This window comes from Balaenoptera borealis (genome assembly GCF_965194805.1).
Source record: "Balaenoptera borealis genome assembly, chromosome: 1".
Taxonomy (NCBI): domain Eukaryota; kingdom Metazoa; phylum Chordata; class Mammalia; order Artiodactyla; family Balaenopteridae; genus Balaenoptera; species Balaenoptera borealis.
The window spans coordinates 144505873-144577961 of record NC_138860.1 but is presented as its reverse complement, the minus strand read 5'-3'; the positions used below and the strand labels follow the sequence as shown (position 1 = coordinate 144577961).

General features: G+C 37.3%; 1 protein-coding gene across 5 annotated transcripts; it reads right to left on the bottom strand.

Annotated features, from left to right (window-relative positions):
* Positions 1-15207: 15207 nt before the first annotated feature.
* Positions 15208-71254, bottom strand: MYSM1 (Myb like, SWIRM and MPN domains 1). 5 transcript variants are annotated; one of them, XM_082357001.1, is made up of 21 exons: positions 60595-71253; positions 56236-56311; positions 54341-54411; positions 52311-52388; positions 52194-52217; positions 50996-51074; positions 48123-48221; positions 44849-45621; positions 40931-41061; positions 39710-39813; positions 38396-38473; positions 36837-36925; positions 33904-33958; positions 33506-33556; positions 32712-32786; positions 31900-32088; positions 31072-31204; positions 21503-21608; positions 21267-21324; positions 19157-19334; positions 15208-19034 (listed from the first exon to the last, which is right to left on the bottom strand). In XM_082357001.1, exons 1-20 carry the CDS (start codon positions 60657-60659, stop codon positions 19167-19169), a joined length of 2502 nt encoding a protein of 833 aa, XP_082213127.1. In that variant the 5' UTR covers positions 60660-71253; the 3' UTR covers positions 15208-19034; positions 19157-19166. The 5 variants fall into 5 exon arrangements, 4 of the variants coding, with proteins under 4 accessions (XP_082213127.1, XP_082213126.1, XP_082213128.1 ...); XM_082357000.1 differs by having other exon boundaries at positions 15208-19334; XM_082357002.1 differs by having other exon boundaries at positions 15208-19334; positions 31072-31120.
* Positions 71255-72089: the final 835 nt, after the last annotated feature.

The following is a 72089-nucleotide window of genomic DNA, read 5'->3' as shown; positions in this document are numbered from 1 at the left end:
GCCTTCCTGCTCCCTTGGCAGGTAACTGACCCTCCCTAACACCACTAGGTCACTGCCTGTTTGGCATCTGGAGAGGGGGAAGCAGAACTTTTCTGGATTGGGGGGGAAACAGGAGAATTAAGTGAAAGTTTACTTTCTCAATTTTAGGACCCTCACTTTTTCTCCTACTTGGCTCCCCAAGGCTCTGGAAGCCAGGCTTGAAAGCTCTGGATGGGTGATTGTAAAGGACACGAAATGATCAGGGCAGCTGGGAGGGCTACGGTGTCTCCTCCCTTCCCCACATCAGTTCTGCTTTATCTGGTTTTTGTTTTGGTTTTGTTTTGAGACAAAAATCCACATACCATAAAATTCACCATTTTAAAGTATGGTTTTCAGTATGTTCAGTGGTTCTTAGTAAATTCACAAGGTTGTTCAATCATCATCACCACCATCTAATTCCTGAAAGTTTTCATCACTCCAGATAGAAACCCTATGTCCATTACAGTCACTCCCCATTCCTTCCTCCCCCAGGACCCTAGCAACCATTAGTCTACTTTCTGTTTCTATCATTGGCCTATTCTGGACATCTCATATGCTTGGATTGTGATTGGCTTCTTTCACTGAGCACTGTTTTCAAGGCTCATCTCTGTTGTGTAGCATCTATTGGTACCTCATTCCTTTTAACGGCTGAATATCATTCCACTGTATGGATAGACCACATTTCGTTTATCCATTTTCCAGTTGATGGCCAATTGGTTGTTTCTACTTTGGGGCTATTATCTGTTTTACAGATAATACTTGGTTTATCATCTGTCATAATAGCTTGGTTTTTATGTAAGCTTTTCTTTAAACAGAGATCTCTAGCTAAATAAAAGCCTGAACGTTACTGACTTAGTGGAACCCCTTCATTTTAGGATTTGAAGATGCTGGCTGTTGATTGCCTGAACCTTTTCATGAGGATTATGAATACTCCTCTCTCTAGGATGGCTCCTGACACCCTCAAGGTCTGACCCGATTTCCACATCTATGTGGCACCACATGCAGTGTGTACCAGCCGCATGGAATCTTCATGTCACCCCATGTGGCACTGTCTTCTCTTGTCACTGTGCCCCTGCTGCCCCAGTACCTTCTGCCCAGAATGCCTTTCTCTGACTGTCCAAATTCTGCTCTCCATTTTACAGAGCTATCTTTTGTCTAGAAATTTAGGGCTCCCGCCAAGTGGCCCTCTCTGCAAAATCAAAAAAATGCCTGCTACGCAGAACCTTGCAAAATGCACAACTGGGTCCTGTGTCTGAGGGCCAGGAGGAAGGACTGTTGCACATCTAAATCTTGGGAGGGAGTTGGGCTTGACAGGATCCTTTTCTTTTCCTTCTGCAGCCGTTAGAAAGCCCTCCATTCCCACAAAGTCCTGTTTTTACTTTTGTTTTTCTGTTTTTACTGTAGATGTTCTCTCTCCTACAGAGGAGAGTTCAGTCAGTTCTGGGTCCAGAGAGCCCAGTCGGCCCGGAGCACACTCTGCCCTCCCTTTTTTTTTTTGAATCATAATTGCTTTTATTTTTTTATTTTTATTTTATTTTTTAAATTATTTTTTAACATCTCTATTGGAGTATAATTGCTCCACAATGGTGTGTTAGTTTCTGCTCCACAAGAAAGTGTATCAGCTATACATATACATATATCCCCATATCCCCTCCCTCTTGTGTCTCTCTCCCTCCCACCCTCCCCATCCCACCCCTCCAGGTGGTCACAAAGCACCGAGCTGATCTCCCCACACCACGCAGCTGCTTCCCACCAGCCATCGGCTTCACACCCGGTAGTGTACACACGTCTATGCCAACCTCCCACTCCGTCCCAGCCTACCCTTCCCCCTCCCCGTGTCCTCAAGTCCATTCTCTAGTAGGTCTGCGTCTTTAATCCCATCCTGCCCCTAGGTTCTTCATGACCTTTTTTTTTTTTTTAGATTCCATATATATGTGTTAGCATACGGTATTTGTTTTTCTTTTTTCTGACTTACTTCACTCTGTATGACAGTCTCTAGGTCCATCCACCTCACTACAAATAACTCAATTTCGTTTCTTTTTATGGCTGAGTAATATTCCATTGTATATATGTGCCACATCTTTATGCATTCATCTGTCGATGGACACTTAGGTTGCCCTCCCTTTCGCTTGGGGCTATGCTGACTCCCTGGATGAAAAGATAGTGCTGTTCAAGGGCATCCTTCAAAGTGGAGAAAGGGCTTGGATGTGAGCTGGCGCTGCCTCACCTGCACTGCTCAGCCAGGTCTAAAGATGATGCCCTGTGGTCCCCATTTGCCTGACACAGAAATACCACTTGCCCACAGAATAGGGAGCCCACTTCGCTGCCTGACCTCAAATTACGGAGGCATCTTTGTCGTCTTGAAATGGAGGCTACCTCATTGCCTGCTCCACCACTCCGAGTTGTTTTCTCCATGTGTAGGTGCCATGGAAAAGAACACAATGTGACGGATCAGAGTGCTTGAGCACCACCCCTCCGCCCCCGCCAGCTTTCAGTGATGAAAATACACAGGATGTAAAATGATGAAGTTACTGAAGCCTCATAATTATCCAAGTTCTGTTGCACTTTTGATTAGAAAATGCAGTTACTTTTTTTTTTTCACACACACGCACTGTATTTTATTTTTACAAGAGATAAATAGACTGACACCAAGCATTGTACATGGATGACCACAACAAAAGCAACAATGATTGCAATTACCAAATACGAAACACACTCATACTATGTCATAATATTGACATTCAGTCCAGTAATCCTCCACTGTAACAGCTCCTTTACCTTGCAGTGAAAATTGATTTGTATATTCTTTGCCTCTGAGTCCTTGTGGGATTTTTTTTTTTTAATTCAAACAGAAAGTCACAAAAATTATAATCATCCTCATCAGTTCACTCAGTCCCATGTAATTAATTTTTTTTTTATCTTGATCTTTTGTTAGCACTTTTATAAGTGCTATAAGTGCTAATAAGTGCATATATGTTCCTATAAAAGGGTTTCCTCTACAAGAAATTCATGGAAAAGACTGACAAGTACAGGTTTCTGGTAACTGTACTGCTGAACTGAAGGAATAAGCATTTTCAGAACTCTAATGAAAAACTGATGAACTTATAACAGTTACGTTTATAGTGTTATAATCTCACCTGTCTTTGTGTTTCTGAGGAAACTGCAGGAGGATGCGTCTTCTGGAGCAAGCGGCCCTTGCTAATCAGTTGATTCATGTCTCCGGAAGATCTCAACACACTTATGCTAATGTAGAGAGACTGCTTCTCCCAGGCCCTCGGCTCCGCCCGCCCTCCGCCCTATTCTGGGGCTCGTTTTTCAGAACAAACATTCCTGCCTCAATTCTTTTTTCCTCCTTATAGTAGGAGACAAAAACACCTGGCAACTGAGTGTGAAAAAACTGATTCCCCCCTGCCCCCCCCAAAAGATCTGCCTTCCGTTTTTTCTTATTGTTTTCTTTCATTCATTCAATCCTTTATTCATTCATCAAACTGCCATTCGGTGCCTTATTAATTCATGCTAGGTATCATAGTAGGCACTGCGGATACAAAGTTTAAAAAGTTAGGGTCCATGCTATTCAGAAGCTCACAGGACCGTGAACGTGGCAGAAAAGCAGAGACAAGTGAAAGCCAGCGTGCCTGGGGCCGTGATTGAGGTAAGAAGAGGGTGTCAGAGGGGCTCAGCTGAAAGGATCAAGCCAGTCTAGAGGGAAGAGTGGAAGAGTAGAAGAATGAAGAGCAGGCTTCTAGGGCAGAGGTGGTGTTTGAGTTTGAAGTTCACATAGAAGTAAGACAATGGTGGGACAAGGGGAGGTGTCCCATGTAGGGGAAAGGCATGGATAGGCTGCAGGTTGGAGCTGCACGTGTTTGGATTCACCCAGTCGTTCAGTATGACTAAAGCAAAGAGTGTGAGTGTGTGTGTGTGTGTGTGTGTGTGTGTGTGTGTTGGATTGGAAGGGCAGGAGGGCTGGTAAGAGGTGAGGTGGAGCATGGATAAGGGCACATCATAACGGTCTTCTCAGCTTCCATGTTGGACTTGGTGCAGAAAGCTTGGTGAGCCATTGGAGAATTTTAAGCCAAGAAATGACATGCTCAGATTTGTGCTTCATAAAAAAAATCCTTCTGGCTGCAGTATGGAGGAGGCAGGGGGACCTATTGGAGGCAGAGAGATTAATTACTTTTAAAAATGCAAGGTGTTTTTATGAATTCTTTTCTCCCAGGCTTGGCTGTAATGGAAAAGACAGGGAACCATATTGGAGCAAATTTCTATCCATGAGGCCCATTTCTTCTGTTCTTAGGTAACAGACTAATAATCCCACGGCTTCATCGGCTGTGTTAGGGTACAATGTGGTGCAGAGTCTATGAGCACAGGATTTCTTTGGTTATGCAGAGAAGTCAGGGATTCCCATGAGGTGTGATCCAGGAGCCCTGGCAATGGGAAGACCTTGACTTCCCAATCTGGCCTTGACTGGGTTTGTGACTTGGACAAGTCACTTCTCATCTTTGGGTATTAGTTCTCCCATCCAAAAATGAAGAGATTGAATTAAATTGTTCCTTAGGTTTCTTGCAGCTCTGAAATCAATAACATGATAGTTTGGAGAGCTGATTGTAGAATCATATGGATCTCAGTTTGAATTCTGTTTTGGCTACTTCTCACTGCAAGACCTTGGGTAAGTTACCTAAACATTCTAAAGCTAAGTTTATTATCTATCTATCTATCTATCTATTTATCTATCTATCTATCTTTGGCTGTGCCATGCAGCTTGTGGGATCTTAGTTCCCCAACCAGCGATTGAACCCAAGCCCTTGGCAGTGAAAGCGCCAAGTCCTAACCACTGGACCTCCAGGGAATTCCCTAAAGCTAAGTTTATTTTATATAGTTTTAAAATTTAATTTAATTTATTTATTTTTTATAGCAGCAGGTTCTTATTAGTTATCAATTTTATACATATTAGTGTACATACGTCAATCCCAATCTCCCAGTTCATCCCAGCACCACCACCACACGCCCCCACTTTCCCCCCTTGGTGTCCATACGTTCATTCTCTACATCTGTGTCTCCATTTCTGCCTTGCAAACCGGTTCATCTGCACCATTTTTCTAGGTTCCACATATATGCGTTAATATACGATATTTGTTTTTCTTTTTCTGACTTACTTCACTCTGTATGACAGTCTCTAGATCCATCCACATCTCTACAAATGACACAATTTCGTTCTTTTTTATGGATGAGTAATATTCCATTGTATATATGTACCACATCTTCTTTATCCATTCATCTGTCGATGGGCATTTAGGTTGCTTCCATGACCTGGCTATTGTAAATAGTGCTGCAATGAACATTGGGGTGCATGCGTCTTTTTGAATTATGGTTTTCTCTGGGTATATGCCCAGTAGTGGGATTGCTGGATCATGTGGTAATTCTATTTTTAGTTTTTTAAGGAACCTCCATACTGTTCACCATAGTGGCTGTATTAATTTATATTCCTACCAACACTGCAAGAGGGTTCCCTTTTCTCCACACCCTCTCCAGCATTTGTTGTTTGTAGATTTTTTGATGATGCCCATTCTAACTGGTGTGAGGTGATACCTCATTGTACTTTTGATTTGCATTCCTCTAATAATTAGTGATGTTGAGCAGCTTTTCATGTGCCATCTGTATGTCCTCTTTGGAGAAATGTCTATTTAGGTTTTCTGCCCATTTTTTGATTGGGTTGTTTGTTTTTTTAATATTGAGCTGCATGAGCTGTTTATATATTTTGGGGGTTAATCCTTTGTCTGTTGCTTCATTTGCAAATATTTTCTACCATTCTGAGGGTTGTCTTTTTGTCTTATTTATAGTTTCCTTTGCTGTGCAAAAGCTTTTAAGATTCATTAGGTCCCACTTGTTTATTTTTGTTTTTATTTCCATTACTCCAGGAGGTGGGTCAAGAAAGATCTTGCTGTGACTTATGTCAAAGAGTATTCTTCCTATGTTTTCCTCTAATAGTTTTATAATGTCCTGTCTTACATTTAGGTCTCTAATCCATTATGAGTTTATTTTTGTGTATGGTGTTAGGGAGTGTTCTAATTTAATTCTTTTACACATAGCTGTCCAGTTTTCCCAGCACCAATTATTGAAGAGACTGTCTTTTCTCCATTGTATATCCTTGCCTCCTTTATCATAGATTAGTTGACCATAGGTGTGTGGGTTTATCTCTGGGGTTTCTATCCTGTTCCATTGATCTATATTTCTGTTTTTGTGCCAGAACCATATTGTCTTGATTACTGTAGCTTTGTAGTATAGTCTGAAGTCAGAGAGACTGATTCCTCCAGCTCTGTTTTTTCCCTCAAGATTACTTTGGCTATTTGGGGTCTTTTGTGTCTCCATACAAATTTTAAGATTGTTTTGTTCTAGTTCTGTAAAAAATGCCATTGGTAATTTGATAGGGATTGCATTGAATCTGTAGGTTGCTTTGGGTAGTATAGTCATTTTCACAATATTGATCCTTCCAATCCAAGAACATGTTATATCTCTCCATCTGTTTCTGTCATCTTTGATTTCTTTCATCAGTGTCTTATCGTTTTCTGAGTACAGGTCTTTTACCTCCTTAGATAGGTTTATTCCTTGGTATTTTATTCTTTTTGTTGTAATGGTGAATGGGATTGTATCCTTAATTTCTCTTTCTGATCTTTTGTTATTAGTGTATAGGAATGCAAGAGATTTCTGTGCATTAATTTTGTATCCTGCAACTTTACCAAATTCATTGATTAGCTCTAGTAGTTTTCTGGTGGCATCTTTAGGATTCTCTATGTATAGTATCATGTCATCTGCAAACAATGACAGATTGACTTCTTCTTTTCCAATTTGTATTACTTTTATTTTTTTTCTTCTCTGACTGCTGTGGTTAGGACTTCCAAAACTATGTTGAATAAGAGTGGTGAGAGTGAACATCCTTGTCTTGTTCCTGATCTTAGAGGAAATGCTTTCAGTTTTTCACCATTGAGAATGATGTTTGCTGTGGGTTTGTTGTATATGGCCTTTATGATGTTGAGGTAGGTTCCCTCTATGCCCACTTTCTGGAGAGCTTTTATCATAAATGGGTGTTGAATTTTGTCAAAAGCTTTTTCTGCATCTATTGATATGATCATATGGTTTTTATTCTTCAATTGGTTAATATGATGTATCACATTGATTAGTTTGCATATAGTGAAGAATTGTTGCATCCCTGGGATAAATCCCACTTGATCATGGTGTATGATCCTTTTAATGTGTTGTTGGATTCTGTTTGCTAGTATTTTGTTGAGAATTTTTGCATCTATATTCATCAGTGATATTGGTCTGTAATTTTCTTTTTTTGTAGTATCTTTGTCTGGTTTTGGTATCAGGGTGATGGTGGTCTCATAGAATGAGCTTGGGAGTGTTCCGTCCTCTGCAATTTTTTGGAAGAGTTTGAGAAGGATAGGTGTTAGCTCTTCTCTAAATGTTTGATAGAATTCACCTGTGAAGCCATCTGGTCCTGGACTTTTGTTTGTTGGAAGATTTTTAATCACAGTTTCAATTCCATTACTTGTGATTGGTCTGTTCATATTTTCTATTTCTTCCTGGTTCAGTCTTGGAAGGTTATACCTTTCTAAGAATTTGTCCATTTCTTCCAGGTTGTGCATTTTATTGGCATAGAGTTGCTTGTAGTAGTCTCTTAGGATGCTTTGTATTTCTGTGGTGTCTGTTGTAACGTCTCCTTTTTCATTTCTAATTTTATTGATTTGAGTCCTCTCCCTCTTTTTCTTGATGAGTCTGGCTAATGGTTTGTCAATTTTGTTTATCTCCTCAAAGAACCAGCTTTTAGTTTTATTGATCTTTGCTATTGTTTTCTTTGTTTCTTTTTCATTTATTTCTACTCTGATCTTTATGAATTCTTTCCTTCTGCTAACTTTGGGTTTTGTTTGTTCTTCTTTCTCTAGTTCCTTTAGGTGTAAGGTTAGATTGTTTATTTGAGATGTTTGTTGTTTCCTGAGGTAGGATTGTGTTGGTATAAACTTCCCTCTTAGAACTGCTTTTGCTGTATCCCATAGATTTTGGATCGTCATGTTTTCATTGTCATTTGTCTCTAGGTATTTTTTGATTTTCTCTTCAGTGATCTCTTGGTTATTTAGTAACGTATTGTTTAGCCTCCATGTGTTTGTGTTTTTTACGTTTTTTTCCCTGTAATTGATTTCTAATCTCATAGCGTTGTGGTTAGAAAAGATGCTTGATATGATTTCAATTTTCTTAAACTTACTGAGACTTGTTTTGTGACCCAAGATGTGATCTATCCTGGAGAACATTCTGTGCACACTTGAGAAGAAACTGTGATATCTGCTTTTTTTTTAATGGAATGTGCTATAAGTATCAATTAAATCTATCTGGTCTATTGTGTCATTTAAAGCTTGTGTTTCCTTTTTAATTTTCTGTCTGGATGATCTGTCCATTGGTGTCAGTGAGGTGTTAAAGTCCCCCACTATTATTGTGTTACTGTCGATTTCCTTTTTTATAGTTGTTAGCATTTGCCTTATGTATTGAGGTGCTCCTATGTTGGGTGTATATATATTTATAATTGTTATATCTTCTTCTTGGATTGATCCCTTGATATTATGTAGTGTCCTTCCTTGTCTCTTGTAACATTCTTTATTTTAAAGTCTATTTTATTGATATGAGTATTGCTACTCCAGCTTTCCTTTGATTTCCATTTACATGGAATATCTTTTCCCTCCCCTCACTTTCAGTCTGTATGTGTCCCTAGGTCTGAAGTGGGTCTCTTGTAGACAGCATATATAGGGGTCTTGTTTTTGTATCCATTCAGCGAATCTGTGTCTTTTGGCTGGAGCATTTGATCCATTCACATTTAAGGTAATTATCGATATATATGTTCGTATGACCATTTTCTTAATTGTTTTGGGTTTGTTTTTGTAGGTCCTTTTCTTCTCTTGTGTTTCCCACTTAGAGAAGTTCCTTTAGCATTTGTTGTAGAGCTGGTTTGGTGGTGCTGAATTCTCTTAGCTTTTGCTTTTCTGTAAAGTTTTCAATCTCCATCGAATCTGAATGAGACCTTGCCGGGTGGAGTAATCTTGGTTGTAGGTTCTTCCTTTTCATCACTTTAAGTATATCATGCCACTCCCTTCTGACTTGTAGAATTTCTGCTGAGAAAGCAGCTGTTAACCTTATGGGAGTTCCCTTGTATGTTATTTGTCATTTTTCCCTGTTGCTTTTAATAATTTTTCTTTGTCTTTAATTTTTGTCAGTTTGATTACTATGTGTCTTGGCATGTTTAACCTTGGGTTTATTCTGCCTGGGACTCTCTGTGCTTCCTGGACTTGGGTAGCTATTTTCTTTCCCATGTTAGGGAAGTTTTCGACTATAATCTTTTAAAATATTTTCTCAGGTCTTTTCTCTCTCTCTTCTCCTTCTGGGACCCCTATAATGTCGATGTTGGTGCATTTGATGTTGTCTCAGAGGTCTCTTAGGCTGTCTTCATTTCTTTTCATTCTTTTTTCTTAATTCTGTTCCACGGCAGTGATTTCCACCATTCTGTCTTCCAGGTCATTTATCTGTTCTTCTGCCTCAGTTATTCTGCTATTGATTCCTTCTAGTGTATTTTTCATTTCAGTTATTGTATTGTTCATCTCTGTTTGTTTGTTCTTTTATTCTTCTAGGTGTTTGTTCTTTAATTCTTCTAGGTCTTTGTTAAACATTCCTTGCATCTTCTCAATCTTTGCCTACATTCATTTTCGAGGTCCTGGATCATCTTCACCATCATTATTCTGAATGTTTTTTCTGGAACATTGCCTAGTTCCACTTCATTTAGTTGATTTTCCTGGGTTTTATCTTGTTCCTTCATCTGGTACATATTCCTCTGCCTTTTCATTTTGTCTATCTTTCTGTGAATATGTTTTTTTTCCACAGGATGCAGGATTGTAGTTCTTCTTGCTTCTGCTGTTTGCCCTCTGGTGGATGAGGCTATCTAAGAGTCTTGTGCAAGCTTCCTGATGGGAGGGACTTGTAGTGTGTAGAGCTGGGTGTTGCTCTGGTGGGCAGAGCTCAGTAAAACTTTAATCCGCTTGTCTGCTGATGGGTGGGGCTGAGTTCCCTCCCTGTTGGTTGTTTGGCCTGAGGTGACCCAACACTGGAGCCTGCAGGCTCTTTGGAGGGGCCAATGGCAGACTCTGGGAGGGCTCCTGCCAAGGAGTACTTTCCAGAACTTCTGCTGCCAGTGTCCTTGTCCCCATGGTGAGGCACAGCCTTCCCCTGCCTCTGCAGGAGACCCTCCAACACTAGCAGGTAGGTCTGGTTCATTCTCCTATGGGGTCACTGCTCCTTCCCCCTGGGTCCTGATGCACACACTACTTTGTGTGTGCCCTCCAAGAGTGGAGTCTCTGTTTCCCTCAGTCCAGTCAAAGTCCTGCAATCAGATCCCGCTAGCCTTCAAAGTCTGATTCTCTAGGAATTCCTCCTCCCGTTGCCGGACCCCCAGGTTGGGAAGCCTAACGTGGTGCTCAGAACCTTCAATCCAGTGAGTGGACTTCTGTGGTATAAGTGTTCTCCAGTCTGTGAGTCACCCACCCAGCAATTATGGGATTTGATTTTATTGTGATTGTGCCCCTCCTACTGTCTGAGGATTCTCCTTTGTCTTTGGATTTGGGGTGTCTTTTTTGGTGAGTTCCAGTGTCTTCCTGTCGATGATTGTTCAGCAGTTGTTAGTTGTGATTCTGGTGCTCTCGCAAGAGGGAGTGAGTGCACGTCCTTCTACTCTGACATCTTGAACCAGTCTCCTAAAGCTGAGTTTAAAATGGGGATAATAAAACTTGTTTCAGGGTTGTTGTGGGGATTAAATGTTATACCGTTATGTATAGCATTTAGACCTGTAACTATAAATGGATGATGCTATTATTATAATACCTTCAAAATGAAACCTTGAGAAATGAAAATGGCTACCCTGTAGATACCATGAAACAAGGATGCTCACCCCAAGATCACACAATGTCAAGGCACTAGGCAACCAAATGATTTACAGTGTTTACACATTCAGCCAGATGTGCAATCTTCTCTTTGTAAAGCCAAGCAACACTACAGGGCTGAGATCATCATGCTCATAGACTGTGACGGAGGGACCTCTGGTGGTTTTAGATATTAACATTTTCATTAAAAAGATTGAAGAACAAATGTAGTTTTGTGGATTTATAAGCAAACAGCAAGGATTTGGGGTTCGTTAATCTTAGATAAAGCTAATAAAGCTAATCTTAGATTAAAGCTAATAAAGGGCCATTAATTATATCACTTCTAATAGTAATTCTTTAGTCAACTTTTTCCATAAAAGTCATGTTCTGGGCATTTATTAGACCTTGCAGTTCTGAAAGACAAAATTACATTTTAAATTAAAACATAAATTATATTGAAGATTTGAATTGCACATAAAATCTTCAGAGTAGTTCTTTATGCCATGAAATTAAAAATAATTTGGAATCACTCAAAAGGATGGTGCAATAGCAAAACTGTGGTTTTTCTAGACGTAACCTTGCTACAAACTTGACTGTATGACTGGGCAATGCCTTGCTTCATTTCTATGGACCTCGGTTTCTTCATATTAGAAGATAGGACTCTAAGCCTAAACGTTTCCAAGGTCCTTTCCAACTTTTAAGATTCTTTGATTTTAGGCGGATACGTTATCCATTTTCTTTTAATACTCGGGCTCTGGCACAGTAATTTAAAGTCCATTTGAAGATGAATTCATAACATTCTATAAAACCAACCCTAGCCATCTGTAACAGAGATGGCTAGTCACTAACAAAGATTCGTGTTCTCCTTCCACAGTGTAGAATCTTGTGAAGCAGTTGTGCAATCAGGACTCCATTGAGCGGCCCATCTTGGCATCAAGGTAGGACCATATGACTAGTTCTTAAAGAAATGTGAGCAAAACCGTTGTGTGTGCTCCAAGCCAAGGTCAATTATCATGTGTGATTCTGTTCTTTCTCAACCACCTGTCCTCAAATGGATGACACCTGCGCTACTTAGAGTCACAAGATGCCAGAGCCACATGTGAAAGGAATCTGGGTACCCAAACTACCTGTGGGAGATGAGCTGCTCGGGGAGCCACCCAATCAGAACAGCTGCAGTGCACTTTGTGTGAGAAATAAACCAGTGTTAAGACACTGAAAATTAGGGGTGGTTTGTTCTAGCAGCTAGCTTTAATTATCCTAACATACTCTCCAAATCTGTGATGTTGCAATCTAATTAGAGGTTTTGCCTAAAAGCAATCTCTCTGTCTCTCTCTCTCTGGCAGTGCAGGGTGGGGGTGGGGGGTATGTGACAGGGAGGATTAGTCTACTCATTGTTTTGTGATTAGGAAGATGGTTCTGAAAAAGGTCTTATCAAGATTTCCTTTATTTTGTTACACAAAGGGAGTCTGATGTGGACAATCTTCTGGTTATCGATGGTTCAAGATGCCACAATTACCGCTGTCCTAATTATGAGGTGTTTTGGAACAAAAGAAAGTTCAATGATCACTAATCTAGGTAAAATGAACTAAGCAGTGAACTCGCTTTCAGAAACTGTCCAATTCTTCCGCATTTTGAGGTGAACTTGTTAATGGGGGAAGGTGGGAGAGGAATCATGGATTATACCCAGTAACAGGTATCAGAGTTATTAACTGATAAGTTTTGTTTTTGATAGCAGGAAAAATATGGAAGACAAAAGCAAGTTTTTTATTTAGCTATATCTCTCTGCATATACTGACAATATTGCATATACTGACAATATTGTATTTAAGCTAGCATTCTATGGGAAGATAATTGAGAATCAGTGATGTAGAAACACATCAGCAACAGTAAGAAAAACCATCATTACAGTACAAATTAGATTGTGGGACAATGCTGGTCTGGAGCTACAGGCTATGACGCTGGCCAATCAGAAAATTATAGCAAATGCTTAATTAGCAGGAATCCATAACAGCTGTACAGCCTTGTGGAATTAGCACTCTTAGGATTTTATTATACTTTGCCACCTAAATTACTTTCATTTAGGAGCCTGAATTCAAATTGGTTCTGTAAACAAGATGATGAACGTGGCTGAACTACTATGAGAAAAATTAGCTTGTGGAAATTGAAATTTTTTTCTGCAGATACTAACAAAATGTAAGGGGTACATAGATCTTCATTTAGCAATTAAACACCTAGGAATCTATTCAGAGAAATTTTAGAAGTGTGCAAAAATTATTTTTCATAGAAAAATGGGAACATCTAAAGTTCATCAGTTGAAAACTGATCAAATTAATTATGGCAAATCTATACTACAGAATGCTATGCACCTCTTGCAAAGAATGAATAGATGTTTATGTGCTGAGATGGAAAGAAGTCCTCAATAAAAGGACAGACATTGAAGATACGTATGTACTGAATATACACAAGTCTGATCCTGTTTTTCTGTTTTTGAAATTGATAGGTTTTGCAGAAAATAAGGACTGGGAAGTTAAGGACCAGTTAATGAGTTAATTCTAAGGTGAGAATTTTCTGTCAATTTATACCTTTTGTATCCTTAGTTGGTTGACTGAATGTGAATTACCTTCATAATTAACATCTTCACATACCCTACCCTCTGGCCAAAGACTCACCACTCTAAATCTTTTTTCATTCCTTACCTCCATGCCTATGCTCTAAGATCACTTCTCTCTGGAACATCTTCCCCAAATGTCATTTTGGTTTAAAAGTGATCTCTTCCAAGCAATCTCACTGCTTACATTCTAGAGAATTCTCATTTATCTATAACACCTCTTACCCTTGAAGTCTTACAGGCATTTGTAATCAGTTCCAGTTTGTATCCTAGTGTCTTAGCTACCTATGTCAGGTTTTATGTTTCCCACTTATTAAGTAGTAGGTAGTAGGATTCTTGTGGAAAGAAACCAAGACATTCATCTTTGTGCCCCTACAACGCCCAACAAATGTTTGCTGAATTAATGGGGCACTGTTTGTAATTCAGTGTGCATGCTGCTAATGATTTAGAAAGCAACCAAATGATTCACCACTTTACTTTCAAAATTTTATTTATATAGAATCTTCAGAATGTTTCCCTTTAAATTTTACAAGCTAAAACCCCAAAGCTTAAAATCAGATATTTTATGTCACAGTACATAAAATAAAGTACAAGGAGGAGAGTTCAATCATTTTGAGGAAAAGCTTTCATAATTGTACAAACATTAATATTTACAATATTCTTTATTACAGATATAGACAACATGGCATATTTAAAAGCACAGAATAGTTGAAATCATTATATTTTATTACAGAACATTCCAAAATTCAAACTAATAAAGAAATCCATAAACACTGATAACATTTGGGGAAAACAACAGCAACAGGTTTACCAATAATCATAGTAAACTTATACATAATATACAATTTACACATCAAATCGACAAATTTAAAGATATATATGACCTATCTATTTAAATCATGCTACAATCTAAATACTATTTTATAATCCATAGGTTGAAACAAATGTTCTGTGGTAACCTATGAAACAGGAATACAAACTATAAAATCATAATTAACATACTTCTTAATTCCTAAGAGAGTACTCCAGGAAACCTCAAAGACAGCAGATCAGGCATTTTTTGCTGACATTAAAGTTCTTATGAATATATTCATAAATATAGTCAAAGGTATAAAATAAAACAACCCAGATACCACAAGTTAAGTTTACCTTCTCAAACTTAGTTTGGTATAGAGCCCCTGGCATAACCACAGCTTCTCTGGGATATTCTGACTTTCTCCTGACTTAGGGGGGATGACATATTTATTCTTTGCCTTGTTCCAGAAAGGATTTAAGGTAGCTTAAAAGATAAGATTTAGAAAATACCAGAAAGCACAATTATAGGTTAAATGAAAAAACAGAATTTGGGGGAACAGCACACATAAAACCATTTAAGAAAAGGTCAGGAATTAAGCTAAAGTATATTACATTATTCTCCACAGTGATTTTCTGGAAATATTGCAAAATATGGCATTAATTTGTAAGAAAACTATTAAACCACTGGTAAATTGGAGATGCAGATCAAATTTCTTTGTTAAATTTTGTATTAACCCTGATGAAACAGATGATGTTACAAATGTATGTGCTTTTTTCTTCGTGCTTGTGAGAAAAAAGTTTTCCTAAATGTCATAATATGTGACTCTAGATTTAGTGTCTAGTTCTGGGTAGAGAAGAGCATAGGTTAAAAAAAAAACAAAAAACAAAAACCCACAACATTTGTGTACCCTGACTTAATTTCTACTGAGAAACCCACCAACTGGATGCTTGCTGATGACCTGAGGATGGTAGCTACCTTCCAGGTGGCCAGGTGTCCTATGGCTCTTTTGTAGGGACAGGACAAAGCATCAGTTCTAGGGCCTCCTGACTGCATCAGTTCCTCCAGGTCCTACAGCTCACTTCGTTAGGACCCAGCAAGACAAAGAAGAAGAAGGTAAACTGAAGAGCAGGAAGCCCACTCAGGTTGGCATGCTGAGACCACAGTCTCCTCTGCTGCCCAGATGGTCTGCATGCCACAGCCCTTGCCCCAGTCCTTTGGGGGAGGAAAGTTATGGAGAGAGGGCTGGGGCAGCATTAGTCAGCTTCTGGGAAATATGAATGGGTTTGTTCAACTCTATTCTTCAGGCCCTGCTTTCAACACATGACAATGAAGGATCTTGTACCTATGCACTGTCAGGTAAGAAGTGAGGGAGTGAGGATGAAAAAAAAGGGCTTGAGGGAAACACAGGAAGAAAAGGCGGCAGGACATGTGGCATGAGTTTCAAAACTATCGATTAAGAATAGAATAAAATATCAACCTGAAAACTGAAGTTAGCCACAGCGGCCTATCGTTCTTTGGGGGATGAATGGTCCCAAGTAACAGTCCTGAATTTTGGTCACGTCAGTAAAGAACAAAGTTCAAGTCTATGGATCTAAAGCTGCAGGTACTGCAATGTTCTTGGCTGTGTGGCAAAGTTCCTCTAGGGTTTGTGAGGTGGGTTTATAGGGGAGCAGGTAGTGACTGCCATTTTCCCAATAGTACCCTTCATAGTATAGGCAGGGCCAACTTATCTATTAGGCACCAGGTCTCAGGCCCATAATACATTCAGAGGCCCCCCAAAATGTTTTAATTTCTTTTAAATTCGTAAGAAAAAAACCAAACTTTTAGATTTAAGGATGTGTTTATATATAATATAAAATTCATTTTATACAAATGCAATTGTAACATTAATTTTTGATTTTTTATGGAAGAAGAGGCCTAAGAAGGCAAAAGTGTCTAAGGCCTATGAAAGTCATAAAGCTGCTTTGAGGGCCAGTGGTTCAAGGCTAAAATTACAGAGGGGTAAGGAGAGTCTGATCTTGTGGGTCTCATTCTACTGATTTTTCTTTTTTTGAATGTTACTTTGGGATTAGATTTTTAAGAGTGCTAGGTCAAATACTAGTGAAGTAGTTGTGTCAATTTCCACCAGGCAAGCTGGAAAAGGAAAATAAATTAAGCTCATTATTTTATTGTCATTGTGCAAAATAAAGAACCAAATCAGGATGAAGAGACTTGGATGTTTTCAAGTCCCATCTTCACTCTGTAAAAATTACTAGAGGTAGGTTTCCCTCTGAGACCCTCCCTGCCTCCTAAACTTCCTGCATTACACCGCCACTCTCAGCCCTAGACATCCTCTGTGCTTCTCAAGGCCTAGCTCCGACTGCCCTCAGCAGGCCAAGGTTGGCAGTGACAGGAATGTGGGCACCTGTAGTTACAAAAATGTTTTAAGAATATGATGAGAGAAAAAAAAAAAAAACAATGAATGAGGGAGGAGGGGAGGAAGATATCAGATTTTAATCTAAAATTACATGATGCAAAAAAAAAAAAATGGGGAAAGATTTATACCAAAATGTTAACTATGCTTTCTGCTTTTTAAAAAATATTTTCTCATAAGTGTACTCTATCATCAGAAAAAAACAGTATTATTTTAAAAATTGTTCTCTCAAAGCTGTAAACTCTGAATATCACCACCTTTGAGAGTTCCTTATAGTATGGCTCAGGTTACTAAATGTGGTGAGCCACCAGCATGCAGAGGACCCAGACTGAGAACAGGACTTTTAACAATGTCCACTATTTTCCAACCCCAATTCATCAATATTACTGGGAAATGTCAATCAAGAAAGCTAACTAATACCACTTTCTAGGATCTGTTCCTGATACAATGAAGAAAGTATGTCAAAAGGAAGGGTAGAAAGGAACGAATCACTACCCTTTTACAGAATCACAGACTTTCTGCCCTTGAATTACAGGTGAAGATTCTGAGGTCCAGAAGGTTATGTGATCTTACCACTGCGACACAACAAAGCTGGTAAGAGAATTAGGGTAAAAACTCAGGTTTCCTGATTCTTGGTCTATAGCTCTAATAAGCCCAGTCCCAAAAGTAACTGCTTTGTAAGTTATGTTTCACTGTTTATCCTAAATACATATAGAAAAATGGAAAATACTACCACTTTTCTTTAAAAACATTCATTAATTTGGGAACTGTAACATCTCAAAATACAAGCTCCAGGTGGGTAAGTCCAACAATCAGAGTGAATCATAAGATTTTAGACCTGAAAGGATGCAGGGCAGATAATTTAGACCTCGGTTACACATGAATTTAGGCCCAGAGAGGGTAAACTATGTCCCCCAAATCACAAGGCTGAGTCAAGACCCAGGTCATCTAAAACTGGCTCACTGCTCCTTCCAATACTGACTTATTTTCCTTGGATATTCATTAAACCAAAAAAGGCAAAAGTACAGAATCATATGCAGATTAGAAGTAATAAGACTGATATTAATAAGAATGCTTGGAGAAAGGACATTAGTCAATTCTTTAGTTAACAGAAGTAAACTAAAATCTATCAGAATAAATCACGCAGCATGACTACCAACTTTCATTTGAAAACAAACTTAAATGTAAATCACAATTTTTAGTTTTATTGTTGTTTGAAGATGATACAAGACCTTTCAATGTCTCAGGCTCATGCATTTGAAAATAAATTCTAAATGTTTGCAATTCTCTGGAGCAGGGTTTGGAAGATAATGGCCAGCAACCTGTTTTCTGTGAGCCTCATGAGCTAAGAATGGTTTTATGTTTTTAAAGCGTTGTTAAAAAACATAAAGAAGAATGTCTGATAGAGATGGTGTGTAGCCTGCAAAGCCTAAGTTACTAACTGCCCCTTTACATAAACAGTTCACTGACCCCTGTTCTGGATTCAGCAAGTACATGAAACGGGGCTGAATACATAATATGTCCTGGAAGGATTTTTTGTTTTTAAAATTAAATCTGATTTATTCAAGCTTTATTGTAATCTGCCTCTTTCTCCTCATAGCAGGTAGTAGGAAAAAATAAAAGTCTAGTTTAAGGGTTATGATTACCTGTGTTCTAGTTAACCGAGGCTTTATCACACAAATGAACATAAGTGGACCTATAGTTGAAGCTTATTATGTTACGTATCTGAAATCCATACAAAATGTTTCAGCTGAGAAAACGGCATATCCTATAGTAGTGTTGTTATACAATAAAATGGAAGCAAATATCTGTAATTAAAAAACTGGTAATTTGATTCTCTCCTTTAGGTCTCTAGTCTGTTTTGAAGATTTTCTCCTGATGCCTCCCCTGGCCTCCCACAGCATGTCCTTAGATTCATTAAACCAGCAGTTCTCAACCATGTTAATTACCGCTGTGACCACCCACCCGTATCTCATTTGCAACCATAAACAAGCCTCACCAAAACACATGAAAAGAATAGAAGTGCTCCTCATGAGACAGGAGACAGCAAAACTGGAATGACTAGTTCAGGGGGAAATAACAATCTGAGACACACCGCACTTATCAACCTGAAGAGAGCAGGGGGGCCGCCCTTCAGTCCACACCCTGCTGACCGGCCGAGGAGGACTGAGCGCCACATATGAAAACAAGTCCAAGCCCGTGTCTCTTTCTTGTCACATGGTTTATGTGGCAAAATTTGGATTTCATGAACTAGCAAAAAAATAAAAATAAAAAAAAAAATCACAGCTGTACCACTGTTAACTAAATTACAATAATTTCAAGGCTATAACTCTGAAAGTACGGTCTACTGTGTCGCGGTTAAGACGTCTTACTTTAAAATAGTCACGTTAACAGCGCCTTTGGCTCCACGGCGCACTTCTCTTCGGCCGCTCCGTTCTCTGGCTGGCTTTTGTAATTGGAAAGGAATAAATTTTCTATTTGGGTCAAGAATTCTTCAGCAATGAAGCAATTGGCCACTTTGCTCAGAGTTTTCCTCAGACACTCCAAAAGCTAGTTGAAAAGGAAAGTTTTATATTTAAAACAAAAAGTGGTAAGAAGAGGGTTTGCATCACTATCACTATTTTATCCCTTTCCAAATCTCCCCTTTTCTAATGCTTATATGAGAAACATTCTCCTTAAAGGTGACTGAGGATAAACTTGTGTTTAATAACTGTACAGCTGAAGTGCAGGAAGCCATTGCTGAGGAATTCTTAGCAAAGCTTGTCCTGAGCCCAGCTCAACAGAAGAAGCACAATTCTTCAGTCTGCTACAAATTATTTGTGGAACTTCTAGGGGTTCCCAGGACCCCGGTCGCCTCCCAACTGCTGTCCATGTCCTCACCCCACCCCCCATCCTGGGGCAGTGCCTCTCCCCACAGCGGCCTTAAATCTAGGTGTGTTAGTCCAGCACCTCCTTGGTGAGTAATCCTTTGAGACTGGGGGGTGGTGTGGGCGTCAGGCCTGCCTCTTGCAGGGCCTGAAGCTGGGCCTCTGACTGGCGTTTGTCCAGGCCCAGGTGCCAAGAGAGTCGCACTTGGGCTTCCAGAAAGGGTACCAGAAAAGGGTGAGGGCTCTTGTCCCCCAGCAGCTGTAGGGCCTTCTCACAGCGTGCCCGGGACTCCCCAGGGTCCTCCAGCTCCTGGTGGCACACAGCCAGCCCCACCAGGGTCAGCAGAGGGCGGTCTGGGCCCGAGGGGACACCCAGCTGGGCCTGCAGCTGCCAGGCGTTGGCCCACAGTGCCAGGGCCTCACGGTAGAGGCCAGTGGAGGTGAGGTGCAGTTCCTTTCTGATTTTATATAAGGAGATAAAACTGAGATTGCATGTGTGATGCTTTCTACTTTGGACAAACTTGTGACTTTGCTTCTTTTTTTAGTAGTTTTATTTACAAAGCCAAGAATCCTATGGGATAAAAATCTATGTACATAAAAATACAGGATTCTACCATTTCAAAAATAGGATGATAGAGTCTATTTCCTGGGAAATGTGCATATTAATCTTCCAACAGAGCAAAGAAAAAGTGGCTATAATAGGAGGGGGTAAAAAATATTAAAAAGAGGGACTTCCCTGGTGGCACAGTGGTTAAGAGTCCGCCTGCCAATGCAGGGGACATGGGTTCGATCCCTGGTCCCAGGAGATCCCACGAGCAACTAAGCCTGAGAGCCACAACTACTGAGCCCGCGCGCCACACTACTGAAGGAAGGCTACATGCTCTAGGGCCCGCATGCTGCAACCACTGAAGCCCGCCCACCTAGAGCCTGTGCTCTGTGACAAGAGAAGCCACTGCAATAAGAAGGCCGCACACTGCAGTAAGAGTAGCCCCGGCTCGCTGCAACCAGAGAAAGCCCACGTGCAGCAATGAAGACCCAATGCAGCCAAAAAAAAAAAAAAATTTAAAAAGAAATTTAATGTTAAAATTTTCTATTCCCAAACTGTTACCAAAGGAGAAAAAGAAAGACCAACGTTGCCAATCTTATTGAAATTCATTATACTCATAGAAACAAAACTAGAAGTGAAATAAAATAATTCAAGACTCTTTTTTCCTACCAGAAAGTCAAGTAAAATGACCATTTAAATTTAATTGTTAGATTTATACTACCGTTTTTAAAAATGATCAATTGTTAAAGCTAAATGGAAACATGGCACTTTTGAATTTAATAAAATAAGAAAAATGTTCTCCATTGTGTACAATAATAATCTGCTAAGAAATTTATCAGCCAACATGGACAAATTTTTTCTAAAACAGCATTATTTCTATATGCAAGCATGGGCACCAAAACACATTACTAATTATCTCCTAGAAATTAATTTTAGAAAGAAAAAAGCAATAAAGGAAATACACAGAAGGTGTATCCACAAAGCATTAGGCATCATGGGAAAACACATCAAGATGAATAGCTTTGGAATCTGTGAGCAATGAAACCAATTAAAGTGAAGGCAGCTTACTTTCTGCAAACAAGTCAGGTCAGAATCCCGGCGAAAGATTTTATCCATGGGGACACTGCTGTTGGAAGAAATATGAAAACAAACCAATGAAACAAATACTATAAACGAATCAGTTTTGTAATAAACTATCACTGATGCCATACATCACAATTTTATATTTAACTTGGGTTTTCCCTAAAACGTAATTTAATGAGAAACACTGCAGATGTGCAACCATCTCAAACCACAGTACATACCTCCGGGATAGCCCGTATTTTTCTATTATCCATTTTGTCTTTTCAAACACTAATCCCCACCGAGGTTCTTCTAACATCTGTTGTACTTCAAATTTATAAGGTAAACCTAGAAAAGCATAAAGCAGCACATTTTTACCAACTATTTCTTAAATCTCCAATCTCCTTTTAATTACTTAAAATTCCCTTTCGTGTTTTCACAACCGCAGTTTGGCAGACCAGCTAAACAGCACGTTAAACATAGTGGGCATTCATTAAATATGCACTGTCTGGCTGAACTTGGTTCATCAAGCATATTAATGCCAAGCAATTAATAAAGAGAAGTAAAAGTGCCATTTTCATGACAATTCTATGCAAGGAACTGTGACAGGTAAGATGATCACATAATTTATCATCCAAACCAAGACACTTTTGGAGTGAAAGCTGGCACTATTAATAATTGTGCCAGAACCACAGGCTTAAATTGGGAATGACCTAGGCAAACCAAGATATATTCCATCCCAGTGATATTTTTTTTTTTTAACACATGTTATCAAGCTTACAGCACTGCTATAAGGTAGGTAGCATTATTCCTATTTAACAGATAAAACTGAGGCTGAGACAGGTTGAACAAGCTCCTTCCACTAGTAAAAGCAAAGAGCTTGGATTTCAAACCCCACCAGGCTTGCCCGACTTCTGAGCCCACATTCATTCCACCTCCCTCTCCGTGCTGATCTAAGACTAGACAGGGGCTAGGTTTAATTCTGGAGAGCCAGTAACTGCACTTGAGTCACGCTAAACTCTGGAGGAAACAAGTCCAAGGGGTAGATATCACGTACATAAGTTAGAAAGGAAAAAATACCAAAAGATGAGCCTACTTAGACATTTCTCACATATCTTTCAAAATCTCCATGTAATTGTATTTGCAGTATATTAAAGGCTCAGCTGATTCATTACCAAAGGCCAATACCATAATAACACTTATATAATGCTTACTCTGTGCCAGGCTTTATATATAAAGGTGCTTTTTATATAGATGTAAGGCCAGTTACATGAACTAGCTACCAGTGTTGTCCCCAGCGTTTTTTTTGAGGAGGACACTGAGCCACAGAAAGGTTACTAAATAACCTGTTCTTGGACATATCTAATTAGTAAGAGGTAGAGCCAGGATTTGAACCCAGGCAGTCTGGCTCGAGTTTATGTCCTTAATCTTTACATTATACTGCCTCTCAACTTGCATTTTTGCCATCGTAGGCTTTTCGAGTAAACAAAATGTCAGCAAATCAGAAGGTATTAAGAAAAAAATCATAATTCTACTTCCACACAATACAAGCATAATTTGTCAATGTGCCCTAAAAAGGCTTTTTCCTCCCCATTTTTTTTTTCAGGTGTATGGAAGGAGAGAAAGGAACAGCAAGCCTGATGATAACTGATCTTTTTTCATTTCTCAATTCTCTTCTATTTCATTTTGCCCCTCCAGGAACTTAAGAAGAGTGACACATTATAGTACACAAGCTATTACACAAACTCCTTTTGTGATAACAATCATTTACTTGATATGTTTTGATTACCTACTATGCACAGACAATAGCTATGATCATAACTACCTATTTTAGACCTATTATTTACTAAGCACTTTACATACATTACTGACAGTCTCTACAACCTCCCGTAAGCAAGTTAATAATTTTTTCTCATTTTACAGATGTGGCAAATGAGAATGAGAGGGATTAAGTAACCTGCCCAAGGTAAAATAACTAATAAATATCAGAGCTGGGATCTGAATCCAGGTAAGCAACTCCTACTCTTAATGAAAGTAAAAAATGAGACTAAAAGAGAGGTAAATAAATAAATACATTTTCAGTCTGTGCTCATAAAAAAACCATGAAAATACACACACACACACACAACACGTTATACACCTCTATTTGGTATTAAGAATATTTTCTAAGTTAAAAAAACGGCACTAAAACCAGTAAAAATTTCTTTTTGTACTGATTATTTTTTGATATGCTTATTATTTTTTTAAATTGAGGTATAGTTAATTTACAATGTTGTGTTATTTTCAAGTGTATAGCAAAGTGATTCAATTACACATATATGTACTGATTATTTTTATCCACTAAAGTGTCAGAATAAAACGAATCACTAAGTATATTTCTGGCCTATTACAAATAGAGAAAATGATTAACCATTAGACATACTGTAAAGATAGGATTTGGGTACACACCTAATAGAGGGGGAAAAAAAAGAATGATTCAATGAATGAACAAATAAATAAGTAAAGGACCCAGTTCAAAGTACTGTAACACAAGGTATCCCAGGGCTTCTAGGAAATTTTAATTCTTGAACCAGAAGGTTTCCAAGAGGAGCAAAGAGAAGAACCGAGGATTAAGACCTAACAAACAGGGTTAACAACGGTCAAGTCATTAAGAGGCAGCTCTGCCCAAGAGAACTTTCTGCAATGATGGTAACGTGGAATACTTGTGTGCTGTGACGGTAGCTTATGCAAGAATCCAGCACTGTGCCCGCTAATCTTTCGGGTGATTCTTTCCCGTCTGGGTTAGTCTGTTCACACACATGCATTGGTCTTTATCTTGCTAAACAATAAATTTGAACCTTCTACAAATCTTTGGAGTCTGCTCTCTAGGCAGCTTTCTGCTCTCTGGTACAATGTCTTGCAAATTTAGTTGCCCTGGTCTCCTTGCTCTTACCTCCATCACCTCAACTCAGAGTCTGCTAGGCTCTGGGTGGGTTTCTCCACCTTGTGCCACACCTGGAAGTTCTTTTAAGTCAATAAGCTAGGTTAACTTGGGCTCACTTTGTTTCCCATCTCTCAGGAATCATATTCCTTCACTGTTTGATGTTATATCCTAAATACCACTGTTCTCTATATTTTGTCCAGTTTTTTGGTTGTTTCAGACAGGTCCTTGTTACTTCATTTTGGTCAGCAGTAGGATTCTAGGAACTGAATTTTAAATTTCATTTAATTCTAATTAATTTAAACAGTCACACGTAGCCACATGTGACTGTATTAGACAGCATCAGAGTAGAGGCTCACTCCCCAAATCTAGCAGAATGTGACAGTAACACATGGTTTAAATGGAGGACAAGTTCACTGTGATTCTTCCTTTTGTTAACTTTTTGTAAAATTATACTGGTGTAAAGAATGATGTATATATGTGCTATGTTCAAAATGGGCATTTTGGACTAAAGTTAATGTCAATACTATTCATTCAACAAAAACCTATAGAGCACTGACCACTCCTTAGGTATAAGGCAATTGATTAGGTACTACAGGAGATACAAAGAAGGCATAGTTCCTGCTCTTTGGGGCTCACAATTTAGTGAGACAGGCTAAATAAATAAATTATATTAGACAGCAACAGTCAGCTCTACCCACCACCAGAGCCTCCCATCAAGCCTCTTAGATAGCCTCAACCACCAGAGGGAAGACAGCAGAAGCAAGAAAAACTACAATCCTGCAGCCTGTGGACCAAAAACCACAGTTACAGAAAGATAGACAAGATGAAAAGGCAGAGGGCTATGTATCAGATGAAGGAACAAGAAAAAACCCCAGAAAAACAACTAAATGAAGTGGAGATAGGAAACCTTCCAGAAAAAGAATTCAGAATAATGATAGTGAAGATGATCCAGGACCTCGGAATAAGAATGGAGGCAAAGATTGAGAAGAGGCAAGAAATGATTAACAAAGACCTAGAAGAATTAAAGAACAAACAAACAGAGATGACCAATACAATAACTGAAATGAAAACTACACTAGAAGGAATCAATAGCAGAATAACTGAGGCAGAAGAACGGATAAGTGACCTGGAAGACAGAATGGTGGAATTCACTGCTGCGGAACAGACTAAAGAAAAAAGAATGAAAAGAAATGAAGACAGCCTAAGAGACCTCTGGGACAACATTAAACGCAACAACATTCGCATTATAGGGGTCCCAGAAGGAGAAGAGAGAGAGAAAAGACAAGAGAAAATATTTGAAGAGATTATAGTCGAAAACTTCCCTAACATGGGAAAGGAAATAGCCACCCAAGTCCAGGAAGCGCAGAGAGTCCCATACAGGATAAACCCAAGGAGAAACACGCCGAGACACATAGTAATCAAAGTGGCAAAAATTAAAGACAAAGAAAAATTATTGAAAGCAGCAAGGGAAAAACGACAAATAACATACAAGGGAACTCTCATAAGGTTAACAGCTGATTTCTCAGCAGAAACTCTACAAGCCAGAAGGGAGTGGCATGATATACTTAAAGTGATGAAAGGGAAGAACCTACAATCAAGACTACTCTACTCGGCAAGGATCTCATTCAGATTCGATGGAGAAATCAAAAGCTTTACAGACAAGCAAAAGCTAGGAGAATTCAGCACCACCAAACCAGCTCTACAACAAATGCTAAAGGAACTTCTCTAAGTGGGAAACACAAGAGAAGAAAAGGACCTACAAAAACAAACCCAAAACAATTAAGAAAATGGTCACAGGAACATACATATCGATAATGACCTTAAACGTGAATGGATTAAATGCTCCAACCAAAAGACACAGGCTTGCTGAATGGATAAAAAAACAACACCCATATATATGCTGTCTACAAGAGACCCACTTCAGACCTAGGGACACATACAGACTGAAAGTGAGGGGATGGAAAAAGATATTCCATGCAAATGGAAATCAAAAGAAAGCTGGAGTAGCTATACTCATATCAGATAAAATAGACTTTAAAATAAAGAATGTTGCAAGAAACAAGGAAGGACACTACATAATGATCAAGGGATCAATCCAAGAAGAAGATATAACAATTATAAATATATATGCACCCAACATAGGAGCACCTCAATACATAAGGCAACTGCTAACAGCTATAAAAGAGGAAATTGACAGTAACACAGTCATAGTGGGGGACTTTAACACCTCACTTACACCAATGGACAGATCATCCAAAATGAAAATAAATAAGGAAACAGAAGCTTTAAATGACAAAATAGACCAGATAGATTTAATTGATATATATAGGACATTCCATCCAAAAAAAGCAGATTACACGTTCTTCTCAAGTGCGCACAGAACATTCTCCAGGACAGATCACATCTTGGGTCACAAATCAAGCCTCAGTAAATTTAAGAAAATTGAAATCATATCAAGCATCTTTTCTGACCACAACGCTATGAGATTAGAAATCAATTACAGGGAAAAAAACGTAAAAAAGACAAACACATGGAGGCTAAACAATACGTTATTAAATAACCAAGAGATCACTGAAGAAATCAAAGAGGAAATCAAAAAATACCTAGAGACAAATGACAATGAAAACACGACGACCCAAAACCTATGGATGCAGCAAAAGCAGTTCTAAGAGGGAAGTTTATAGCTATACAAGCCTACCTAAAGAAACAAGAAAAATCTCAAGTAAACAATCTAACCTTACACCTAAAGAAACTAGAGAAAGAAGAACAAACAAAACCCAAAGTTAGCAGAAGGAAAGAAATCATAAAGGTCAGAGCAGAAAGAAATCATAAAGGTCAGAGCAGAAATAAATGAAATAGAAACAAAGAAAACAATAGCAAAGATCAATAAAACTAAAAGTTGGTTCTTTGAGAAGATAAACAAAATTGATAAGCCATTAGCCAGACTCATCAAGAAAAATAGGGAGAGGACTCAAATCAATAAAATCAGAAATGAAAAAGGAGAAGTTACAACAGACAGCGCAGAAATACAAAGCATCCTAAGAGACTACTACAAGCAACTTTATGCCAATAAAATGGACAACCTGGAAGAAATGGACAAATTTTTAGAAAGGTATAACCTTCCAAGACTGAACCAGGAAGAAACAGAAAATATGAACAGACCAATCACAAGTAATGAAATTGAAACTGGGATTAAAACTCTTCCAACAAACAAAAGTCCAGGACCAGATGGCTTCACAGGTGAATTCTATCAAACATTTAGAGAAGAGCTAACACCTATCCTTCTCAAACTCTTCCAAAAAATTGCAGAGGAAGGAACACTCCCAAACTCGTTCTATGAGGCCACCATCACCCTGATACCAAAACCAGACAAAGACACTACAAAAAAAGAAAATTACAGACCAATATCACTGATGAATATAGATGCAAAACTCCTCAACAAAATACTAGCAAACAGAATCCAACAACACATTAAAAGGATCATACACCACGATCAAGTGGGATTTATCCCAGGGATGCAAGGATTCTTCAATATACGCAAATCAATCAATGTGATACACCATATTAACAAATTGAAGAATAAAAACCATATGATCATCTCAATAGATGCAGAAAAAGCTTTTGACAAAATTCAACACCCATTTATGATAAAAACTCTCCAGAAAGTGGGCATAGAGGGAAACTACCTCAACATAATAAAGGCCATATATGACAAACCCACAGCAAACATCATTCTCAATGGTGAAAAGCTGAAAGCATTTCCTCTAAGATCAGGAACGAGACAAGGATGTCCACTCTCACCACTATTATTCAACATAGTTCTGGAAGTCCTAGCCACAGCAATCAGAGAAGAAAAAGAAATAAAAGGAATACAAATTGGAAAAGAAGAAGTAAAACTGTCACTGTTTGCGGATGACATGATACTATACATAGAGAATCCTAAAACTGCCACCAGAAAACTGCTAGAGCTAATTAATGAATATGGTAAAGTTGCAGGATACAAAATTAATGCACAGAAATCTCTTGCATTCGTATACACTAATGATGAAAAATCTGAAAGAGAAATTAAGGAAACACTCCCATTTACCATTGCAACAAAAAGAATAAAATACCTAAGAATAAACCTACCTTGGGAAACAAAAGACCTGTATGCAGAAAACTATAAGACACTGATGAAAGAAATTAAAGATGATACCAACAGATGGAGAGATATACCATGTTCTTGGATTGGAAGAATCAACATTGTGAAAATGAGTATACTACCCAAAGCAATCTACAGATTCAATGCAATCCCTATCAAATTACCAATGGCATTTTTTACGGAGCTAGAACAAAGCATCTTAAAATTTGTATGGAGACACAAAAGACCCCGAATAGCCAAAGCAGTCTTGAGGGAAAAAAATGGAGCTGGAGGAATCAGACTCCCTGACTTCAGACTATACTACAAAGCTACAGTCATCAAGACAATATGGTACTGGCACAAAAACAGAAACATAGATCAATGGAACAAGATAGAAAGCCCAGAGATTAACCCACGCACCTATGGTCAACTAATCTATGACAAAGGAGGCAAGGATATACAATGGAGAAAAGACAGTCTCTTCAATAAGTTGTGCTGGGAAAACTGGACAGCTACATGTAAAAGAATGAAATTAGAATACTCCCTAACACCATACACAAAAATAAACTCAAAATGGATTAGAGACCTAAATATAAGACTGGACACTATAAAACTCTTAGAGGAAAACATAGGAAGAACACTCTTTGACATAAACAACAGCAATATCTTTTTTGATCCACCTCCTACAGTAATGGAAATAAAAACAAAAATAAACAAGTGGGACCTAATGAAACTTCAAAGCTCTTGCACAGCAAAGGAAACCATAAACAAGATGAAAAGACAACCCTCAGAATGGGAGAAAATATTTGCAAATGAATCAACGGACAAAGGATTAATCTCCGAAATATATAAACAGCTCATTCAGCTCAATATTAAAGAAACAAACACCCCAATCCAAAAATGGGCAGAAGACCTAAATAGACATTTCTCCAAAGAAGACATACAGATGGCCACGAAGCACATGAAAAGATGCTCAACATCACTAATTATTAGAGAAATGCAAATCAAAACTACAATGAGGTATCACCTCACTCCTGTTAGAATGGGCATCATCAGAAAATCTACCAACAAGAAATGCTGGAGAGGGTGTGGAGAAAAGGGAACCCTCTTGCACTGTGGGTGGGAATGTAAATTGATACAGCCACTATGGAGAACAATATGGAGGTTCCTTAAAAAACTAAAAATAGAATTACCATATGACCCAGCAATCCCACTACTGGGCATATACCCAGAGAAAACCGTAATTCAAAAAGACACATGCACCCCAATGTTCATTGCAGCACTATTTACAATAGCCAGGTCATGGAAGCAACCTAAATGCCCATCAACAGACGAATAGATAAAGAAGTTGTGGTACATATATACAATGGAATATTACTCAGCCTTAAAAAGGAACGAAATTGAGTCATTTGTTGAGAAGTGGATGGATCTAGAGACTGTCATACAGAGTGAAGTAAGTCAGAAAGAGAAAAACAAATATCGTATATTAATGCATGTATGTGGAACCTAGAAAAATGGTACAGATGAGCCGGTTTGCAGGGCAGAAGTCGAGACACAGATGTAGAGAATGGACATATGGACACCAAGGGGGGAAAACTGCGGTGGGCTGGGGATGGTGGTGTGCTGAATTGGGGGATTGGGATTGACATGTATACACTGATGTGTATAAAAGTGATGCCTAATAAGAACCTGCAGTATAAAAACACAAACAAAACAAAACAAAAAATAAATAAGTTATATTAAAACATGCAAGCAACCATGAAGGCAGGAAACAAATGTTGCAGGTGCACAAAGAATAGAGCAACTAATAGTAAATGACAAGACGGGTGGTAGTGCTGGGGTCTTTGCCAAAGAGGGTATTTTTGTGACATTATTAAGAAAGGGTATCTGAGTGACATTATTAAGAATGAAGAAATTAATTTGTTAAACATTCATTTAGTACCTACTTTATGCCAGGCCCTGTGCTAGAAACTGAGAATAGAAAAATGAGTACAATATCATATCTACCTTCAAGGGGCTCATGAGCTAATGGGGAAGAGTATAATGTAGAGTGACAGTATCCAGAGAGGACAGTCAACGAGAGCAGTGGTATTAAGGATGAAAAGAGAGTATCCTAGAGATGTAATTGTTTCCTCTCATCTTTTCCTTCCATCCACACTCGCTTCTTACACTCCCCTACTTTTCCTAGTCTGCTACACTAATTCTCTATCCAGCCAGAGTTGATTGGAACAGCAGTGGACATAAATTCCAAAGGAACCAAGTCATATGATGGGCTAAACCAACCAAATTCTTTCTTGAGAGAGACAGATATAAAAATAGTTAGGCACTGTTGAGCCTAAACTGGGAGATCATGGATAGCTAGTGGTAGGGTGGTCATTATTCTTTATTAATATTATTTTTTCATTTGAATGTCATTGCAGAGAAAGCCAATCTGCATTTATCTAGAATTTTCAAGAGAACAGAAGGGACTTTGTTTTGCTTACTGCAATGTCTCCAGGACCTAATACACACACACTGCTTGGCCATAAGTTTTCTCTACATGGTAATGTTTTTGCCCAGTGGCCATGGTAACACAGTGGGAACTTTAATGCAGAAGGAAATCATAAAAGGAAAGAGGGTGGCTGCACTACATGGTATGCAAACAGTGATTCCCTAGTTGAGGACACAAACTTTTCCATCAGATCGCTTTCAACAGGTATAAATTCTGTGATTTGTAAGATTCAAAAAAAATGAAAGTAGAAGTCGGATTATTTTTGTTGAAAACTTACGATAAGAGCCATCTGGGCTAATTTCATCACTTATAACCAGGCAGGTAATCTGAGAATAAGGTAAAGGATTATTTCTATTATAAGGGCTAACGATCATTCCAATGAACTTTGCACCGCCTCTGGAGAAGTAACTCTACAATTTAAAAAAAAGTATAATTAGTTTCAACCACATAAATTTAAAAGTCAGTATTTACCCATACCAACATTTTAAACATCCAATAGAGGAAAAGGGAATGCAAAAGTGTGTTAAAAACTTCACTTCCAAACAGCAACTAAATTTATTCCATACCCTAAAATTTTCAGGCCAAAACATGTCCAACCCAACCTGAACAGATCACTTTTTTTTAAGATCACCCTTAAAAAGATCACCTGGCCTGCAAAATCTATATTTGTCATGAATACATTTACAAATTCTATTCACTAGCCCCTCAGCTGTAATCTTTATCTATATGGTAATAATTTACAAACAGCTGCCTACAGCAGAAACATCCAGATATCAAACATAAAATTGCAGAATAAAACAAAACTCTGTTTTTTCCAGAGGTGCAAAAATATATTATATTTCCAATTATTTCAATTGTACCCAGCCCCTGTCTTAGTTATCCCCATCATTTTTAAAGGCTCTGGGGGGAATTATCACTGTTACTTTGATGGCTTGTCTATATTAAACAGAAGAGCTAATTTTCTAAATGTGTAAATAAACATGTATTACTCTTACAATCACTTTGCTAGAAATGTTAAAAGTGTATTTATTTAACAGAAAACAATGAGAGGGGAGAAAATGTGCAATTATTTACTGACTACATACAAAAAGACCTATAAACACACCTGGTATTTGGCTTGAGTGTCAATATCTCGTAAGGAAGGATTAGGATCAAAGGCAGGATGAGAATGATACCATCCAATAACACTATAGCCCCTGACAGCCAAGGTTTCCGAGGCTTGTGTTTGTGAGACGGGATCCATCTCACACTGTAGTCCTGTACTCAGACTGTTACATGGTTCTGCTGCACAGACCTATAAGGGATTAATCCTTAGATGATTATACTGAAATCCCGTTAATTCTATTGTTTCAGTCCTTTCATACACAGATACAGAAACTTTTTAAAGCCAAGCCTTTTATCTGCCTATATAATAGGCAGCCTTTAACGTGCAAACGAATTACTCTCCAAAAGTGTGATTGTATGCGAGGAACTCAAAATCCATTTTCCTACTCAAGACAAGTTACGGGTTAGTTTTCCAGGTTGGCCTGTATAGTATCTGTATAAACACAGTCTTTCAATGACCCCTATTACTTATGATAATAATTTCTAGCAAAATGATGTATACCAAGCTTCAATTATAAGGTTAGCGCATGTTTCCTGGTCTCTGGCCTCTTAGGAGTTGAAGCTTTTTACTGGCAAAGGCAAGGAAGAACTAAGGCCTGGTAATGTTCCCTCTTTCTCGGTGGTAAAAGGAAACAGGTGCTCAATATATGGAATGTTCAGTCACCTCTGGGAATATATAACTGTCCACATTTGCATATTCTCATTTACATCATAGATAAGGTTTATATGTTAATTATACACATTGAAATCTATAAAAATATTTGGTATGGCAGCAGGACTAAATAATTTTTAAAATTTTAAGAGAAAACTTACCTCAACTATCTTATCAACTTCTGAGTATCTTCCTCCTAACAGACCAATCACTTCTGCCATAGAAACATGAGCATGCTAAAAGAAATACAAGATAGACTTAGCCCAAACATACAAACCAAACACACCTGACAAAAAATCAGAATAAATCTCACTTATCATAGGAGAGTCATTTACAAGTACAGTAATTATGCTTCTCAAAATGAAATAGCATAGTAGAGGAACCAGATGCTAGGCTCAGCACACAGAGACTTAAGATTTTAGACCTATCTGTACTGCTGGCTGAGAGGCTTTGAACCAAACATTGGAACACTCCAAGATGCCATTTTTTTCATTTACAAAATGAAGATACCATTTGCTCCCCCTACTGAGGAAAGGTATCATAAGGATGCAAAGTAAAAATCACTCTGGGTCCTCCTACAGAAAACACCATAAACACACACAACCGCTGGAGATCTCTGTAGTTTAGTGCAGAACAAGGAGTCTCCAAATTATAAGAGTTGTGCTTTGTTGCAGTTATCTAGAAGGCAGCAGACAAGGATACTAGGAAATTAAAATAGGGTTAATGATGATAAACAGTCTGCAAAAACTCACATTAATTTATTTTCTCTAAAATATGGAAACATGCAATTGTTTGGCTTTTCTCCAAAAGAAAAGACTTATTTTTTAGATTCCTTGTAAAGGAGGATAGTTAAGATCCAAAATACACGTCTTCCATACTCTCTCTTACGCCTGCAATAAAAATACACAAGAATAGAAATCAGAATAACTAAGTAAACACAATATAATATCCTTACCAAATCCATTATTAAAAGTGCTTCTGAAGCCACTTTCACCTGAAATGGCTCCTGAAATATAAAAAAAAAAAAAAAATGGGGGAGCATAAAAATAGAGATTTTGTTCCTCCTATCGGAATGCCCACCCTTTTCTCCTTTATCTATCACACCAAGTTCTCACCACCAACCAAGGCTCAGCACAAATCAGACTTTTAAAGAAATATATGTATAATTCAAAGCCCTAGCATGGAGAAATTCTTTTCTCATTTTCCATCTGTATCACTCATCTGACCTTCAGTGTACCCTGCCTTATCCAACCTTTCTTATACACATGCCTTGCACACACAGAAAAAGAAGAAATATTTCATGTCTGAGAGGAGGGTATTATTTATGGTCATTCAGTGATGAATAAGTAGTACCTGCTTTTCTTCACTGAAAAAATTACAAGGTATCAGTTGGAAGGGATCGAATGAGCTGGAAAAGGAAAAAGAAAAAAAAATCATTCCTAATATAACTTCAATAACATAACCAGGAAAATAACATTCATTTATAAATTTGAAAATGTGTACCAATAATCTAAACCTAAACTCTGAGTGAAAAAAATATTAAACTAGGAGAACTTCTTGTGATACAACCCTTTTGAAAGAAGCACTGTTCTTTCAGACTTGATTAAAAATTTGGGAAACAACATGACCTTTGGGAAAAAGTAATTTTGTTGTCTTAATTTCTTTTAACACCCAAAGAGGAGAACATTATAAATGGCCAGACATGTGTCCTACACTGAAAGTAGGTTTCAAAAGTTCAATGAAAACCTAACCCTGACATTAAGATAGGAAACAAAGTTCAAGAAAGATGGAAGTTTCTCAGAAACACTTCTGTCAGTACAATGTGTTCAGCAGAGTAGGGACTCAGTAAGTATTTGTTGAATGAATAAATGACAAACAGTTCTGTTAAAGATATGAATGGATATCGAAAGTTCTATGATAAACTCATCTTTTAAAATGAAAAAGTATAAACGATGGAAAGAGGGATGCCTAAGCAAGGCTAGATACAAAAGCATGTGTAAATCTGAAATATTAGAAAGGCTTTGTTTGACCAATAAAGAATTGAGGTTTGAGAAAAATATTTAAAGTGTTTTTAGGCTACAGTCAGAGAAAACAAACAGCGAATATGTTCAAGTTAACAACTGGAAAAGAGCAGAACTATTTAGTTCCTATTCTACCACACACATAGTGCTAGGAGATCAGATACTTTGTTTTGCTGAATACTGTATCGCAAGTACCTAGAACAGTGCTTGACACACAGTAGGCATTCAAAAAGTGTTTGCTGAATGAGGAAGATCTTCAAGTTAGAAAGTGCTTTGTCAATGCAAATAAAAAGAAATGAAAGGTCAAGATAGATGAGAAAATAGAAGGAAAGCATATGCATCCCAGAACACTTTGAAGAACCATCATGTGAAACCACCATCAACCCTTTTTGAGGAACCATAGAGAATGAAAAAATTATTGGAGGACTAGGAATAGGCAATTATTGGGCCTGTTTTCAAAACACAAAAAAAGAAGCAGAGGAATTAAATGTTGAGTATCAGGAAAATTCTAGAAAAGATTAAACAGCTGATTTGTGAGCCTTTAGCAAGTGAAGAGGTGACTACTAAGAACAATAATGGGTTCATGAAAACATAAGTCATGACAGGTATACCTAAATTTCATTTTTGATAGGAATGATCTGCTAGAAACTAGCAGACTCATAAAGACTCAAATATAGTTACTAAATGTAAGCAAGACATCTGCTATGATTATTCTTCTGCATAAGATGAAGAAATAAGAGTTAATTGTGGTAGTATATAGCTCATTGAACAATGATGTCTGAGGTTTACATTTATCTCAGTTAAACATTTAAATCAGTGATCAATGGTAGAAAAGGCAAGCTTATTGAAATGTTGATTCAAAGCTACGAAGAAAAGTGGATCTGGATTCAAAAAGGTCCTCACAAACTGGAAGAATGACTTGAAATTACAGTTAAGTATGTCTCACATTTAGATTCTGAAAATCAAATGTGCGGACACTAGATGAGGAGTCCTAGCTTAGGGACAACTGTATTTTCTTACATGGTTAATCTCATTTAATTTATTCTCACAACTTTAAGTTTTGATTTTAATTTTAGAGAGGTGATATATAATGTAATGGTTAGGAGCATGGATTCTTAAGCCTTAATGCCTGGGTTAAATCACAACACCACCATTAACAAGCATGGGCAAGTCACACAACCTCTTTGTGCCTCTCAGTTTCCTCATCTATAAAATGGGAATGATTATATTAACTACTTCATAGGGTTGTCATGAGGAATAAATGAGATAATATATATGAAGTGCTTAAAACATACCCAACAGTGTTAGCTATTATAGACATTATTTTATAAATGAGGACCCAAGGCTTATAAAGGCTTTGTGTAACTTACCCAGGGACATACAACTGCTTGAGTATTAGGGCTCTTTCCATTGAAAATAACCAAGTGGCATTCCTGGATGTCTTGTTTTAAAGGGACACTGACAAAACTATAGTCTCTTTCATGGGTCATCTGCAGGAAGTGAGGGTCTACAAAGTCAAGGCATTTAACTTATTTGGTGACCCTTAATGTTACAAGTTAAATATTTTAAATTATTAAAGAAAAAAACCTAACATTCAGCATCAATCAAAGAGAGAACTAGTCATTTCATGAGGTTACCTGTTCATAATGTCTAAGGAGTTAAATGACCACCTGTCACAAACAAGGTCCCCTTACAACATATGTTGGATCCTATATTCACTGAACATGAACAAATTAACACTTTTGCTCAAGGTCTCCCAAATTAATAATCAGTGAAATAAAAAATTTCAGCAGTATTTTTTTTTAATTTATTTATTTTATTATTTTATTTTATTTATTTATTGTTTCTGGCTGCTTTGGGTCTTCGTCACTGTGCGCGGGCTTTTCTCTGGTTGCGGCAAGCGGGGGATACTCTTCATCGCGGTGTGCAGGCTTCTCATTGTGGTGGCTTCTCTTTTTGCGGAGCATGGGCTCTAGGTGCGTGGGCTTCAGTAGTTGTGGCACGCAGGCTCAGTAGTTGCGGCGCACAGGTTTAGTTGCTCCACGGCATGCGGGATCTTCCCGGACCAGGGATCGAACCCGTGTCCCCTGCACTGGCAGGCGGATTCTCAACCACTGCACCACCAGGGAAGCCCCTTCAGCAGTATTTTTAAACTTAATGTGGACAATGTAATGTTGCAATATCAGATAGCCCTTCCATACATTTTCTAATCACTTGTGATACGTTTAAAAAAAAAAATCACACTTATATGATGTCACACTATACCTTTTTGTTGGCCTTGGCACTTTTGAAGATTTACCAGGTTTGCATTTTTCCTCTTCTCTTCTTCTTGCCAACTCCTCAGCAGAGAGATGCTAAAAAAAAAAAAAAAATACCATTTGATCAAAGAGTCCATCAACCACTGAGAGGGAAAGTTAATAAAGAGACACCACAGCATAAAGCTAAAGAGCACAGATTCGGCAGACAGAATGCCTGTCTCTACTACTTACTAGCTGCGTGACCCTGGCCAAGTTACTGAAGCTTTCTGTGTTTCAGTTTTCCTCATCTTTAAAATGAGAACAATAATAGTAATAATAACAATGTCATGATGTTATCATGAAGATTAAATGAGTTAATGTTTCCAAAATATTGACAATAATGTCTGACACAGTAAGTCCTTTATAAATATAAAATAAAATAATTCTCTTTCATTTCATTTCTATTACCAATCTTATATTCCAGCCCTTATGAACTATGTACCTTTTCCAGAATATATCTGGTATTTTCCTATGTCTGTACCTTTGCTTATGCCTCTCCTTCAGCTTGGAGTTCCCTCATCCACATTTCCAAATTTTGAGATTCTCCTGCTCATCCTTCAAGTCACAGATGAAAAATCCCATCTTCTGTGAAACCTTCCCTGATCACACCCTTAGGGAGGACCTTATATTTCTTGGAACCAATCTCATAGAACTTACCATAGGTTTTATCTTTCCTACTAGAAATGTAAGTTCCTGGTAGGAAGGAACCATGTGTTACTAATTGTTGTGCCTAGAATAATGCTCAGATGTGAGGCTGGGGGGCAGGGAATGGGGAAGAGAAAGAAGAGAACTAACATTTATTGAGTACCTGGTACATGCAAAGGCTTACTGAGTACCGAGTATTAGGACCGTCATACATTTTATTTCACTTAATTCTTACAACAATCTTTGAGGGAGATGTTATCACCCACACTTCATAAATAAAGCCCTGAGATTTGGTACAGTTACGCAAGGTAACAAAGCCAGTAAGTACACATTCACATATTATTTCCATTTGACTGCACTGGTTGTTCACAAACAAATTATATATGCACAGAACACATTCGTGTGTGTGCGCGCGTGCGTGCACATACACACATATACTCACTGCCTATGTTTCTTTTTAGGACCATAATTTTTGTTAGTAGAAATAATACTTTAATATTTGTAATTCAATTTATGTCTAATGCATGGAACAATATTTTGATTGGTATATCAGAACATCATTCAGTGACTTTACTGAAATGAATAGGGCACAACTCCCTGGCACCTTGGCAGATATTCTGGAGCTTGAGACCAGAATATAGAGACAGATAATCAAAGTTCTGAAAATTAGTCAAACTCCTAGTTAACTGTACCATCAGTGCCTTCTTTGTTGTTTACTGATGACTTCTAGACAAACAAATTAACGTGGGAAAGAGACATATATATATATATATATATACACCCACACATAAAACAAGTGTAATATATGTGACATTAAGATATACAAATGTATACTGACAAAACAACTTTCACTTTTGAGTCATTTGAAGGGATCAAAGTTACCTCAAACGTTTGTCCTTCTAAGTCTTTTGCATCACACCAATTTCCCCAGGGGTCTCGGACCCTACGTCTCCTTGTGCGCTGTGATGAAGTTAAAAATAAAGCAAAAGGTCACAAGATTAGCTTGGAGAAATCACAGCACATTAACACACAAAACCAAAATGATAATTTTCTAAAATTCAATTTCTCCATTAAAATACCGTAATCCCTGATCAGCAATGCCTGACTGTATTTTATTAATTTACATTGAATAGTTAGCACTCTGCTCAGAAATAAATCAGTGATGATTTTCTAAATTTTATTTCAATTTCTCTTTAATTTTCGTTTCCTTTCACCATTTGGGAGTTACAACTCTAGGACAAGAATATTTTTTAGGACCAAAAAGAATCACCATGAAAATGACTTTGTGGTAGAAAACTTGCAAGAACACACAGCCAGAGGTATAATATTGAAAACCAGAAGCAAAATAATTATATCTCAGGCTTAGGAAAAGATTGCCTAGTTAATACAAATAGTAAAAAATTATAAAGTTGGTTGACTGGATTAGTAATATCCAGTTTTGCAAACATCAGTACTGAAGCCTTTAAAATGGACCGGCTGCCAGAAGCCAGTGTATGACTAGCACCACCTCCAGCAACTGTATATGAAAACACCCTTTCTTAAAAAAATAAACTAGGTAGAAATGGTTTACAGCCTAAACACTCTGAGAAAAATACCTACTCTATTATTTATACTTTTTCCATTTATCTTACCTATTACCAATTTAACCTATTTTATTAGTAAAGTCAACAAGACCACAATATGACTCTGCCTTTTAGGAGACTTGTTGGATCACTTATTTTCAAAATAAGATGCATGCATTTTAAAATACTGTAAAACTCACTAACCTCAAGAATTAAAAACTAAAGGCTAAAATATTTTGAATGGCAATTCTACAAAGCTAAATCTTATGGTAAGAATTTTCAGCAAACAAAAAACAAATGAAAGAAAAAAGAGCTAAACTGTATAGTTTTAAAAGATACATTAGATACAGAAATCAAAACAAAGCAGTCCAAGACCACTTTAGCGAAACATCATGCTCTGTGTGAAGTTTGTGAGTGAATTTTTAAATTTTGGGGGTTTGTTTTTTGCCTCATAAATCAACATGAAACTGAATGGAAACCAAAAAAGTGAATGGCTTGGGTGAAATAAAAGCGAAAACATGTTCTTCTACTAGATGGCCATTTGTTAAACAGGGGAAGAGAAGTAGGCATATCTTTCTTAACAGGGTAAGGAGCAATCAGGAAAGATCATTTAGTGAGAGAAGGGACTGCTTACCATAGACTGCAGACGCTGGGCGAGTTGGTACGCTTCTACTGTGTCTTTTCTGTCTCTGATTCGTACTTTATCAACTGGCTGTGGCCTGTTATATACAGCCTGTTCTATTGGAATCCAGGAAAAACAAAACAATCTATTATTTTATGGAACTTATTTGTTAAATAGTAAGGCACATCTATACTATTAATTATAAGCCAATATCTAAGTTTTTAAAAAAATATGAGCTTATTTCCACAATACACATTTGATGTGCTACTTGGTAGTTCTCACATAAAAGTATGCTGTTATTATAAGGAAATCTCAATAAAATGAAACATTTAGGAAATGGGTCATTTGTTTAATTTCTGATTAAATGAGTGTTAAGCCCACTTTGTTACCTTTGCAAGTCTAATACAGTAAACATGATTTCATTTTTCTTTTAGTGGCTAAGGAAGGTATGACACCTTAGTTTTCCTGTAAAGCCAGTCCTAATACCGTGCTTTGGGCAAACAAGGATGCTGAAATGTAGGACAGATCCCAGGGCAAACTATAAATTCTCTCTCTACATGAAATGAAATAATCTCTGACAGGACGTTTTCTGGTTGTCTTTTCATAGACACAGAATACAGAATATACTCCTCTCAAACTATGGGTTACAAGATTCTAATTAACTTATCACTTTGTAACTATAACTATTATCTTTCTTCAAAATTGTCATGTTAATTCAATAAAAGGACAGAATACATTTAAAAATATGCTTAAATTTGAGAAAAACTAGAGTGAAAGAAACTTTCTACCACGAAAAATATTTTGGCACTTTTATTACATTTAAGTGTAGAGGTTCATAAATTATTTTCTTTATTTAAACACTGCTAGACAGTATTTCTAGCATTAACACAGTATTTCCAAATCAAATGGGCTTTGATTGGACTTTTCATAAAATTACTTTTACTTGACAAAGAACTGCATCCTTAAATCATTTCTACCAGTTAGACTGAATATTCTTCCTTTAAAATCATACCACCAATTTTCAATGTAGGTTAAAAGGAAATATAGTTTATCAACAGAAATCTGTTTCAAAACAAAATCTCAATAATACATTTATTCTATAATGTTATAGCATCTTTCTGTATTCTATATCTATAATAAGTCTAACTTGAATTCTAACTATCAAAGAAATTAATGGGTGCTATAAGGATAAAAAATGTCGAGTAAAAGATGTTGTTGGGTTTTTATTTTTACCACATCCAAAATTGATTGCTCCTATCAACTCGAGGTATGTATGAATCCGTCCAATACAATTAACATCCCCACAGTTCTTCAGGCCAGGACGTACTGAGGTCTTATTTAAGTATTTCGGTTTGCATATCTCCCTAAGAGATGGAAGTACAATTATTTTGGATAAAAACATAAAAGAAGATTTCTGGGGGAAACTTTTAATCTTTGAAATATTTTAAAAATGTACCCCCTCTCAATATGTAATGTGTACAGACAACGTTAATACATAATACCCAAGTGTACTTTCTTTTCTGAAATAAAATATCTTTCCATGATACAGTAACTTACAAGTATAGTGTGAGTTTTACAAGTATCATTTCTTCCCCAATATTAAATTCAATAGATTTCAGTTATCCCAGGACTCTGAAGTTAGAGCGTTATATATCTACAGATCCAAATGCAAGCCTGAATCTTTGAATGAAAAGGGCATATTCATAATATATTGAAAATATTTAGTATTAGACACTCCAATTTTTAATAAATTGCTTAGGTTCATTTACTTTTACTTTGCTGGACAACATCTTTTAATTACAAGCTACCTTATAAATGCTTAAAAGTTTTATATTAGTTTTTAATTATTATGCTAGTAAATATTAAGTGCTCTCAGTGGAAAACAGAAACGGATACTACAGGGCATTCTAAAGGAATAAAGAAACGCACAAAGACTATGAAAGAAATAAGAGGTTTCCATAACAAAACACGTATTTACTAAATATACTTAATGTTAGATGGTACAACATAAAGTTTAAGTAACAGAGGACTTAATAACAGTAACAAACAATTACTGAGTGCTTATAACAGATGCTGTACTAAGGGTTATATACAACTCTACAAAGCAGATTTTATCATTCTTATTTTAGAGGAAAGGAAACAAGTAGGTGAGAGGGATTAAAGCACTGACTTAAGGAAGTGACAAGATTCAAACACAGACTTTATAAACCAAGTATTCAGATATATCATATAACATAGGTATTTCTTAATCAATCTTTATTCTACAAATATTTATTTTGTGTCCTATACACCAGGCACTGTTCTAGGCACTAAGGATACAGAGATGAATCTAAAGTTCCTGAACTTACAGACCTTACATTCTAATAGTCAATAAATTAATGAATAATATATACTATGTTGTCAGGTGGCAGTATGTGCTAGGAAGACACAGTAAGAAGGATAAGAGGATAGAATAGGACAAATAGCTACAGACTATTTTAGATAGGGTGTTTAGGGAAGGCCTAAGCAAAAACCAAATTGAAAATCATAAATTCTATAGAAGTTCAGGGAGGGTAAAAAGTAATCTGTGATGTGGGAGGGTATCAGAAGTTCCATTACAAAGGTGAGATTTCAGTGTATCTTGAAAGAAAAGTAAACAAACTGCAAATGAAGGCAAGAAAGCTGGAATGGGCATGGTATACCCAGCCATCCAAAAACTGTACGAATCTATGAACTGTACTGGTCTAATTAAAGATTATCCAAATTGAAAGGTTTTAAACAAAGAGCTTAGTACTAGTACCGCACTGAACAAATAGTAAGGCCTCTACAAATATCTGTTTATGATATAATGATGATTCACTCTTTCAATCTGCCTCTGTATTCCAAGCATTGTTCTAAGCACTAGGGACGTAACAATGAACAATGAACATGGAGCCTACATTATCATGGGGGGTTGGGGAGAGAGGAGACAACACACAAATAAAAATATAATATTTTCAGTGGTAGTAAGTTCTATAAGATACATAAAATGCAGGGTTAGAGAATGACAGGGAGGAGATATGTGAGTTACTGTAGACACAGGGTGGTCAGAGAAGGCCTCTCATTTCCCTTGAGCAGAACGGAAAGAGAAGAGGAAGCAAGATTCACCAAGATCTGGCGGGGGGAAAACATGCAAGGCAGCATGAAAAGTCAGTCAAGGCCCAGAGCTGAAAGTGTGAAAATAACGGGTCAAGACTGCAGTCTCTGGAACCACCTTCGCCTAATGGGACCTGGAACAAGTTCCTTTCCCTCTCTGAACCTCATTTTGCTCATCTGTAAAATGAGGACAAGGCTGTCAAGAGGACTAGAGATGACTTAAATACAACGCATTGCATTTGGTAAGTATTCAATAATGATACTGACTACTATTTTAATAAAATATTCCCCTAAACAGGGAGTTAACTGCATGTGCTTTTATGGAAAGGATCTTTAAGCAACAAACAACTCTAGCAGGACTTTTTTTATCTTTAAAACTTTAACTCTTCTATTTTTTTAATACTGCCTCCAATCTCTAAACACTCTCTTCTATTTCTGAAGAGAATAGGTTTGAGTTCCTGTTCAAAACATTCCTTTTTGCTTTCACACTCTTTGACTAAATCATCATACTGAAACAGTAATATTTAACTGGTTTCATGAACTAAGGCAAATGACATTAGGAAACTACTGCCATATAATTTATGCTATCCATATAAATTATTCTGCCTCATAAATCCAAAATTCAAAGTAACAAATGAAATGTGATTACAGTAACATTAAGTAGTCACTGATAATTTATAGACACTTTTGAGTTAGCCATTATTTTGAAGCACTTTTATTTTGGCCATTCATGCTCTTATTTCCAAAAACAAAATTAGATACCAACAGAGATTTAATTTAATTTGTCTTTTTTAATAGTGTGAATTAGGCAATGTGGAATAATGGCAAGAGTGATTTACAGAGTTGAGACTTGCACTGAAGTCCTTCTTTTGTCAGCAGCTGGTCTGTATAATTCAAGGTGGCTCCCTAAACCTCTCCTGACCTCAAGATCATTCTATCAAATAGAGAAAATACCACCTATTTTACAAGATTGTTGTGAGGATGACAGAGAAAAGACAGAGAATCTGAAAAGACAGATGACAGAGAAAAGCTTTCTGTAAACTATAAAACACTATGCAAATGTCAGGAGTGGTTCCTTATAGGTATTCTTTACTTTGATACCACCCTTACCTAGAATTTTCCTAACCTCAACCATTTGTGAGATAACCAAGAGTCAAGAACAAGAAAAAAATCTTTCTTTTAGAATAAGGCTATCTTTAGATGTCAAAATACTTAATACTGTGTGGGTAAAATGAAAGTTACTAATTTAGTAAGTCTGGTTGTTTTCCTTTGGTAATCTTCCTAGGTTACAGCAGAAGCCCTCTGTAAAGATGGCTCTACACAATTCTGTAGCTCCTAAAGCAATAAAAATTATGCATGTTTGATGATGTCTTAATTAAACTATTATGAAAAATGCAAATCACTTTCAGAGCACTTAAGCTAATAAGGTGGGAAGTTTTTGGTTTGTTCCCCACCCCTGAGTAAATAATTCAAATAAAAGGCACTGAAAATTTAGAGGGTAAACTTAATATATCAAAAAATTCCTGTACCCTGATGAAGGAATTATTAACACATTATGTCACAAGTTCAAAGTTGAAAGCATTTAAGGCAGCTATTTAGAATGGTTTCTGAAATCTAGCCACATTTAATGATACTATCCTGTCACCAAAGTTTTCTCTCTTTGTACTTCAAAGTACATCATAAACTAAGAAAGACATTCTCCCCCTTTTCCCATGCAGTTAGTGTTTTCTATATCTTCCTAACATTGTCCTAAGAAACCGCTTCTTAAGGCAATCATCTATCCCTTTTCTTCTAGGACCACAGACTCTTAAAGAACAGACAGATGGGTTAAGATAGCTATAGATGACAATATTTACCACAACTTTCAAAAGATTTCATTATGAGAAATTTTAAGTTTTGCCTATTGAAATATATCATATGTTAAAGCTCTCTGGAACACTAGGAATATAAAATACTGAATTCTGCATAGGCCTAACTAAATACTCTATAGAGTATCATAAGTTTTAAACCAGCACCAAAAATACAATTTTTCCTTACCACTGGTCCAAAATATAATTCCTAATTTTCAAATAGCGTTCTGGTGTTTTAGCTTGGCGTCCCTCAAAAAACTCAGGAATTGCTTGTTTTTCTTCCTCTTGAATGATATTTCTATCAATTTCTATTTCTTGTTCTGGTGGCTTAAGCTCTTCTTCCTCATGGCTCTCCTCCTCCATTTGGCAGGAAGAATGAAAAAGCAATTCATTATCACTCAAGTCTTTCTGAACTTCACAAGGCTCTGGAGAAGGTAACTGCCTGGCATCATCTATTATTCCATTTCCATCATGCTTATTACAGTTTTTCATCAGTTTATTACATTTCTGATCATATAATTCAACTGATTTTTGGTCACTGGTGTTGTGATTTTCAGTCCAAAATGTATTTCCTGAGCTTGAAAGTGTTTCCATCTCATCTTGCTTTATAGTCTGAAGATACTCCTTGGAAGATTTAGAAATGGGATCTTCCTGGTTGTCAGAAGCAATGAATTCTCCTTTACTGGTTTCATGACTTTTATTTTTAGAGATATCTAATAAGAGATCACTGCTAAGATTCTTTTGGGGAGCTTGAGAAGTCAACTCATCTGCCTCATCTGTGATGTCTACTTCTTCATCATCAGATAACTTTTCAATTTTTACAGCATTCCAGTTGGGATCAGCACGACCCCTTAAACCTGATGGTGTCCATGCCTTTGTGCCTTCATCTTCATTTTTCATCTGAAAACCACTGCTGTTTTTCTGATTTGGTGTTTCCTTCTCTGGACCATCTGATTTTACCTTATTAAAAATCAAGATAAAGCCTCCATAATATTAGCATTTTAAAATGTAATCACTGACACAAAAAAATAGGATAGATACAAAATTATTAAACTGAGTACATGTCAATGGTATATTATACCTTTATTGTGCTTTTCTTTGAAGGGTTTACAACTGCATTTTAAATGTAAAAGATCATCATTTCAAATTTCCATAAATATATTTGACTCATTCATGGTCTGGTGATTTTTATTAATGAAATAATCATGACCTACTATTCAATACTTAATTTTTAATATTAAGTTTAAAACAGGAATCTGGCTCAGATCAACCATACAGAATGAAGCAAACAACCGTCATACAAGGTATTCTCTAAGATATTTGTAAAGGCTTATTTCTCAGAATGTCTGATACCTCAGCTGATCATTTTTTATAATGCTAAAAAAAATCCTTTAGTTAAAGGAGTCTATCTCACATATCTTCACTTAGTAAATTAAAATCATCTTTTATTTAAATACAAAGACAATAGAAACAAACTGGTTTTTGCAGGTTCATTTAATGTAGCTCCAATTTAAGGCATGAAATTATCTATTATATCTGCTATTATAAACATAAGTATCTTGTAATGCAATAAGGAAAAGAAAATAAATGTCAACGAGTATATATGATTTGAAATAAAACCTTTGTTACATATAGTTTTTGAAAAATCTTGTACGACTGATATACCCAAGGGATGACAGCTTCCAAAAAGAGATTATTTATAGATCTTTTATCACAATAGACTCCCAGGATCTCATATTTGAGGTTAACTGGCTTACTATGTAGAGGAGAAGGAGAAGGTAGCAGGAGGGAAAAGGAGATTTGGACATTTAGCCTGAAATAGCCATTAACAACCTTGCTATTTATTTGAAGTCTCCAGTTTTTAGCTTAAGAATTTAGACAAAATTTTGCATTGTATTTCATTATATATTAATGTTTCTTTTAATATTAAAATGTACCCTTTCACCTCAAGTCTTTGAGTAAAACTGACACTACAAGATGCCCCGTACATTCTACTCTGAGGAGCATGGGAGTAAGAATAACTAAATTAGGCTTATTCTGTTCCATAATACCTTAACCTTAGCAGGCTGTCTTGAAAATGCTTTTGCTGATTAAAAGAGGTAGTAGATGATTGATTTACAATGAATCCATTCCATTACTTACTTCCTATGCCCAAATGACACTAAGTTAGATAAATCTTGTATACAGGGTAAAACCCATTACAGCTGACCCTTGAACAACAAGGGGGTCAGGGGTGCCAACTGTCCACACAGTTGAAAATCTGCATATAACTTATAGTTGGCCCTCCGTATATGCAGTTCCTCACCATCTGCAGTTCTTCCACAGCTGCAATTCCGCACCAGCAGATTGTGCAGTGCTATAGTATTTACTATTGAAAAAAATCCACATAGAAGTGGACCTGCTCAGTTCAAACCCTATTTACATTAAAAGAAAACACCAAATATCACTTAAGGGCCAACCCTATTTACATTAAAACATCAAATTTCACTTAAGATACTTTCAAATTCTGTATAATTATGTTTTGAGAACTCAAGCAGAACATATTAGAAAAATTCTAAGTATCAAAACTATATGGTTGAATATAGCACAAATTACTTGAAAGACTAAAGAACTAGACCATAACTGTACATTTCTGAACACTGCAATTTATTAAAGTTTTCAGACAATTCTTCATAGTAATTGTACAAGTTTCATTGCTATTAAAAAGATTTTAGAATCATGTTAGCATTTTGGGCCCTTAAGCTCTAATCTTTCTTAAAAGTTTAATGCAAGGGCTTCCCTGTGGCGCAGTGGTTGAGAATCTGCCTGCCAATGCAGGGGACACGGGTTCGAGCCCTGGTCTGGGAAGATCCCACATGCCACGGAGCAACTAGGCCCATGAGCCACAACTACTGAGCCTGTGCGTCTGGAGCCTGTGCTCCGCAACAAGAGAGGCCGCGACAGTGAGAGGCACGTGCACCGCGATGAAGAGTGGCCCCCGCTCGCCGCAACTAGGGAAAGCCCTTGCACAGAAATGAAGACCCAACACAGCCAAAATAAATAAATTAATTAATTAAGTTAAAAAAAAAAACAAAAAAAAAAACTTAAAAAAAAAAAGTTTAATGCAAATAGTTAAAAAGAAATTTAAATTTCCAGGAAACAATGACCTCTAAGGTTTTCTCTTTGGAATATTATTTGCTTTATAGGATGTTTTTGAGCAATTAATATTTTGTCCTATTTAACTGCATGAAATTAAGTGGAGTAAAATAATAATACCTATTTAATAGCAATGCTCAATACATTGAATATATGCTTTGAGATTTTTGAAGACAAACATTTATAGGGCACTTTATGGGTATAAAATACTTTCACTATAAAAACTTTGAACATTAAGACTTTAATGCCTGAATTAAAGAAGTATTTCTGCTTATTAATTTTGTTTATTTTAAATATTATCACTAGGGTGTTTATATTCTGCTTACCTTATTTTTAAAGTACTGTCTGGCATAACTCTTCACTTGTAAAACAGTGCGACTTCCAATTAGCTTTGCAATTTTGGTCCACCTTCGGCCAAATTTAGCCTATGTTATCAAAATGGAAAAGAAATAGCTTTTGATTAGCTTAATATTCCAAACTACTGTCATACTAAAAAAAAAATCTATCTTTATTTATTTTCTAAAGCACACAATGAAGCCTCACATACAATATATAGTTAAGACTCCTAAAATCAAAGCCCACATTCTTCTTTTCAAATCTTGACTTCTGAAAACAGACCAAGATGATTTAGAAATTTGTTTTCTTTTTATAGCTACCTAAATGAAGACCCATCACTTCTATGTATTCCTAACAGTATGTATTAGTAGTGTACATTATGATGTTCCAAATTTAAGATAACTTAAAAAAAAGTGCCTGAAATGGAGGCAGGTTATATTTTCCAAATATAGAATCAACTGAATATGTTCTGACACTAATTTCAAAATATTTTTTTTTACCCAGATTCCATCTGTTACAATACCTATTACATGTTCCATAGCAGATACTTTTACACTATACAGATATCACAGTAAACTGACTTACAAGAGTGAATCACAAATGAAGCGACCTGCAACCAACATCACCCTACATCCCTCCACTGTCAAAGGCTGTATACCTACTTACACTGAAGCTGTGCAGGGAAAAGCTGAGAACCTGAGGGAGCTCTGGTGTGTTCTGCAGCACAGACAGGAACACATTATAATTTTAAAGCGAGACAGGATTTTTAGGTATCAAGCCTATCATTTGATACATAAATCTCCTTTACATTATCTCCAACACAAGATATTCTCTACTTCCCAAAGTAGCTCAACAATCCTTTTTTAGAATTCTTAAAACTATTTAAAGAAAAAAAAAAAACCCCACAACAATTCAGAGAAGCTGATTCCAGGGTCAGATTTACAGGTCAGACAGTCATGACTTATGGCAATAAATCGTCTTCAAAGTTCTGACCTAAATGATAAACCTTAATTTATACACTTATTTCTGGTATTCATTAGAAAATCTGACATATGGACAATTTCTTAAAACTGAAAGTACTTCTGAGAAAAGGATTACTAAGTATAAATTAATTAAGATTTTTCTTAACTAATACCTAACTGAGATCAACTTACTGAAGATTTAGTTATCTGTATTGCGTGATGAAGGCAAATAGGTAACTTGGTAGCATGGATCACTTTTGGAAATAGGAAGGATCTGGATAAAGTCTGACTAGTTAGGATTGCAGGGGCTTGGACACTATGAAAATTGGAGAGGGGACACTAACAAGAGGAGCAAAGAAAACAGTTACCAATTTAAAAACAGAGCAAAGGGACAAGACAGAGAAGGAAAAATCTTTCATCATTCAGTACCACATAATTTCCTTCTCTCAAGCCTGACAGAATTCAGTCTATAAACAAATGATACTAATAGGTTAAAAAGCTGGGAATACAACCAATGGTTCCATGTATTTTTGTGGTAAAATATTCTAGGTTTAAAATATCTATGTATATAGATAGATAGGTAGATAAAGATATAGATATCTACATATGTACCTAAATAAATAGACACTTGCTTTTACAGGGACAAAGTATCTCTGGAAGGATATACAAGAACAGATGACAATGGTTACCTGAGGCAAAGAGAACTAAAGGTTGAGACAGGAGTCAGAGGGAGACTTAACACCCTACAACTTCACGTACTATTTGAATTTTGAACCATGCAGATATAGCCTTTATAACTACCACCAAAGTCAACAATAACCTAAAAATTCACAACCCGTGTGTGTGTGTGGGGGTGTGTGTGTGTGTGTGTGTGTGTGTTCTGATCTTTGGTAATGAACAAAACAGCAAAGTTGTCAGCAATCTTAAATAAACGACTGGTTAATTAGATTATATAAATGATAATCATGCAACAGACTAAAATACCAATATAAAAAACATCAACAGTACAGGAGAAAAATCTCAGGAGATAAAACCCTCAAAATAGTTTATGTATTTATATAAAACATCACAGAACATAGATGTCATGGTGATGTTAACTATAAAAATATAAACACATTTTATTTCCTGTCATCTGCAGAAATATTAACAATGATGTTTCAATTTGCATTCATGAATCCTACATAATATTACATAAATATTCTATATATGTAATATATAAATATATATAATTTCAAAATTAATTAGTACAATACTGGTAACATGTAAGAAAAAGATATAATCTACTATTGACAGTTAAAAAAATTCCTGCATGTTTTGTTAAGCTTCATTATATTATGGAGTTTTCTCATAATTAGAAACTTGTGCACATATTTTTTTCCATTATGCAACTTATGGACATTTAAATAGATCTCAGTGAAACATTCATGCAAAAGGCATGTTTCTGGTCTTTAATTACATCCACTAAAATATTTAGACTGTGTGCACAATGCCAAATATCTGAATTAAAAAAAAACTCAGCTGATCACCCAGACGGTTCCAAATATACATGTTTTATCCCTAGAGAAAAGATCAGGTAACCAAATAATTTTGCCTTTTAATCCAGGTAGTTGGTGTCATGTATGCAGATACAGTACAATTTCTTGGATTTTATTAATACAAAAAAGGGGTGAAAATCAATATTGATCCAAATCTATTTTAATATTTTAGTAACTTAGGTATGAGTTAAAAGGAATTCTCTTATGCTACACTACAAACATCACTCTAACTACAGAAAAACTATAGATATGATCACTGTAATTAAAAAGAAATTTCCAGTCTCTATAAATTAATTTAACCTTATAATTCTATCAATATTTGCTTCTAGAATTATTTTACTATAAATTAAAAATTGCTCTATTTACCAGCCCTTGTTCAAACAGCTCTTTTTCTTCTATTGTCCACTTTACTGAGTAACTGGCTGGTTTTGTAGGAGAGTGTACCCTGAGGGGAAAAAGAGGAATTGCAAAAAAAATTTCTGAAATGGAACATTCCATATTTATGCAGCTAAAGGTTATACATAGCCATGGGCTAAATTTAATACTCTGAGTCTAAGAATTAAAAAGAGAAGAAGAAGGCTGCAGTCTCCACCTGGGGGAACAGATCTGCCCTGTCTTGTATACTTCTCTAGCTCAGGATGATAGGAGCCCCAAAAACATAATCCTTGGGTCTGAGTGAAGATAATACTAAAAGACATCAAAGGAAGTCAATGTGATAACAAATAGGCTTCCTCAGACTGGACACAAAGCAGCAGATGTTAATATATTTCCAAATCCATAGTTTAAGTTGGCTTGCTAATTGGCATGTCAGAGTTTAAATTGGCTCCAGAAATATCATCTCTCTTATTCTTCTATGTAAATCTATGTAACTATCAAGCCAGAAAACAGGTAAAAATACTATGACATTACATTTATTGATTTTGAAATGCAGGACATTAAGAAATTAAAAATAAAATCGTGATGAAACTCACTAATTTAATTCAAGCAAACCATTAATCTTTTCATTGACTTCATTTGGTTTCTGTTTGTTCAGCAAAATGCAAAAGCCAAAGTCTGCTCAGGGCTCAAACTGTTGGTAATTGGAAATCTACCCTCTAAGGGATTATAAACATGAAAGTTTAGAAATACTAAATAACATCAAACTTTCTTCAATTGTAGGGAAAGGACGTTTATAAAACAGTTAATACTTAATTTCTCTAGATAATTTTTGAAAGCCACAAATTCAAATTAAATTTTTGTTTGAAACGACTGAAAACTCAATGACAGGGCAACAGAAATCAAGTCAATTCCTAACATATTAAAGGGCAGCTTTATAAAAATGTTCCCCACAAATCCCTAGAAAACCACCTTTTTGTAGGGCCCGAAAAAAATTCCGACAAATAAATAACATAATAAAATTATCTTGTGACATTCCAACACCTGTACAAGAAATTTTGACTTTATATTTTTGTATAACCCAAGGTCAAGAGGGCTTTTCCACAGGCCAGCTGTAACTTTTTGTTTAATTTTTCCATAATTTTTAACTAATCAAAAAGATATTAAAATATAAAACATAAGTACATACATGATTTTTGCTGGTTTCTGCAGACTGCACCACATGAAAAAAGAAAATAAGGAAGCTTGTGAAGAAGTTTTTAAAAATACAATTCAGACTTTTAAAAGTATTATAAACTGATTTTACCTCTTCATGTATTTTTTATCATCTTCCTTTTGATCAAGCCAGAATTTTCCTGGAAGTGACTTTTTGGATAAATAATACCTGTGTAATTATTAAGGAACTTTTAAAAAAATAATAAAGTCCTATAATTTTTATGCAACTTAAAGTAGGCACTCACATACTTGTGAAAGTCACACTTGAATTCTAGCTAAACCAGGTCTGCAAAAATTATGACAAAAATGTTTATACCTCACAGGGTTGTTATATGGATTAAATATTACATGTGAAGTCACACATAACACAGTACCTGCACAAAACATGTGCTACATAAATGTTAGTTTCTTTTATCTTATTTAGTGGCTAAGAGAAGATATATCCTCAATGTTTTATTTAAATCTTTTTTTCTAAAACACATGGAGAATGTAACAGATCAATCTGATTGGTTGTCCAGGGTAATTTCGGAGTATTTGCTTTCATATTTCTGAAAGTAACAGAGAAGAGTTTAGGGTTGCTCTATCTTAATAAAAATAACAAACGCTTGGGTCAAATTTACCAGAGAGTCTCCCTCTCAGACTTTTTAAACTTACCTTATACTGCAATACTTTAGATTAGTCTGAGATATTCTTCACTTAACAAATATGTATTTTGTGTACATGTATTGTGTACATGAGGCACTATGCTAGGTACTAGGTGCTGAGGACAAAGAGAGAAAACATTACCCCTGTCCTACAAGAGCTCACATAGCTTTTACTCTCATTATTTTGTTTCCAAATCTGGAAGTGAACCAGTGACTACTTAAATATTCATTAATCTAGAATGGCACTGTTCAACATATTAGCCAATAGCCACATGCGTAGCTACTGAGTACTTGAAATGTGGTTAGTACAAACTGAGATGTACTGTAAGTACAAAATACACACTGGGTTTCAAAGAGTATAAAACAAAGAATGCAAAACATCTCAATAATGTTTATATAGTGATTAAATGTTGAAACAATATTTTAAATACACTGGGTTAAATAAAATGTTATTACAATTATGTGGCTACTAGAAACTGTAAATGATATGTGACTTGCACTATTTTTCTACTGAAAAGCAATGATCTAGGCTATAACTGTAATGTTTGGGGAGAGTTAGAGAGTAAGAAAGCCTAAAAAGGGTTAACCTATGATAATTAAAGGTACAAAGACACCCTGAAAACGACGTAGCAATAACTGGGAATAAAAAGAACAGATATTCTGGCTTAAAGAGGAGATAAAAATCTATGAAACACAGGTGAGTTGAAAATAAACCACGCACTATTTATTAGAGTAGTATCAATAATCTTTATAAACCAGAAATCTTTTTGTTCAATCCTTTCATTTTATATATAAAAAAATGGAGTCCCAAAAAAGTTAAGTTGCAAACATCACAAATAGATGAAAGAAATAAGGACAAGAAGCCAGTGGCTGATCTGTGAATAAGGACCTACAATTTCTGGTGGAAAAAAATCTTCATTCTAGGTTTATGCTTTTTACTTGGATTGCTCCCATTAACACCTGTAAATTGGTAGAGCAGGAAGTGAGAACTTTTACGTATTTTAATTCTATGTCCTTGGACAAATTAACATCTCATATAACTGAAAATGGAGGTTTAGACTGAATGATTTGGACTTCAACTAAAGATTCTAGCTGATTTAAAACACTCTACAGGGAATTCCCTGGTGGTCCAGTGGTTAGGACTCCACGCTTCCGCTGCAGGGGGCACAGGTTTGATCCCTGGTCGGGGAACTAAGATCCCACATGCCGCGTGGCGTGGCCAAGAAAAATTAAAAAATGAAACACTCTATAATTTCTACTCAATATTAAGATAGTATAAAGAGTTGGTTGACAACAGAAACTCAAAAATATTGAGTCAGATCTCAGACTTAGTGGTAAAACAGAATAGGTAGGTAACACATTATATACTAGCAGTTATATACTATCTAGTAACTAACAGTGGTCTCTTCTGTAAATTTTGCATTTATGGATTTTTAACCCTGAAATCTTTACTTTCCTCATAATCGTTAAAGGATACTCTTCTTCCAACAACATTTTCTCAATGACAGCTCTGTTCTCTTCACTGATGGTGCTATCCAGAGTCCAAGGCTATTAAAAAAAGGAAGAATAAATTTCATTTACTGCTTTTTGAAATTATCTTGTTTTGTTAAATAAAAATACACAATACAATGATTACAAATAATAAAGCTACCATTTACTGAGCACACAGACATATCTTTGATTCCCACAATAATGCTATGAGACAGGCATTACTTCTTCACAGACGCATCCATAGAGGCACTCGCTGACATTTCAAGCAGGAGAGAAGAGATAAAGTAATATGATAAAGTAATAATGGCTATCCTGTACGAGGAACTATTAGGTATTAGGCATTTTGCTAGATACTTCACCTATTTCCAAAACTCACAATTCTTTTTTTCCCTTAAGCCACAATCTCTCCTTAAATAATCATACTCCTTTTTAATTCTCAAAACTTAAAAATTTTCAGCCCAGGTCTCTTCTCCAAGCTCTATTTAGACTGTTATAACTAACTGCCCACTCAAAATTTCCACTTGGATCTCTAATAGGCTTCTTTTTTTAAAAATAAATTTATTTATTTAATTTTTAAATTTTTGGCTGTGTTTGGTCTTCATTGCGGTGTGTGGGCTTCTCACTGCAGTGGCTTCTCTTGTTGCAGAACACAGGCTCTAGGCACATGGGCTTCAGTAATTGTGGCACGTGGGCTCAGCAGTTGTGGCTCGTGGGCTCTAGAGTGCAGGCTCAGTAGTTGTGGTGCATGGGCTTAGCTGCTCCCCAGCATGTGGGATCTTCCTGGACCAGGGCTCGAACCCGTGTCCCCTGCATTGGCAGGCGGATTCTTAACCACTGTGCCACCAGGGAAGCCCCTCTAATAGGCTTCTTAAACTTAACATATTCAAAATAAAACTCACCATAACATACATTCACCTGCTTCTCCCCCTGCCTTCCCGATTTTGTAAACAGTACTACTAGTCACCAAGCTATTCCAGCTAGAAACCCAGGAATCATCCTGGATTCTTTCCTTTTTCCTCAATCCCCACACCCAATATACCAAGCATTTCTACCTCCAAAACATAATTCAAATCTGTCAACTTCCACCACAACCTTAGGCCAAGCCACCACCAAATCGCGCTTAGATTCCTACAAATGTTTCCTAACTAGTCTCTTTGATTCCCCTCATTTGCCTTTCCAACCTTGTCACAGCTGTCATCCCCTCCCCTTTCCCACTATATTCTAGACACTGGGTTTCAACCAGAGCCTTTGTGCTGCTACTCTTTCTGCCTAGAATATTTTTCATCAACTCTTCACGTATCTACTCCTGTTTTCAACTTAAATGTCACCTCCTCAGTTTCCCTCACCAACTTCATCTAAAGTAGGTTCCCCACCTTGTAACTCTCAGGTCAGCATCTTGCTTATGTCCTTCATGATCTATAATTAGTCTACTTGTTTACCACCTGACTCCCCTTTAGAATATAAGCTCCTTGAGAGCAGGACCATATCTGTCTTGATTACAGGTGTATCCCCCAAACTTGGCCTAGTGTCTGGCACACAATAAGTACTTGACAAATAACTGTTAAATGAAGAAACGAAGCATGCAACGATCTCGATTTTTTAGATGAAGAAACTAAGGTTCACAAATCTGATAAGTGGTAGAGCACTGATTCATACCTAAACCTAACTGGCTCCTAAGTTGATTCCCAAAAGGCCATTTTTTCAAAGTCAAAAGAAGGAAGAATAAATTCCTCCTATTTTTAAGTTAAGAAAAAGGTTTCAATATATTACCTCTGTGACTGCTGAGAATTAGCACCAAGTTTAAAAAAAAAAAAAAAAAAAGAGGTACTCTGGGTACTGAGTAATAGCTTAATGCACCTGATATTCCCATAAAATACTTACAATAAGACCATTCTCAGTTCTCCACGATGAGTCAAGATAGTGGTCTTGTAAAACAGATGCTGTATTTTCATTACTTCTGTAATAATTAAGAAAATGGGTATGAAAGTGAGATTATACCAGTTAATGAACATAATTTACAGAGCACAGTGATTGGAAGGTTTCAGATGTTAAGCAAATATTTAGTTCCTTTCCCCCCTTAACAGATTTAACATTGCAGATGCCTGCTCTACCTTTGGCCTGTGAAATATATAGTGGCTTTAAGCCACCCTATTTCAATTGCTAAATATCAGACTTCTCCTTCTCCCAATAAATAACTTCATGAGGGAAAAAATACCTCCAAACAGCAACCACAACATATTCTGTGGCTATGAACCAACACTTCAGATTTCTTTTGATGAATATGCATGTGTATACAGGAATTCAACTTTACAATTAATTCTTTTAGTTATATCTGAAGCATAAAAGCCACCCATCAACAGTACCACCCTCAAAATGAAGAAAAAGCAAGAACAGATAGAAGAACTAAAAGAAAATACTCAAAGGAGGACAGTACAGTGAAGAGATAAGAAATGTGATGCTTTAGTAACAACTCACATAAAAAAAAATTAACTTGGGTTACTTGGGGGCTTTTCTATGTCCATGGGGGATTAAACTTTAATTCTCACTCTTTTCACTAATTAGAAGTTTCTAAAGTCACACTGTTCACTTCATATGGAAAAAGCCTGAATAGTTAAGTTTGAGGAGGCCCAATCTGTGATATAATTAAATTTAATATTTGCTTCTGTACATTTTGAGGTTATAAAGTTTCCTAGTTACTGACTTTTCTCAGTCTAGTGGAAAGAATTTGTACCTCTTAGACTGCAAAAACCTATCTACAGGTTTATCTCCATCTGGCATATATATAAGATTTACTGTCTGTCTCATCCAATAAGAATGTTAGTTCTAAGAGAGCAAGGACTTAGTTTGGATGACTGCTATATACCCAGGGCTTGGCATATAAAAGATAATCAATATTCGCTGAATGACTGAATGAACGAGATAGGTGGGGCATGGATCACACAGGTCTCTAGGAGTTAAGGAACAAAGATTTTATCATAAAGCTAACTGAGGACTGAAGGGAATAACATGATCAGATCTGGATGTAAGAAAAGACTGCTCTAACTTCAGAAAAGACTAGAAGGGAGTCAAAGAGACAAGAAGTGGTTAAGACGGAGTGATTATACAGATACTAGAGAGAGGTGACAGTAACTTAGACCTAAAGAACAAACAGTGTGAATAGGAAGAAGTGAACACATTTGAGAGGATACTCGGAATCAACAGACTCTGACAGAAGGAGAGAGGTAAGGAAAAGGGATAAAATCTAGGTCTGGGCCTTGCATGACTGGGTGGATGGTGCCACTCATTGAACTGGGGAACTTGGAGAGGCAGGTTGGGTAAGGAAAGTTTCTATGAAGTGAAGCTGAGGTGCTTGTGGAAAGTCCAAGGGCAAACAGATTCAGAGAATTGGATAAATGGATCTGAAGCTCAGGGAAGAGATTTGGGAAACATCAGCATGTACTGGGTGGAACTTAAGAAACTGTTGTTTTTGTAAATCAAAAATGGTGGAACGTTGGGAAAATTTCATATGGTCCAACTTAACAGAAATTTAAGTCTTGAGAGCTGCACTGTGTGGTTAGAGAGAAGTCTTATGACAAAAATCCCCTGGAACGTTATGATTTAAAGAATAAGCAGAAGAAATGGAGGATGACAAAGAAGGGAAACCAAAACATTTCAACACCATCTTCTAACTTTGGTAGCCAGCACTTAGCAAGGACTTAAAAGTGTGTTTTCAATTAATCCTCCAGGGTTCCACAGATGTTATAATCAGCTGTAACTACGCAATTCAGAGGGGCAACTAAGTGTTCACTCACACCAAATGCCATGTGATCAGAGCCCCCAACACCAAGGAGCAACTTTCACCAGAATATAATGTTAATGATGATCTGTGGAATTGTGTAAGGCAATGGCTCTGACCATCAGGAACCAATAATCTGTTACTGGTTGCCTGAGACTAATATGATTACAGGTGCCACCAGCAGACTTAAGGCTCAGCAGAATAATGAGAAAGGAAAGAAAAAGGAAAAAGAGAAATAAAACACAATCAGAAAATAAAGAAGAACCCATGGAAAGGGGTAAAGCCAATGCTCTCAGATGATCTTTAGTGTTTCCAAGGTCAACTCATTTCTCTCTGGACTGCAGATAAGAATCCCTCCCGTTCCTTAAAAAACTAAAAACAGAATTACCATACGACCCAGCAAACCCACTACTGGGCATATACCCTGAGAAAACCATAATTCAAAAAGAGTCAGGTACCAAAATGTTCATTGCAGCTCTATTTACAATAGCCAGGACATGGAAGCAACCTAAGTGTCCATCAACAGATGAATGGATAAAGAAGATGTGGCACATATATACAATGGAATATTACTCAGCCATAAAAAGAAACAACACTGAGTTATTTGTAGTGAGGTGGATGGACCTAGAGTCTGTCATACAGAGTGAAGTAAGTCAGAAAGAGAAAAACAAATACTGTATGCTAACGCATATATATGGAATCTAAGCAAAAAAAAAAAAGGTCATGAAGAACCTACGGGTAAGATGGGAATAAAGACACAGACCTACTAGAGAATGGACTTGAGGATATGGGGAGGGGGAAGGGTAAACTGTGACAAAGTGAGAGAGTGGCATGGACATATATGCACTACCAAACGTAAAATAGATAGCTAGTGGGAAGCAGCCACATAGCACAGGGAGATCAGCTCGGTGCTTTGTGACCACCTAGAGGGGTGGGATAGGGAGGGTGGGAGGGAGGGAGATGCAAGAGGGAAGAGATATGGGAACATATGTATATGTATAACTGATTCACTTTGTTATAAAGCAGAAACTAACACACCATTGTAAAGCAATTATACTCCGATAAAGATGTTAAAAAAAAAAAGAATCCCTCCCATTTATTTCACCGACTTATTGTGAAAAGTAAATCAAATCATGCATGCAAAAGCACTTGATCAATATTAACTTGATCTACACAAATGTGAACAATGATTGTTATTACAGGCTTCCTACTCGTTTGTACAGACTCGGACTGCTTTGCCTAAAGATTTGAGGGAGAATGACTAAATGAACTTAGTCACTCCTCATTTTCATAGTGGTTTAGAGTTCAGGAGAACTTTAAACCCACTATCTTGGTGCCTCATGAGCACCATTCTCCACAATTTACAGGGGTGCTATTATCAGGTTGGACCATGTGAAATTGCTATTTTATAGGTCAAAAATGGTCTAAGATTGGCAGTTTTACATGGTTCAACCTAGAGACTTCTAATGAAGTTGCTCATAGTTACAAGCAACATAGATGGCTGAGTTTAGAATTGAGGTCTTCTGATTCCTGACCAGTCTAGGCCTCTTCCATTACTAAAAGAAGATTCTGAAAGCACATTTTTAAAATGGCATGTATCAACTTCTCTCTCTGCAAGCAAGGAGTCAAAGAGCTAGATGTCTCAAGCTGGAGGATGCTGTTTAAAATCACACTGGCCTGCTCTGCAGGAATTGGTACTAAATAAGTTATGACCCCCTCACTGGGTCCTCAAAATACCAGCCCTGGTGGGATGGTAAAGAACACAACATTTACAGAGCACCTACCTTATGCTAGAGCACATACCATAATTATTTCATTTGATCTTCACAATAACCGTATGAGGTACATAACATGATTGTCAGCTAACACATGAGCTGAGGCGCAAGGTCACACTGCTAGTAACCGGCAGGGTCAACCCAGAGCTGTCCAACTCTAAAGTCCAGCCCCTTTCCTTCAAGTCACGCTGCTTCTCGGGAAGTTTTTCATAACTATCCCTACATGGAAAAGGAAACCGGTGGCCGGTAGGGATAAAACGACACGCCCAAGGTCACACGGCCTGCAAGCGATGGAACAAGACTCCTAAGCTCGGGTACTGTCCAGGGGCCGCCCTTGTTCTAGTTATTGTTGGGCGGTGGCAAGGGGGCGGATTCTGAGGTGGCAGTAATGGAAAAAGGAATCTAATTGCTGAAGAGTGGACAACGTGCTAGGCGCGGCCGGCGCCCTCACAGCATCCCCGGTAAAAGGTGAAAGGGCCGTCGGTCACTAGCCTCCGGTACCCGCCCCCTGGGCTCAGGAGGAGCCCGCAGGCGGGATGGGCGAGGCGTCTCCCTGGCCGCTAGGAGACCCTGGCCCAGCGGATGGTCTTCCGCTCCCCTGGCCCCTGCCGGAACCGCAGCCTTTCTAGGATACCCTCCTCACATCTGCGCCCCTCCTTGTCTCTGCAAGACCCAGTCTCTACGCCTCACCCAGACGGTGCCGCCGCTGGCACCACGTCCCCTTCGATATCCACATCCGCCTCTTCAGCCGCCATGATGGGACCTGACCCCAGCCGTCTTCTCGAGAGATCCCGCGAGAGGTGGAGGGCCTGAAGGCGGGGTCCTATGCGTCACGGGGCGGAGTCGAAGCCTCGGCCAGCCTTTCCCATGTACAGGAAGCGGGGCTTTCAGAGGAAAACATGTTTCGGAGCCCTGCGCCTTGGTCCTTTTGACTTTTGTTGACTTGTAAAGACCTTGGCAAGTAGCCCAGGCTTGGGTTTTGAAGAGACCGTGCTCTTGCATAAATTCTTTGGCGCCTCACTTCTCTAATTTGTAAAACGGGGATAATAGTAAATATCTAGTGTGCTGAAAAGATCAAGTCAGACCTACTTTGAACTGTGAAGGTGGCAACAGTGACCCTTACCTGCTGTTTTTTTTTTTTTTCTTTCTTCCTTCCTTTCTTTCTTTCTTCCTTCCTTCCTTCCTTCCTTCCTTTCTTTCCTTCTTCCTTCCTTCCTTTCCTTTTTTTTTTTAAGAGAAGGATTATTCAGCACTTATTGAAGTGCTGAACAACATCTGTTTTAAAATTCAAAAGAACATTTAAGAATGTAACTTATGATTGCATATTTTATTTCATAGAGATCTTTACAATTAATTTAAAAATCACTCTCATGACCGTTGATCTTCACAATAACCCAGTGAGGTAAACAAGACTAGTATTATCAGTCACACATTACAGATGAGGAAACTGAGGCTCAGAAAGCTGAAATGACTAACATAAAGGATAGACAACTAGTCAGAGACAGAACTGGGACCAGAATCTAGGCCTTTTGACTCTTTATGAGTACTCACCCTCTACAGATCATGTTGTTAGGAACTGTGAAAGACAAGCACCATTTCTCTCAGAATTTATGGCTCCTCAAGAAATTAGATATTGGCCTATGTATTCTTCTACCTTACCATCTATCACTCACATTATTGTAGCTGTTCATTCACTTGCCTCCACTGCTGGACGGTGAATTCATTAAGGACAAAGACTGTATCTGCTAGTCTTTGCACTAGTCCATATACTACCAACATTCAACATGATGTCTGACACACATAAGGTGTGCAATAAATATTGAACTGATGAATGAACCAATCAGTTAATGGAATGAGTTCACTTCCCACACTGTTGTGAGTTTGTCCCATCTCACCTTTGTGCTCAAGCCATAAGATGAGCTGTACTATGAATGTGATGGCAGAAGATGGAGAGAAAGTTTTGTAAAGAAGGAGATCCAGTGCTCAGAAACTGAATAATGCCCCATCCTTAGGTCACCCTGAGGGTGCTTTTCCTGTTGCCAAAGGGCTTTTCCAATGACCGGTCCCAGTGGTAACTGGCATGCCTGTAACAGAGTAGGCATTCTAAGATATTTGTTGGATGTAATTTACAGCAAGTTTAGATAGAGGGATATAACCAGATAGTCAAAAGAAAATAGGGACTTCCCTGGTGGCGCAGTGGTTAAGAATCCGCCTGCCAATGCAGGGAACATGGGTTCGATTCCTGGTCCGGGAAGATCCCACATGCCGCGGAGCAACTAGGCTCGCGCGCCACAACTACTGAGCCTGCGCTCTAGAGCCCGTGCTCTGCAACAAGAGAAGCCACCGCAATGAGAAGCCCGCACACCACAACAGAGTAGCCCCCGCTCACCACAACTAGAGAAAGTCCGCTTGCAGCAACGAAGACACAACGCAGCCAAAAAAAATAAATTTAATAAGTAAATAAATAAAAATTAAAATAAAATTTAAAAAAAGAAAAATAGATGCTTTTCATTGATCTTTACATAGCAGGCAGGATGGGAACCCTGGTAGTACTGTCTGGATACACATGATATCAAATGCTTTCTAGACCATGACACAGGATACTGTGTGAAGAGCATCTCCTGCAACACAGAACTAAAGGCTTTCTGGCCCAGTGCCAGGCATCAGTAGGCATTAAAATATATGTGGAAGGAAGTCCTGAACAGAATTCAGATATGCCTCAAGGCCTTTGATATAAAGGCCTCCCTAAACAGAAGGACTAGTCTGAAGCCTCTCCACACATACCCCACACTGTGCTCTTGGTTTGCTGGCTTTATGTGAAACAGGCTCCATAAGGGTCCAGCCCAACCCCACCTGCAAGGATACAGCTATAACCCCACAGTCGGGTGGACTCCTGAGGCCTGGTCTACTATTTATAATTCCTTGTTCTAGAGGTCTGCAACTCTGTGACTTGTTTAAAGACCTATTTTCTCACCCATTTTCTGAAAAATTCAGAATTCAGAATTCACAAATATTTATATTCCTACTGTACTCAGTACTAGGGAAATGACATTGAACCAGATGCACTCAGTCTCTGCTCTCATAAAATCTATCAAACATGCAAGTTCAAGATGATGTAATAAGTTCTATGATGGAGGAGTTACAGGCTGCTATGGGATCGGGGGGGTGGGCACTTATCCCAGAATAAATACTCTCCTATACCACATTTTTGAGGATGATATTCATCAGTTAAAATTTGAGAGTAATGCTCTAGACTCTGGGGACTATGAAATAGAAGACTCTGTCCCTAACTTGGAGAAAAAACCAATGGAAAAAGATTAGAAGAAATAGCGTCTGATACTTACACAGAGTTTAAAGACAAGATCTGAAGGGCTCAAACTGTTTCCAGGTAAACTTAACTACATTTCACCTCCCTCACCAAAAAGCTCAGGAGTACTTATAAGAATACAAAAATAGGTAAGCCAGACAAAGAAAAATATCATATGATATCGCTTATATTTAGAATCTAAAAAAAACAAGAAAAAGATACAAACTTATTTACAAAACAGAAAAAGACCCACAGACATAGAAAACAAACTTATGGTTACCAAAGGAGAAAGGGTGGTGGAGGGATAAATCAGGAGTTTGGAATTAACATATACACACTACTATATATCAAATAGATAACCAACAAAGATCTACTGTATAGCACAGGGAACTATACTCAATATTTTGTAATAACCTATAAGGGAAAAGAATCTGAAAACGATTATATATACATATGTATAAGTATATGTATATATCACTGTGTTGTACACCTGAAACTAACACGACATTGTAAATCAACTATACTTCAATAAATTTTTTTTTTTAAATACAGAAATACCCAGCACCCAATAACTTTCAAAATCTCTGGCATCCAATTATGAGGCATGCAAAGAAGTAGGAAAATATGACCCATAATCAGAGAAAAAAATCAATCAATTGAAACCCACCCAATACTGTCACAGTTATTAGAATGAGCACACTAAGGCATTAAAATAGTTGTTATAACTGTATTCTATATGTCTGTATGTTAAAAAAGTTAAGTAGAGACGTGGAAAATATAAAAATAATGAAACTGAATTTCCAGAGACGAAAATTACAATGCCTGAGACAAACAATACACTGGGTGGGATTAATGGTAAATTAGACATTGCAAAATAAAGGATTAGTGGACTTGAGCACATAATCAAAGAACTATCACTTTCATTTTAGAGGTGAGGAAACCAAGATTCAGATAGAGTTACAGAGCTGAGTACCAGAGCTGGGATTCCAACCCAAGTCTTTCTCACTCTACACTTACTCTGTTATATTTTCATTTACCACAGAAAGAATAGGGTATTTTGCAATACTATGTGTGATATTTTCTCATTTGGTTTAAGAATAAATCACAATCAGGTATCTCTGATTTCTTTGAGGTGCTTAGGTCTAGAAATGAGTAGAAAGTGTATTCTGAAGGCTGGAAAACTGTCTTGGGTTTCAGATTTTCTGTCCCCCATTAATACACTCTATTTGATCCTTTGTTGATCCTAAAGTAGAATTAGCAGGAGGTGCCATACCTGTAAATCCTCCTGAATGCTGTTAGAGAAACATTCAGTCAATTAAGTGTCTGTCACATATCTCAGCTACATTGTGTTTGAATCCTTTGGAGAGCTTATTTATTTCCTTTTTCCCCATTTCTGGTGAAAAAAGATCACTGCATTTTTATTGAAAAAGCAAAGTATAATGGCAATATTAATCCATAAAAGCTGGCATTTTAATATTCATTCTAATTAGCTCAGATTTGTAACGTGCTTTAAAAGTGGGAAGTGTCATACAACTGCTCACTAATGTTGTTATTACATTATGATCCAAACTGTCAGCTAAATGATTGCCAGGGATTCAAAAGAGTTCCCATTTTAAAAATAAAATGGCCAGTTAGTGGGGAGGAAATCCACTTTATCTAAATAGAGGTGAGATAATAGATGAATGCAGACATAGAATTATAGGCTACACTTGGCAAGCATTGGATATGGCTTGAATTGTTCCAGGAAAGCAAGCTGCATTTTATTTTATTTTCCCTCCCCAATTCCCTGAAATCACATAAGGTAGCTACTGCAAAAGCTGTTCTCAATATGTTGTAAGGAAAGTCTGCCAATGCACTTCTTACATTTTAATTACAGTAATGTTACATTCATCTGACGTTATTCGGAAGGAGAAGAAAAGATGCCAACATTAATGAGCTCCTACTGTGTGCCATGCATTTTACATACATTATTTCCTTACAGCCCATTGAGGCAAGGAATTGTTATTTCCATTTACAGATGTGGTAACTAAGGTTCAGAATAGTTAAGCAATTTACCCAAGGAAATGTAGCTTATCATCTTTTCATTACATCATGCTATCTCAGGTTGGGTACTAATAGCATCATTCAGAATTGCATCTTTTCTTCTCAGCAGCCCCCAGTGGAAGGATTATTCCTCTTTCTCAATAGCTCCGGGAGGATGAGTGGGGCTGGCCAGGCTTGGGTTTCATGCCATCCCAGAAGCCAGGTGGACTCAGTTCCACCAGCACCACATGGAATAAGAGGAATGGTGGCTCCCCAAACAAAATAAGGGTACCATTTCCAGAGAGAGGAGGAATGGATGCTGGGTAGGTAAGACAGCAGATGCCCACTGTACTGTTCCATGTTGCATGTCCCCTCTGTTCCCTCAAGCCTTGGATACAGTCTGTGAACCACTACAGGCTCATGTTAACATTGTTATCAGGCAAATTATTCAGCCTCTCCAGTCTCCTGCTTCTTCATTTGTAAAATGACCTATGAAATAATCTCTTCCGGGGTAAAATTCTTTGATCCTGCTCTTATTCATCTCACAAACATTTATTGAACATTGTTATGGGCAAAACAGGGGGATGGGAATGTCGGAGTTTGCATGGGTTTATATATAGTTCTCTGGACCACAAACAAAACATGCCCTCTACTTTAAATCTGCATCTCTTCTCCCATTCCCAGCCCATCCACATTCTCAAGGGCACTCTGCCTCTCTCCATCCCTCCCCTCTCCCTCCCTCCCTCTCTCCCTCCTTCCCTCCCTCTGAAAGGGCTGGTTCTGACTGAACTCTGGTCTTCTTTTGCCCTTTTGAAACTCTGGCTCAGAGTTGCCAAATCCGATTTTTCTTTTAAGACCAGCCAGAAATCAAGATTAATTTGTGAAAACCAATTCAAGTTTTTAAAAAATGCTGTTGAAACAAACACTTATGAGGGCTATATCTGACCTGCAGTTTGTGACTGTTGTCTTAAATCCTTCTCTCATACAAAATGTAATGTTTCAGTGTTTTTGTTTTTGTTTTCACATATGCTTGTCCTGCTATTAAAGACTTCTTAAGGGCAGGGAAAATGCTTCTGTTCTTCTTACTCATGACATCTAGCACAATGCCTGGTACACAGTAGGCACTTAATAATTGTTGAATGGATGAGTGAATCAAGTGGAAAGAATATGGCCAGAGTTTTGTTTTAATTGAAAACAAAGAAACTTACTTTATAAATACATAATCAATGAATATTTTAAATGAGAAATATATATGGCAATTGAATTATGATCCTGACCAAAAATACACAACCCAACAGACAAGGGGAAAATTATAAACCTAAATAGATTCCCAAAGTCCCTTTCCATTACTGAGGGAGAGACACATGAAGTTCTACTGCCTGACTCTTTATTTAGAGTCTATACTTTCGGGGGGAACCGAGGGGAGGCAGAAGATAAGTAATTAAATTGAGGAAAATAGTTCACTGTGTATTGATCCTAAAGGACTGTTTAAGATCAACACCTGTGCTGGCTCTCATTTCTATAACTCACATGTGATAGAATCCTTGTGCACAAAATCCAGTCCAGTGTCCTTCACTTCATCATCTTGGTAGCTCCATTTCTATGTGAAAAGTCAGCTTTAGTGTTATCTCCTCACTTAACATCTTCCTGACCATCCACATACAAACCCTCCCTGTTCCACAAGCCTAAAGCCACAGTGCATGCTGTGTCAGGGTGCCATCACTCCGGCATATAATTGTGACCCTGCCCATGTCCACACTAGCCTGGGGCTTTTTATGAGGATGGGGACCATGTATAGGTTATCCATGCCTAGCACTTAGTGGGTGCCCAGTCAATGTTTGGAGAATTGCATCAATGACATGTCCTCTACATTAGGAAGCATATCATCTCCAGAGCTTCAAGGTATTCAGATCAATCCAGTAAGTGTTTATTGAGCACCTATTATGTGCCTGACACTGTTCTGAATGCTTGGGATATGCCAATGAATAATAAAGACAAAGTCCCCTACCTTGGTGGAACTCGCATCCTAGCAGAGGGGAAAAGAAAATAAACAATGAACATATATTAATTAATTGTATATTTGTTAGAAGTGGTTGAGTGCTAAGGAAAAAGAAAAAAAGTAAAGCAGGATAAGGGGCCCAAGAGTTCAGAGTGGTGGAGGCCTGCAGGATTAAAGAGAGGGCTCAGGGTAGGCGTTATGGGAAAGGTGGCATTTGAGCAGTCTTGCAAAACTGAGGGAGTTGCCCACCTGATGTCAGGAGAAAGGGTTCAGATGGGAGAAGCAGCCAGTGCAAAAGACTCCAGGTGGGAGTGTACCTAGTGGAGCCCAGTGTGAAGGAAAGTGAGCAAAGAGGAGAGTATTTGGAGAAAAAGCCAGACTTGTGATAGGACCGCATTTTGTAGAGCTTTAGGTGTTATTATAAGGACATTAGTTCTCATGCTTAGTGAATCTGGGAGTTATTGCAGGGATCTAGAGAGATTAAAGATAGATTTTAGCAGTATGAGTTCACTGAAATTTACTTAAGATTACATACTGAGTGGTTGATAATGTATTTAATGTTTCTTAAGAAACATACAACATATGTCAGATTTCTTAAGAAAAAAATCCCATCAAGTATAATGGACACTTTTCTCAAAATAATTCCTTTTTTCCAGGATCATGTATGATCACCTTTTTGTCTCTGCTGACTTGGTTTTCAATCCACATGACTTATTTCTCCTTTTCTCACACTACATTATAATGTCTCTTTTGAACAGCCATATCAACTGCTTGAGAAATAGACTGACTGCCATAAAATTTCCCATTAATTTAAAATGTGTGTTTTAAGTATGGAGGTTCCCTAAAAAACTAAAAATAGAACTATCATATGACCCAGCAATCCCATTACTGGGCATATACCCTGAGAAAACCATAATTCAAAAAGAGACATGTACCACAATGTTCATTGCAGCACAATTTACAATAGCCAGGACATGGAAGCAACCTAAGTGTCCATGGATAAAGAAGATGTAGCACATATATACAATGGAATATTACTCAGCCATAAAAAGAAACAAAATTGAGTTATTTGTAGTGAGGTGGGTGGGCCTAGAGTCTGTCATACAGAGTGAAGTAAGTCAGAAAGAGAAAAACAAATACCATATGCTAACACATATATATGGAACCGAAAAGAAAAAAGTGGTTGTGATGAACCTAGGGGCAGGACAGGAATAGAGACACAGACTTAGAGAATGGACTTGAGCACATGGGGAGGGGGAAAGGTAAGCTGGGATGAAGTGAGAGGGTAGCATTGACATATATACACTACCAAATGTAAAATAGATAACTAGTGGGAAGCAGCCGCATAGCACAGGGAGATCAGCTCTGTGCTTTGTGACCACCTAGAGGGGTGGGATAGGGAGGGTGGGAGGGAGGCGCAAGAGGGAGAGGATATGGGGATATATGTATACATATAGCTGATTCACTTCATTATACAGCAGAAACTAACACACCATTGTAAAGCAATTATACTCCAATAAAGATGTTAAAAAATAAATTTTACATTAAATACATTCATTGAAAAATAATAAAATAAAATGTGGATAATAAGACCTACCCACTGCAAAGGGTTGGTATGAGGATTAAACTTTGAGTCATTATATATGAAATAGCTTCATTTTTTCTGAAATGTTATACAGATACAAGGGGGAAGCTTTCATTAACACAGATATCTCTGTTTTGCATTAAAAAATGTACCCAGCCTGTGGATTATACCAGGAATTAGCAAACTATGTCTTGTGGGCCAAACCTGACCTGCTGCCTGTTTTTGTAAATAAAGCTTTATTGGAACACACATACACACAAAATAAAATGTGTGTTTTAAACTCATAGAAGAAGAGATCAGATTTGTGGTTACCAGAGGCAGGGAGAGAGTGGGGAGGGGGGAGGGGGGAACTGGGGAAAGGTAGTGAAAAGGTATAAACTTGAAGTTATAAGATAAATAAGTACTAGGGATGTAATGGACAACATGATAAATATAATTAACACTGCCGTATGTTATATATGAAAGTTAAGAGAGTAAATCCTGTGAGTTCTCGTCACAAGGAAAAAATTTTATGTATTTTCTGTAATTCTGTATCTCTATGAGATGATGGATGTTCACTAAACTTACATGGTAATTTTATGTTGTATGTAAGTCAAATCATGATGCTACACACCTTAAAAGGTGCTGTATGCGAATTATATTTCAATAAAACTAGAAGAAAAAATACCCAAGAGAAAAAAATTTAAAAAATAAAATGTGCGTGTTGACTCCACTGAGGGGGCCTTAGTCTATATGGTGTATGCTGGTTACTCTGCTGGATTCAGTAGCTACTGAACAAAATCTTGCCGGCACTGCTAAGAAGTTCATACCTAATATAGAAACTGTTTATCAGAAAGCAAGAAGACAAATGCCATGAGGCAGAGGTCTGTGCCTGGCACCGTGGAGGTCTGATGGGGCAAGGCTAATTCTGTGCAAGTTAGGAAAGAGAGACCTCTTCTGCATGGCCTCATCCTCTTAGCCCATCTTTTACTCCAGCTGTTGCCATGGCAACCAGCATCACACAGGTATAATCTGATAGCACTACGCATCTCTCATTTTCTGTACCAGGACTTCTCTGACTCATGCACAGTCTGGGAAAGCAAGGATGTTAACATCCCATAAGGCAAATAATGACCCATGGGGAGTAGGATTTCATGAGTAAATGCCCTTCTCTTCTATCCCACAGGTAATAATTCTGAAGTGCATCCTGTGCAGATCCTGAAATGATCCCTGTAGGATGGAGCCCCAATTGCTTACAGAAAGGAACAAAGCAATAACTTACTCTTCTATTGACTTGGTCTTCTTCACTGTTAATCTCTTTCCAGTCCTCCTTCATAATCTTTGGGACTCAGATAAATCACCCTCTTCAAGCCCTGGTCCCACACCCTTTTTTCCTGGGGAAGCCCAAGCTAATACAGTGGTGTTAGACCTGGGTTTTGAAAGTTGAGCATGAGTTTTCCAAGTATAGAGACAGGGAGAGTGCATCCCCGGCAAAAGGAAAAAGCAGGAGCAAAGACAATGAGGCACGAACAGTACAGGCACATCTAGGGATTTGCAGTAACCAGCTGTGGCTGAAGCATGGGGTGTTTGGAGGATGTGAGGAGGAGAAAATTCCTAGTGGGAAGGTTTGTTGATTGAGAAATAACTTATCAGATACACTAAGCTGAGAACATTGAAAAAACATTCCCTCAAAAGTTTTGTTTGTTTGTTTGTTTTTCATCATAAGCACCTGCATTGTTCTTCATTTCTGGGAAATCAGTGGCCCATGGACTGGATAATAACTTTCAGCCATGCTGAAAGTTGAAGACAAAGTTGAATATTTCAGTGAAAGACCAAATTCTGGAAAACAAAACTGCTCTTAGTGTGCATATTATCTACAGGTATGCAAAACAATTTACAACCATCTTACCATGACCAAAAGAAGGGGACCCCAAAAAATTTCAAGGAAGTAAAGTAAATGGAAATGAATTGTGTAATATGCATTGTTATTAATTAGTAAAATAGCAGTGAATTTCATTGTTTTATTATGATGAACAAAAAAGGTTTACAAGTGCTTTTGTGTAATAATTCCCACATTATTTACTTTTATTTACCCATTAGGTCTTAAATTCTTTAGCCACAAATACTCTTAGGGAGGGGTGGTACATTTACATTTGAAAAGAAATTTTGGACCTCTTTATTTTAGTACTATGTTCTGATTTATATAGTAATGACCATATTTCATCAAATCTTAACTTCATTATAATGGATAGTAAGTTATTCCCTTATTTTATATGCCGTTAAGAATGAAAAAGCACCTGCATGCCACAACTAGAGAGCAGCCTGCGCCGCAGCGAAGAGCCCACATGCCACAATGAAAATTCCGTGTGCATCAATGAAGATCCTGTGTGCCGCAACTAAGACTTGATGCAGCCAAAAAAATAAAATAAAATTAATTAATTAATTTTTTAAAAAATGAAAAAATACTGCCAATTACATTTTGACATGCATCCTGATTTCAGAGATTTGAGAAAATAGGCAACGTAAATTAGATGTCTGTAATTTCATTTCCCTTGCCTGATTGTGAGCTCTGGGGGAGATGGGAATTTGACTTGTTCAGCTTTGACTTTTTCTACCACTGGTACAGTTCCTGGTACATGTATGGTTGATATGTGTTCACCAAATGTTTGCTGAATTAAACTAAGCAGATCTCTATCTATCTTTACCCATGGTGGGTATCCTACCACAGACTAGGACATTCCTTGGGATGAGAATTTCATCACCCATCTCAGAACCCTGCATAAAGTAATGACATAGACCTACTACTGTTCAGTATCAACAAAAATATCATATTACCATCTTCTTGTTTATACTCAGTTGAGAAGTCAAAGTGTGTGAAGATTTTCCACAATGTGTTTTATGTATGTTTGTCTCCATGCCACAGATCATATTCTATCACATGTATAAGAAAACCAAGGCCCTCTTTAAAAAAATCATTGTTTATAAGTGGCAGTAAAAATAATTTTGAAAGTACAGATATTGTGTTAATTGTTTACACGGGAAGGTGTGTTTGGGAGGCCACGTGCTGTTTGTAACTCTTCTAAGCCTTTGAAAGGATTTACGTAGAAAGAAAAAATTGGACATCAAGGAATTATTCATATACATTCTTTTGTGGTTTTCATTTAAGGCAGGAAGGGATTTTTCAAGGTTTTCCATGCTTTTATTTGATTTAATTTCATGCTCACTGAGGCCCATTTCCATCGCAGCCACCGACACCTTGAACTTGCTGTGATTTTCCTCTGCTAAGCAGCCCA

What these genes read in the sequence shown, in the direction of transcription:
- MYSM1 (XM_082357000.1), bottom strand. Translation starts at nt 60,659, where the DNA reads ATGGCGGCTGAAGAGGCGGATGTGGATATCGAAGGGGACGTGGTGCCA. An exon ending in CCAGCGGCGGCACCGTCTGG is followed by an intron (nt 56,312 to 60,594) that starts GTGAGGCGTAGA and finishes TAATTATTACAG; the next exon opens with AAGTAATGAAAATACAGCAT. An exon ending in CCCAGCGTCTGCAGTCTATG is followed by an intron (nt 38,474 to 39,709) that starts GTAAGCAGTCCC and finishes ACTTCATCACAG; the next exon opens with CGCACAAGGAGACGTAGGGT.